The sequence below is a fragment of the Hordeum vulgare genome, chromosome 5H, assembly GCF_904849725.1.
Source record: "Hordeum vulgare subsp. vulgare chromosome 5H, MorexV3_pseudomolecules_assembly, whole genome shotgun sequence".
NCBI lineage: Eukaryota > Viridiplantae > Streptophyta > Magnoliopsida > Poales > Poaceae > Hordeum > Hordeum vulgare.
The window spans coordinates 500,172,650-500,244,738 of record NC_058522.1 but is presented as its reverse complement, the minus strand read 5'-3'; the positions used below and the strand labels follow the sequence as shown (position 1 = coordinate 500,244,738).

Sequence of the window (72,089 nt, the reverse complement as noted above, 5' to 3'; positions counted from 1 at the left end):
TCAGATCCGTGGAAGAGGTTTAGTCAGCGGGTCTGCTACATTCAGATCCGTGTGCACTTTGCATATATTTATGTCCTCTTCCTCGACGTAGTCGCGGATGAGGTTGAAGCGTCGTTTGATGTGTCTGGTCTTCTTGTGAAACCGTGGTTCCTTCGCTAAAGCAATGGCACCAGTGTTGTCACAGAACAAGGTTATTGGATTCAGTGCGCTTGGCACCACTCCAAGATCCGTCATGAACTGCTTCATCCAGACACCCTCCTTAGCCGCCTCCGAGGCAGCCATGTACTCTGCTTCACATGTAGAATCTGCTACGACGCTTTGCTTGGAACTGCACCAGCTTATTGCACCCCCATTAAGAATAAATACGTATCCGGTTTGCGACTTAGAGTCGTCCGGATCTGTGTCAAAGCTTGCATCGACGTAACCTTTTACGGCGAGCTCTTCGTCACCTCCATACACGAGAAACATCTCCTTAGTCCTTTTCAGGTACTTCAGGATATTCTTGACCGCTGTCCAGTGATCCACTCCTGGATTACTCTGGAACCTGCCTGCCATACTTATGGCGAGGCTAACATCTGGTCTAGTGCACAGCATCGCATACATGATAGAACCTATGGCTGAAGCATAGGGGACGGAGCGCATATGCTCTCTATCTTCATCAGTTGCTGGGCACTGAGTCTTACTCAATCTCGTACCTTGTAAAACTGGCAAGAACCCTTTCTTAAACTGTTCCATTTTGAACCTCTTCAAAACTTTATCAAGGTAAGTGCTTTGTGAAAGTCCTATCAGGCGTTTTGATCTATCCCTATAGATCTTAATGCCTAGAATGTAAGCAGCTTCTCCTAGGTCCTTCATAGAGAAACTTTTATTCAAGTAACCTTTTATGCTCTCCAAAAGCTCTACGTTGTTTCCAATCAGTAATATGTCATCCACATATAATATTAGAAACGCCACAGAGCTCCCACTCACTTTCTTGTAAATACAAGATTCTCCAACCACTTGTATAAACCCAAATGCTTTGATCACCTCATCAAAGCGTTTGTTCCAACTCCGAGATGCTTGCACCAGTCCATAAATGGATCGCTGGAGCTTGCACACCTTGTCAGCATTTTTAGGATCGACAAAACCTTCGGGTTGCATCATATACAACTCTTCCTTAAGGAAACCGTTAAGGAACGCCGTTTTGACATCCATCTGCCAGATTTCATAATCGAAAAATGCAGCTATTGCTAACATGATTCTGACGGACTTAAGCATCGCTACGGGTGAGAAAGTCTCATCGTAGTCAACTCCTGGAACTTGTGAAAAACCCTTTGCCACAAGTCGAGCTTTATAAACGGTCACATTACCGTTAGCGTCCGTCTTCTTCTTAAAGATCCATTTGTTCTGAATAGCCTTGCGGCCCTCAGGCAGTATCTCCAAAGTCCACACTTTGTTCTCATACATGGATCCTATCTCGGATTTCATGGCTTCTAGCCATTTGTTGGAATCTGGGCCCACCATTGCTTCTTCATAATTCGCAGGTTCATTGTTGTCTAACAACATGATTGATAAGACGGGATTACCGTACCACTCTGGAGCAGCGCGTGATCTCGTCGACCTGCGGGGTTCAACAGAAACCTGAACTGGAGTTTCATGATCATCATCATTAACTTCCTCCTCAACCGGCGTCGCAACGACAGAGGTTTCCCCTTGCCCTGCGCCACCATCCAGAGGGATGAGAGGTTCGACAACCTCGTCAAGTTCTATCTTCCTCCCACTCAATTCTCTCGAGAGAAACTCCTTCTCGAGAAAAGCTCCGTTTTTAGCAACAAACACTTTGCCCTCGGATTTGAGATAGAAGGTGTACCCAACTGTCTCTTTTGGGTAACCTATGAAGACGCATTTTTCCGCTTTGGGTTCCAGCTTTTCAGGCTGAAGCTTTTTGACATAAGAATCACATCCCCAAACTTTAAGAAACGACAACTTTAGCCTTTTGCCATACCACAGTTCGTATGGTGTCGTCTCAACGGATTTTGATGGTGCCCTATTTAAAGTGAATGCAGCTGTTTCTAATGCATAACCCCAAAATGATAACGGCAAATCAGTAAGAGACATCATAGATCGCACCATCTCTAACAAAGTACGATTACGACGTTCGGACACACCATTACGCTGTGGTGTTCCAGGCGGTGTTAACTGCTAAACAATTCCACATTGTCTTAAGTGAGCACCAAACTCGAAACTCAGATATTCACCCCCACGATCAGACCGTAGGAACTTGATCTTCTTGTTACGATGATTTTCCACTTCACTCTGAAATTTCTTGAACTTTTCAAATGTTTCAGACTTGTGCTTCATCAAGTAGACATAACCATATCTACTTAAATCGTCAGTGAAGGTGAGAAAATAACGATATCCGTCGCGTGCCTCTACGCTCATTGGACCACACACATCTGTATGTATGATTTCCAACAAGTCACTTGCACGCTCCATTGTTCCGGAGAACGGAGTTTTAGTCATCTTGCCCATGAGGCATGGTTCGCACGTGTCAAGTGAATCAAAGTCAAGTGACTCCAAAAGTCCATCAGCATGGAGTTTCTTCATGCGCTTTACACCAATATGACCCAAACGGCAGTGCCACAAAAATATGGTGCTATCGTTGTTTACTCTAACTCTTTTGGTCTCGATGTTATGTATATGCGTATCGTTATCAAGATTCAATATGAACAATCCTCTCACATTCGGTGCATGACCATAAAAGATGTTACTCATAGAAATTGAACAACCATTATTCTCAGACTTAAAAGAGTAACCGTCTCGCAATAAACAAGATCCAGATATAATGTTCATGCTCAACGCAGGCACTAAATAACAATGATTTAAGTTCATCACTAATCCCGATGGTAGCTGAAGTGACACTGTGCCAATGGCGATTGCATCAACCTTGGAACCGTTTCCTACGCGCATCGTCACTTCGTCTTTCGCCAGCCTTCGTCTATTCCGCAGTTCATGCTTCGAGTTGCAAATGTGAGCAACAGAACCGGTATCAAATACCCAGGCACTACTACGAGAGCCGGTTAAGTACACATCAATAACATGTATATCAAATATACCTGATTTTTCTTTGCCCGCCTTCTTATCTGCCAGATACTTGGGGCAATTGCGCTTCCAGTGACCCATACCCTTGCAATAGAAGCACTCTGTTTCAAGCTTAGGTCCAGCCTTGGGTTTCTTCGGCGGATTGGCAACAGGCTTGCCGCTCTTCTTCGAATTTCCCTTCTTGCCTTTGCCGTTTCTCTTGAAACTAGTGGTCTTGCTCACCATCAACACTTGATGCTCTTTACGGAGTTCAGACTCTGCGACTTTCAGCATCGCAAACAACTCGCCGGGAGACTTGTTCATCCCTTGCATGTTGTAGTTCAACACAAAGCCTTTATAGCTTGGCGGCAGTGATTGAAGGATTCTGTCAGTGATAGCTTCTTGCGGGAGTTCAATCCCCAGTTCAGCTAGACGGTTTGAGTACCCAGACATTTTGAGCACATGTTCACTGACAGACGAGTTTTCCTCCATCTTGCAAGCATAGAATTTATCGGAGGTCTCATACCTCTCGATCCGGGCGTTCTTCTGAAAGATAAACTCCAACTCCTGGAACATCTCAAATGCTCCATGACGCTCAAAGCGGCGTTGAAGTCCCGGTTCTAAACCATACAAGACTGCACATTGAACTATTGAGTAGTCCTCCTTACGTGCTAACCAGGCGTTCTTAACATCCTGATCAGCCGTAGCGGGTGGTTCATCTCCTAGCGCAGCATTAAGGACATAATCCTTCTTCCCAGCTTGTAATATTAGCTTAAGATTACGAGCCCAGTCTACAAAGTTGCTTCCATCATCTTTCAAATTATCTTTCTCTAGGAACGTATTAAAATTCAGGATGACTGTCGCTTGAGCCATGATCTACAACACAAATATATTCAAAGTGGACTTAGACTATGTTCAAGATAATTAGAGTTCAACGTAATCAAATTATATGCTAAACTCCCACTCAAAAAGTACATCTCTCTAGTCATTTGAGTGGTTCATGATCCACTTACACTATCCCAAGTCCGATCATCACGTGAGTTGAGTATAGTTTCAGTGGTAAGCATCCCTATGCTAATCATATCAACTATATGATTCACGATCGACCTTTCGGTCTCATGTGTTCCGAGGCCATGTCTGCACATGCTAGGCTCGTCAAGCTTAACCCGAGTGTTCCGCGTGCGCAACTGTTTTGCACCCGTTGTATGTGAACATTGAGTCTATCACACCCGATCATCACGTGGTGTCTCGAAACGACGAACTGTAGCAACGGTGCACAGTCGGGGAGAACACAATTTCGTCTTGAAATTTTAGTGAGAGATCACCTCATAATGCTACCGTCGTTCTAAGCAAAATAAGGTGCATAAAAGGATTAACATCACATGCAATTCATAAGTGACATGATATGGCCATCATCACGTGCTTCTTGATCTCCATCACCAAAGCACCGGCATGATCTTCTTGTCACCGGCGCCACACCATGATCATCCATCAACGTGTTGCCATCGGGGTTGTCGTGCTACTTATGAAATTACTACTAAAGCTACATCCTAGCAAAATAGTAAACGCATCTGCAAGCACAAACGTTAGTATAAAGACAACCCTATGGCTCCTGCCGGTTGCCGTACCATCGACATGCAAGTCGATATTTCTATTACAACATGATCATCTCATACATCCAATATATCACATCACATCGTTGGCCATATCACATCACAATCATACCCTGCAAAAACAAGTTAGACGTCCTCTAATTTTGTTGTTGCATGTTTTACGTGGTGACCAAGGGTATCTAGTAGGATCGCATCTTACTTACGCAAACACCACAACGGAGATATATGAGTTGCTATTTAACCTCATACAAGGACCTCCTCGGTCAAATCCGATTCAACTAAAGTTGGAGAAACCGTCACTTGCCAGTCATCTTTGAGCAAAGGGGGTTACTCGTAACGATGAAACCAGTCTCTCGTAAGCGTACGAGTAATGTCGGTCCAAGCCGCTTCAATCCAACAATACCGCGGAATCAAGAAAAGACTAAGGAGGGCAGCAAAGCGCACATCACCGCCCACAAAACCTTTTGTGTTCTACTCGAGAAGACATCTACGCATGAACCTAGCTCTGATTCCACTGTTGGGGAACGTCGCATGGGAAACAAAAATTTTCCTACGCGCACGAAGACCTATCATGGTGATGTCCATCTACGAGAGGGGATGAGTGATCTACGTACCCTTGTAGATCGTACAGCAGAAGCGTTAGAGAACGCGGTTGATGTAGTGGAACGTCCTCACGTCCCTCGATCCGCCCCGCGAACAATCCCATGATCAGTCCCACGATCTAGTACCGAATGGACGGCACCTCCGCGTTCAGCACACGTACAGCTCGACGATGATCTCGGCCTTCTTGATCCAGCAAGAGAGACGGAGAGGTAGAAGAGTTCTCCGGCAGCGTGACGGCGCTCCGGAGGTTGGTGATGACCTTGTCTCAGCAGGGCTCCGCCCGAGCTCCGCAGAAACGCGATCTAGAGGAAAAACCGTGGAGGTATGTGGTCGGGCAGCCGTGAGAAAGTCGTCTCAAATCAGCCCTAATTGCTCCATATATATAGGAGGAGGGAGGGGGGACCTTGCCTTGGGGTCCAAGGACCCCCCAAGGAGTCGGCCGAGCCAAGGGGGGGAGGACTCCCCCCCAAACCGAGTTGGACTTAGTTTGGTGGGAGGAGTCCCCCTCCTTCCCACCTCCTTCCTTTTTTTTCCTTTCCTCTTGATTTTTCTTCTCTTGGCGCATTGGGCACTTGTGGGCTATCCCACCAGCCCACTAAGGGCTGGTGTGGCTCCCCCAATGCCTATGGGCTTCCCCGGGGTGGGTTGCCCCCCCGGTGAACTCCCGGAACCCATTCGTCATTCCCGGTACATTCCCGGTAACTCCGAAAACCTTCCAGTAATCAAATTAGGTCATCCTATATATCAATCTTCGTTTCCGAACCATTCCGGAAACCCTCGTGACGTCCATGATCTCATCCGGGACTCCGAACAACATTCGGTAACCAACCATATAACTCAAATACGCATAAAACAACGTCGAACCTTAAGTGTGCAGACCCTGCGGGTTCGAGAACTATGTAGACATGACCCGAGAGACTCCTCGGTCAATATCCAATAGCGGGACCTGGATGCCCATATTGGATCCTACATATCCTACGAAGATCTTATCGTTTGAACCTCAGTGCCAAGGATTCGTATAATCCCGTATGTCATTCCCTTTGTCCTTCGGTATGTTACTTGCCCGAGATTCGATCGTCAGTATCCGCATACCTATTTCAATCTCGTTTACCGGCAAGTCTCTTTACTCGTTCCGCAATACAAGATCCCGCAACTTACACTAAGTTACATTGCTTGCAAGGCTTGTGTGTGATGTTGTATTACCGAGTGGGCCCCGAGATACCTCTCCGTCACACGGAGTGACAAATCCCAGTCTTGATCCATACTAACTCAACTAACACCTTCGGAGATACCTGTAGAGCATCTTTATAGTCACCCAGTTACGTTGCGACGTTTGATACACACAAAGCATTCCTCCGGTGTCAGTGAGTTATATGATCTCATGGTCATAGGAATAAATACTTGACACGTAGAAAACAGTAGCAACAAAATGACACGATCAACATGCTACGTCTATTAGTTTGGGTCTAGTCCATCACGTGATTCTCCCAATGACGTGATCCAGTTATCAAGCAACAACACCTTGTTCATAATCAGAAGACACTGACTATCATTGATCAACTGGCTAGCCAACTAGAGGCATGCTAGGCACGGTGTTTTGTCTATGTATCCACACATGTAAATGAGTCTTCATTTAATACAATTATAGCATGGATAATAAACTATTATCTTGATACAGGAATTATAATAATAACTATATCTTATTATTGCCTCTAGGGCATAATTCCAACATACCTGAGCATGCGTCGAAGGTATACCGTGAGAACGTGTCGTGTAACGAATGCTTGTGTTGTATGAGTTGAATGTATGTTGCACCGTATGTATTGCCGTTGCACGTGTTCCTCTCGTTGAGCCCCGACACATGGGAACCCAGTAACCGAGATCACCCCATGTTTATTTACCGTTCCTGCACACGCTCCCTATTCGTTGGCACGTTATCTCGATGAGTTATCGCGATAGGAACGTTGCCGTGGCATCGTTTCCGTTTTGCCGCCATGGTTCCCCTTTCGCTCGCCGTGGCGACACCTGCTTTTTCCCTCCTTGTCGTGATGTGTTGAACTTGCACGCATGAGGCATTCATGGCATATATATATCTGTGCTGCATGTTCTTGTGCCGTAGCTCCGTTCTATGTTCCGCGAGTTAAACCGTCTAGGATGTCATGTAGGATCATCGCTACACCCTTGCCATGTTAACAACAATTAAATATTGCGGTGTAAATAAACTAGAGTGAATTAAATAATTAATCGTGGAGTTTCGTCGATATGTAACCCGTTGCATATCGAGCTTCATTTAATGTGTAGTGTTTGTGTGAGGTGAATTGCCATGTCATCCCTTGCATTTTGATCTAATCATACATCATGGTAGGTTTTGCATCATGTTGTGCATCGTGTGGTGAATATTGTGTTGATGTTTGTTTCCGGTTTGTTCTGTCTCGATAGAGTTCCGCAAGCGTGTCGGAATGTGAGGACCCGTTCGGCTACGTTGGTTTGCCGACTCCACCGAGTTATTCTTCTTCCAAGCGGGATCTCATGCAAGATGATCATTTCCCCAGATACCATTACTATCATTGACATGCTAGTTTTATCGCTTCTATCGATTATGTCTCGTTGCCTACCACCTGTTAAATATCAGCCTCTCAACAATGCCATGATTACCTTCAACCTGTTCGACCTAGCAAACCACTGATTGGCTATGTTACTGCTTGCTTAACCCTGTCGATAGCGTTGCTAGTTGCAGGTGCAGATGCTTCCATGCGAAAGCATGGGTTCCTTGTTATATCACCATATTAATGCTATTTAACTTAATGGACCTATATATTTGGTAAAAGGTGGAAGGCTCGGCCTTTTCTAGCCTGGTGTTTTGTTCCACCTTTGCCCCCTTAGTTTCGGCTACCGGTGTTATGTTCCATAAATGAGCGCTCCTAACACGATCGGGGTTGTTATGGGGACCCCTTTGATAATTCGTTTTAGATTAAAGCTGGTTTGGCAAGGCTCAACTTTGGTACTACATTTGCCTAATAACTAATGAACTGCATAGGGAGTAATTAAAACGAGGATAATTTAATCAACCCCCGGGCCAGTGCTCCTCATGAGTGTTGGCCCCACTTGAGCGATGTCCGGCGCCCATCTGGTCACCCGGAGGTTTAGCGATCCTGACGTCTAGCTCATCCGTCGTGTCCTGAGAACGAGGTACGCGACGCCTATCGGGATCGTCGACACGTCGGGCGGCCTTGCTGGATTAGTTTTACCTTTGACGAGATATCTTTTGCATCGGGATTCCGGTGATGCTTTGGGTAATCTCAGAGTTGAGGTTTTCCACTAGGGAATCCGACGAGATCGCGAGCTTCGTGATTGAGGATTTCTATGCGGCTTGTGGTAATTTGTGATGGACTAGTTGGAGCACCCCTGCAGGGTTAAATCTTTCAGAAAGCCGTGCCCGCGGTTATGTGGCAACGTGGAAACTTTGTTTAACACTGGTTCTAGATAACTTGAAGTTAACTTAATTAAAATGTGCCAACTGTGTGCGTAACCGTGACTGACTCTTTCGTGAGCTCCTTCTTCGATCGAGGACACGGTGGGGTTATGTCTGACGTAGGTAGGTGTTCAAGATCATTCATTTGATCATCAGTAGCTCACGTCCGTTATGCGTAGATCTTCCCCCCTTTTTATTTCTTATACTCGTAAGTTAGCCACCAAATATATGCTTAGCCGCTGCTGCAACCTCACCACTTAACCTTACCTCACCCATTAATTTTGCTAGTCTTGATACCTTTGGAAATGAGATTGCTGAGTCCCCTGTGGCTCACAGATTACTACAACACTAGTTGCAGGTACATGTAAAGGTTACTTGACGCGAGCGCGTTGATTGTGCATTTGGAGTTGCTTCTTCTTCTTCTTCATCGATCTAGGATGGGTTCCAGGCCGGCAGCCTGGGATAGCAAGGATGGACGTCATTCTTCTTTTGTCATTTGTTTTTGTCCGTTGTCGGACCCTGCTCTTACTCTTGATGAATATGTAATGTACTGATGTGACTCTGATGTAGCTTGTGGCGAGTGTAAGCCAACTCTTTATATATCTCTTCCTTTTAGTACATGTACTTGTAACGATATCCATTCTTGCAACACGACGAGATGCGCTTCTATCCCTGACGAGGCCCTCGTTCCAAATTGAGGATAGGGTCGCATCTTGGGCGTGACAAGTTGGTATCAGAGCAGTACCGACCTAGGAGCCCCCTTGATTGATCGAACTTGGCCGAGTCGAGTCTAGTGAAAAACTACTTTGGGTCTAGTTATATATCGGAGAGTAGGATTCTTTTTTCTCCTCTTCTATGCTCCAGTGAGGAATCTTGACGTAATAATTTAATTCTACTCCTCTTCTCACTCAAATTTTTTTAGGATCACGCGGATATTTTTGGAATCTATATGATGCCGATGTGACGGAGTTCTGTCTTGGTGCCTCCTATCTGCTCTAAGTCTCAGGGGAGTTGAGCTCCAGGGGATTCTTGAGCACATCGTTATCATTCAGATTTCTTAGTATCTCAGAACGAAGGATGTTCGTAATTGCTTCAATACTAGTAGTGGCGAGATAACCCCGATGTCCCGAGTACTGGTGCAGATTGTTCGGGAGTACTGCCATACTTTGTATCATTGTGATCACGAGGGTCTGTTGTAGATGAAGGTCCAAGATTCTGGTTGTGTGTTGACGGATGTGATACAGGTGACGGGTTAGTATAGGAGTTGTGTGAATATTACTCCTTCTATCCGTGTACCAGATTGCATGACCAGATATGTGGGGAATTCATAGGTGGGAATTCAAGTAGTTGCTTATAGGACAATCTTCCAACAAATGCATGATGTTAGGTTGGGGTTCGACATCTAGTGGATTCGTTTGTTCACGGTCGACTTACAGCGGTACACGTTGTGTCTTAAAGAGTCCTTGTTGCTTTCTACGACTCGGGGACACTTCGTATGTCGGGTGCACTGCCTTGCACTTGATGGCTACTGTAAAATCGAGCCCGTGCGATCCTGTCCACGAAAATATCGGACAAAATCTTTCTCATGTGTTTGTTCTGGCTTGTTTCATAAGCCTCACCCCTTTGTTTTGTTTTAATATGGTAATTCAAGTTGCTTCGATGTCAAGTGCTGATTTCAGATCTTTCCTAAGAGGTGTTCTCATATTTTTTTATGTGAGAATGCAAATTCTTTTGTTCGTTCAATTGTATTATCAATTCCTGTTAACCAGAGTCATCATATCAATTCCATTTAACCGGTGTGCTTCTCTTCAAGTGTAGTCTATCCTCTCTAATTTCGCAAGATCGTTCTCTCATTTCATCCGGAGTTCATCTCATCTGTCCCAAGTTGTCTTTGTTTTTCCCCACCCTCCCGCCCTTTTTCTTAGTGATTCAATTTTCATCCAAGAGTTTTCTTTTCATTGTGCTTCCACTATGTGTTCTTTTTTCTCTTACCCGGTGATTCGTTGTGAAGAGTCTCAGGAGCTTCGTGTTCATCTTGATTCAATCTTGTCATCTTTCCCGGTGAATTCGATTTAATTATCCGTGTTCATTCTATCCTATTCATCCTTGTAATTTTTTACCCATGTTGGAAATTCTCATGAGTCTTCTTATTGTCATTTCTCTCTATTCCATCCGGAGTGCTGAAGTTATCTCAGAGGTTCTTGTTTCCAATCCTTTTAATTATTTTGAGGTGCTCAACCTCACCTAGTTTTCATTTGTACCGGTGCAATATCCCTCTTCTAAGCAGTCTTTTCAACGGTGGTTTCTTTGAGTGGGCCCATAACCCACAGGGTTTTCCCAGGATCTTTTAGCTCTTGTAATCTTTCGGAGATCTCTAATTCTTTTCAACTATGACGTAAGTATGATTTTCATGACTCATATTCCTTCTTCAAGATCGCTTCAAACTTATTTGTCGTCATTGGCTAAATTTTTCCTTGTTCTTATTCCGGAGTGTCTCAGTATTCTTGGTGTTGTTTCTCGTCATCATTCTCAGCTTGCAAATTCGAAGGAGTGTTTCTCTCAAATCTTGCTCCATTCTTCTGAAGATTGTCATCTCAGCTTCGTGTTATCCTCTCAACTGTTTCTATCGTGAGTAATCCCTTTCTTGCTATCCGGTGCAGTTCTGAGTTGTTTTTATTTCTCGTTCCTCTGAAGGCCATCATTTTAGAAGATTCTTCGTTCTCAGCTTTCAACTTTCATCCTCAATTCTTCTCCTTTGTTGTCTCTTCGTTCGTCTCTCGATTATCCGGTGCCTTGTTCAAGTTTTCTCTCAGGTGGCTCATGAGCTCTTCATTCTCATGTTTCTCCATTAATTCGTGGTGTTCCCATTAAATTGTGAATTCTTACCGGTGCTCCCTTCAATTGTTGCCTCAAATGGTGCTCTTCTCTCTGTCTCTTCAAGATTCTTTCAAGAGTAATAAGTTGTATGCTAGATCCGTTGCTTGTCATCAATTTAGTTTGATGAAGGATAAGCATGACATAATTCTTACTCCTGTTTCATAATGATTTCAATTCTTCTTCCGGAGTGGCTCATGATATCAATTCCTTTTTCTCAACTGTTATTATCTTTTCTTTTCCGGAGTTCCAAGTTTTCACAAGAATCTCTTTGTGAGGCTTCATCTAAATCTTGGCAAGGTCATAATCTTATTCTTTCCTACCTTCATATCGTTGCATCATTCATTTGTATACGGAGGTCCTTCTTGGGGGTTCTTCAAGTATGTGATTTTTCTCAAGTGTTCTTCAAGATTATTATTGGAGAACCTCAAATTTTCTACTCTTGCATTTCCAAGTGCATTTGTTATTCCTTTATCCTTTGAGGTGGTATTATATCATTCTTGTTAGTGTAGGAGTTTTGAAAATATTTCCTTTCAAGAATAAGATAATTAAATCCACCAATTCTATGATCATGAGATATTTTTCAACCCATGATTTCTTCATTGAGCTATCTTGGTTTGGATTCACCTAAAGCTTTTCCTATGGTTTGTGCTATCATGGTGCTTGTCATTAATCCCAGTTCTCAATGCACCCTCTTGGTGTAAGAAGTGTCCATTTCTTGTTGCTCCCAAGCTATCCTTGTTTCTTTTAGTGGTTGGTTGTCACCTCATATTTGTTGAGATGATTTTCATAAGCCCACTACTATCTTGTTCTTTTCATTGTTGGTTTTCCAACTACTATGTCAATTCTCTGTCCGGAGGCTCTTCAATTCTATTATTCTTTTCTTCATTCTCTTCTTCCGTATGAGCTAGTTCCTATTCTATTGTTCCGGAGGCATCGTGATGTTGCTCTTTTGGGTCTATTATGTTGTTCTATCAAGATCATGTTGTTCCCTTGTTCTATTTAGTTGTTTGTTATGTATATTGTCTATTTCTCTCTTGTTATCGAATTTTTTGTCCCATTTTCCTACCGAAGTGCTGCCGAAATTTTCCGTGAATTCTTGCTTCTTTCCCGTATCATTCCTCATCTCTTTGCAACCTTCAAGGATCGTTGGTTTCACTCGTTTGTCAAAGAAGCGACTAAGTTTTTACCTCTTGTTCTTTCTCATCCCCTCCCCCTTTCATTCTTGGATCTCGGGGCGAGATCCTCTTGTAGTGTAGGAGAGTTGTGACAGCCCGATGCCGACGCTCTAGAAGATCCACCCTTTTTTATTCGTTGTCACATTGTGTTTTATTTTTGTTTGTTGCATTCATCACGCATCATGCATCATCTCCTTCATCTTGTTGGAATTATGCCCTAGAGGCAATAATAAATATAGTTATTATTATAATTCCTGTATCAAGATAATCATTTATTATCCATGCTATAATTGTATTGAATGAAGACTCATTTACATGTGTGGATACATAGACAAAACACTGTCCCTAGCAAGCCTCTAGTTGGCTAGCCAGTTGATCAAAGATAGTCAGTGTCTTCTGATTATGAACAAGGTGTTGTTGCTTGATAACTGGATCACGTCATTAGGAGAATCACGTGATGGACTAGACCCAAACTAATAGACGTAGCATGTTGACCGTGTCATTTTGTTGCTACTGTTTTCTGCGTCTCAAGTATTTGTTCCTATGACCATGAGATCATATAACTCACTAACACCGGAGGAATACTTTGTGTGTATCAAACGTCGCAACGTAACTGGATGACTATAAAGATGCTCTACAGGTATCTCCGAAGGTGTTCGTTGAGTTAGTATGGATCAAGACTGGGATTTGTCACTCCGTGTGACGGAGAGGTATCTCGGGGCCCACTCGGTAATACAACATCACACACAAGCCTTGCAAGCAATGTAACTTAGTGTAAGTTGCGGGATCTTGTATTACGGAACGAGTAAAGAGACTTGCCAGTAAACGAGATTGAAATAGGTATGCGGATACTGACGATCGAATCTCGGGCAAGTAACATACCGAAGGACAAAGGGAATGACATACTGGATTATATGAATCCTTGGCACTGAGGTTCAGACGATAAGATCTTCGTAGAATATGTAGGATCCAATATGGGCATCCAGGTCCCGCTATTGGATATTGACCGAGGAGTCTCTCGGGTCATGTCTACATAGTTCTCGTACCCGCAGGGTCTGGACACTTAAGGTTCGACGTTGTTTTATGCATATTTGAGTTATATGGTTGGTTACCGAATGTTGTTCGGAGTCCCGGATGAGATCATGGACGTCACGAGGGTTTCCGGAATGGTCCGGAAACGAAGATTGATATATAGGATGACCTCATTTGATTACCGAAAGGTTTTCGGAGTTACCGGGAATGTACCGGGAATGACGAATGGGTTCCGGGAGTTCACCGGGGGGGACCCACCCCGGGGAAGCCCATAGGCCTTGAGGGTGGCGCACCAGCCCTTAGTGGGCTGGTGGGACAGCCCAAAACGGTCCTATGCGCATTGGAATAAAAATCAAAGAGAAAAGAAAAAAAAGGAGGAGGTGGGAAAGGAAAGAAGGACTCCACCCACCAAACCAAGTAGGACTCGTTTTGGGGGGGGGGGGGGAGTCCTTCCCCCCTTTGGCTCGGCCGACCCCCTTGGGGCTCCTTGAGCCCCAAGGCAAGGTCCCCCCCTCCCACCTATATATACGGAGGTTTTAGGGTTGATTTGAGACGACTTTTCCACGGCAGCCCGACCACATACCTCCACGGTTTTTCATCTAGATCGCGTTTCTGCGGAGCTCGGGCGGAGCCCTGCTGAGACGAGATCATCACCAACCTCCGGAGCGCCGTCACGCTGCCGGAGAACTCTTCTACCTCTCCGTCTCTCTTGCTGGATCAAGAAGGTCGAGATCATCGTCGAGCTGTACGTGTGCTGAACGCGGAGGTGCCGTCCGTTCGGCACTAGATCGTGGGATTGATCGCGGGATAGTTCGCGGGGCGGATCGAAGGACGTGAGGACGTTCCACTACATCAACCGCGTTCACTAACGCTTCTGCTGTACGGTATACAAGGGTACGTAGATCACTCATCCCCTCTCATAGATGGACATCACCATGATAGGTCTTTGTGCGCGTAGGAAATTTTTTGTTTCCCATGCGACGTTCCCCAACACATCTCTGGTGTGATTTTTCCCGTGTTCTGTTCATTTGTTTTTCCCTCTTCTCCTAGCCACTCCTTGATCCTCTTTGATTTCCCTTTGCCTTCATTCATTTGAGCTGTAGATGTAGTGCTCAAATAAATGATTCGGTTGAGCCCATAAATAATATCTATTGTATAGGGTCACCATCTAAAATCTCAGTCCTTTTGGGGTTGGTTTAGTTATGGTTTATAATTTAGGCAAGCTTGATATATATTCAAACTCGTCCGAATTTATATTCTGTAAAAATCCCCAAACCTATTTTATTAAATCCTCCCTATTTTTCTGGCTTCGGGAAAATATATCTCTTGTTGGAATTCCAACTGCAACCATTGTTTTATTTCTCTGCAAGTTGTTGTAACAGAAATAAAATTAAAAGGTTAAGAAAGAGAGAGAGAGAGAGAAGCCCAGCCTGTAACCCAGCGGCCCAAGGCCCAATCGGGCTCCCTCCAACCCTAGCGCAGGGAGAGCGTTGCTCGTCTCCCTTCCTCCCTTCTAGCGCCGTCACACGGAGAGCAGCGCTAGCCCGACCCCACCTCAGTCTTCTCCTCGATCCCTCCTCCCTTCCTCCTGACAACGCCGCTTCCTCCCCCCGTTCATTCTCCTTCCTCCCGATCCCCTCCTCGGGAACCCCCCAGTCCCGATTCCCGTCTCCCATCTCCCTCCCCACCTCGCTCGCGGCCAGGGAGGAGCTCCCTTGCCCGAGCCGTCCGTCGTTCCGCCAGCGACCTCGACTCGGTCGCCGCCCCGCCCCAAGCGTGTCCTCCTGTCATCCCCGAGGACTCCTCCTCCCCCTTCGCGTCGTGGCGCCGCAGCCACTAGCTCCAGCCACCGCGGCCCCACGCCGGAGCTCGCCCCGCCGCCTGCTGCAGAGAGTCGTCGCCCGCAGCTCTGAGCCGAGCTTGCTGCTGCACCATGCCCGCCGCCATGTCCCGCCAGTAGGAGCTCGCGCGCCTTCGTGCCTCCTCCGTGCATGCGCCTCCTTGCCCTGCTCTCTGGCAACCGCTCTCTCTGCTCACCTCGGGCACCCCTGCCCAAGTGCCACCGCGGCTCCCGTGAGCACTATATGCGCAGTTCTCTGTCAAGCTTTACAACCAGTTCATTTTGCCCTTTGGAAGTTGTTTGCCTGAAGCCTCGTGGGGAGTTTTGTTGTGGAGAACGTCAAGTTCTCTGCGTGAGACCAGTACCCCTCGGTTACGACAAGATCGAATGCATGGACGGAAGCCTTGCTAGACCCGAACCTCTACGACCGTCTTCAAGTTAGCTGGAACCACAACTTCCACCACGACTGAATGGACATCAGACTCATCAAGTTCTTCGCCAAGACCCGAGTTCGACTACCGTCACCGAAGACCGAGAACCACGACGCCGAGCGAACGACTACCGTCGACGAGACCGGAGTACCCCGACTTCCACTACTTCCACGATGACCACGACGACAACTACTTCCACGACGTCCACGACGAGCGTTGTTCCCCTAAACCGAATCGCTCCGATATGCATGCGTCGAAGGTATACCGTGAGAACGTGTCGTGTAACGAATGCTTGTGTTGTATGAGTTGAATGTATGTTGCACCGTATGTATTGCCGTTGCACGTGTTCCTCTCGTTGAGCCCCGACACATGGGAACCCGGTAACCGGGATCACCCCATGTTTATCTACCGTTCCCGCACACGCTCCCTATTTGTTGGCACGTTATCTCGATGAGTTATCAGGATAGGAACGTTGCCCTGGCATCGTTTCCGTTTTGCCGCCATGGTGCCCCTTTCGCTCGCCGTGGCGACACCTGCTTTTTCCCTCCTTGTCATGATGTGTTGAACTTGCACGCATGAGGCATTCATGGCATATATATATCTGTGTTGCATGTTCTTGTGCCGTAGCTCCGTTCTATGTTCCGCGAGATAAACCGTCTAGGATGCCATGTAGGATCATCGCTACACCCTTGCCATGTTAACAACAATTAAATATTGTGGTGTAAATAAACTGGAGTGAATTAAATAATTAATCATGGAGTTTCGTCGATATGCAACCCGTTGCATATCGAGCTTCATTTAATGTGTCGTGTTTGCGTGAGGTGAATTGCATGCCATCCCTTGCATTTTGATCTGATCATACATCATGGTAGGTTTTGCATCATGTTGTGCATCGTGTGGTGAATATTGTGTTGATGTTTGTTTCCGGTTTGTTCCGTCTCGATAGAGTTCCGCAAGCGTGTCGGAATGTGAGGACCCGTTCGACTACGTTGGTTTGCCGACTCCACCGAGTTATTCTTCTTCCAAGCGGGATCTCAGGCAAGATGATCATTTCCCCAGATACCATTACTATCATTGACATGCTAGTTTTATCGCTTCTATCGATTATATCTCGTTGCCTACCACCTGGTAAATATCAGCCTCTCAACAATGCCATGATTACCTTCAACCTGTTCGACCTAGCAAACTGCTTGCTTAACCCTGTCGATAGCGTTGCTAGTTGCAGATGCAGATGCTTCCATGCGAAAGCATGGGTTCCTTGTTATATCACCATATTAATGCTATTTAACTTAATGGACCTATATATTTGGTAAAAGGTGGAAGGCTCGGCCTTTTCTAGCCTGGTGTTTTGTTCCACCTTTGCCCCCTTAGTTTCGGCTAGCAGTGTTATGTTCCATAAATGAGCGCTCCTAACACGATCGGGGTTGTTATGGGGACCCCCTTGATAATTCGTTTTAGATTAAAGCTGGTCTGGCAAGGCCCAACTTTGGTTCTACATTTGCCTAATAACAAATGAACTGCATAGGGAGTAATTAACCCGAGGATAATTTAATCAATCCCCGGGCCAGTGCTCCTCATGAGTGTTGGCCCCACTTGAGCGATGTCCGGTGCCCCTCTGGTCACCCGGAGGTTTAGCGATCCCGACGTCTAGCTCATCCGTCGTGTCGTGAGAACGAGGTACGCGACTCCTATCGGGTCGTCGACACGTTGGGCAGCCTTGCTGGATAAGTTTTACCTTTGACGAGATATCTTGTGCATCGGGATTCCGGTGATGCTTTGGGTAATCTCAGAGTTGAGGTTTTCCACTAGGGAATCCGACGAGATCGCAAGCTTCGTGATTGAGGATTTTTATGCGGCTTGTTGTAATTTGTGATGGACTAGTTGGAGCACCCCTGCAGGGTTAAATCTTTCGGAAAGCCGTGCCCACGGTTATGTGGCAACGTGGAAACTTTGTTTAACACTGGTTCTAGATAACTTGAAGTTAACTTAATTAAAATGTGCCAACTGTGTGCGTAACCGTGACTGTCTCTTTCGTGAGCTCCTTCTCCGATCGAGGACACGGTGGGGTTATGTCTGACGTAGGTAGGTGTTGAGGATCATTCATTTGATCATCTGTAGTTCACGTCCGTTATGCGTAGATCTTCCCCCCTTTTTATTTCTTATACTCGTAAGTTAGCCACCAAATATATGCTTAGCCGCTGCTGCAACCTCACCACTTAACCTTACCTCACCCATTAAGCTTTGCTAGTCTTGATACCTTTGGAAATGAGATTACTGAGTCCCCTGTGGCTCACAGATTACTACAACACCAGTTGCAGGTACATGTAAAGGTTACTTGACGCGAGCGCGTTGATTGTGCATTTGGAGTTGCTTCTTCTTCTTCTTCTTCTTCATCGATCTAGGATGGGTTCCAGGCCGGCGGCCTGGGATAGCAAGGATGGACGTCGTTCTTCTTTTGTCGTTTGTTTTCGTCCGTAGTCGGACCCTGCTCTTACTCCTGATGAATATGTAATGTACTGATGTGACTCTGATTTAGCTTGTGGCGAGTGTAAGCCAACTCTTTATATATCTCTTCTTTTCAGTACATGTACTTGTAACGATATCCATTCTTGCCACACGACGAGATGCGCTTCTATCCCTGACGAGGCCCTCGTGCCAAATTGAGGATAGGGTCGATTGCATGACCATATATTTTGGGAATTCATAGGTGGGAATTCAAGTAGTTACTTATAGGACATTCTTCCAACAAATGCATGATGTTAGGCTGGGGTTCGACATCTAGTGGATTCCTGTCCACGAAAATATCGGACGAAATCTTTCTCATGAGTTTGTTCTGGCTTGTTTCATAAGCCTCACCCTTTGTTTTGTTGATTATGGTAATTCAAGTTGCTTCGATGTCAAGTGGTGATTTCAGATCTTTCCAAGAGGTGTTCTCATATTTTTATGCGAGTCCTAATCCTTTGGCGTAATCAATTGTCGTATCATTCTTGTCAACCGGACTCGTCGTATCAATTCCATTCAACCGGTGTGCTTCTGTGCAACTGAATTCAATCTTCTCCAGTTGTTCAGATCATTCTCTCATTTTATTCTGGAGTTCATCTCATCTGTCCCAAGTTGTCTTTGTTTTTCCCCACCCTCCCGCCCTTTTTTCTCAGTGATTCAATTTTCATCCAAGAGTTTTTCTTTTCATTGTGCTTCCACTGTCTGTTCTTTTCTCTCTTACCAGGTGATTCATTGTGAAGATTCTCACGAGCTTCGTGTTCATATTTATTCATTCTTGTCATCTTTAACGGTGAATTCAATTGAGTTATCTGTATCATCGTATCCTTTTTCATCCTTGTAAATTCTTTCCTATGTTGGAGATTGTTATCAACCTATCTTGTTATTCTTTCATCTATGTTCCATTCGGAGTGTTGAAGATATCTCAGAAGTTTCGTGTTTTCAATTCGTGAATTATTTCGGGGTGCTAACCTCATCTAATTTTCTTATTCCGGTGCAATATCTCTCGTTCTAGCAATTGTTTCAACGGTGGTTTCTTTGAGTGGGCCCATAACCCACAGGTTTTTCCCAGGATCTTATATGTCTCTTCTAATCTTTTCGGAGATATCTAAATCTTTTCAACTATGACGTAAGTATGATTTCCATCAGTCATATTACTTCTTCAAGTTCTATTTGAATTAATTCTCATATTGGCTCAACATTTCATTATTCTTTATTCCGGAGTGTCTCATTAATTCTTGGTGGTGTTCTTCTCATCATTCTCTTCTTTCAAGACCGAAGGAGTGTTTCTCTCGAATCTTGGTCCATTCTCTTGGAGATTCATCATTTCAGCTTGGTGTCGTCATCTTATTTGTTCCAATCATGAGTAATCCCTTTCTGGCTATCCGGTGCTTCTCTGAGTTGTTTTTATTTCTCGTCCTCCCAAGGCCATCATTTTAGAAGATTCTTCGTTCTCAACTTTCATCTTTCATTCTCAATTCTTCTCAATTGTTGTCTCTTCGTTCGTCTCTCGTTTATCCGGTGCCTTGTTCAAGTTTTCTCTCAGGTGGCTCATGAGCTCTTCATTCTCATGTTTCTCCATTAATTCTTAGTATTTCCATTAATTGGAATTCTTACCGGTGCTTTCTTCAATTATGCTTCAAGTGGTGCTTATCTCTCTGTCTCTTCAAGATTCTTTCAAGAGGAATAAGTTGTATGCTAAATTCGTTGCTTGTCATCAATTTAATTTGATGAAGGATAAGCATAACTTAATTCTTATTCTTGTTCATAGTAATCTGAATTCTTCTCCCGGAGTGGCTCATGAAATCAATTCTTTTTCTCAAGTGCTTATCTTTCTTTGCCGGAGTTCCAAGTTTTGTCAAGTATCTCTTTGTGAGGCTTCATCTAAATCTTGGCAGGTCATAATCATATTCTTTTCTACCTTCATATCATTGCTTCATTCATTTGTATACGGAGGTCCTTCATGGTGATTCTTCAAGGTTTAAATCCATTCTCAAGTGTTCTTCAAGAATCTTATTGGAGAACCTCAAGTTTTTCTTCTCTTGCATTTCCAAGTGCATTTGTTCTTCATTTTCCTTTGAGATGGTATTATAGCATTCTTGTTAGTGTAGGAGCCTCGAAGAGTTTTCCTTTCAACAATGAGATAATTAAATCCACCAATCCTTTGATCATGAGATTATTCTTAACTCATGATTTCTTCATTGAGCTATCTTGGTTTGGATTTCACCTAAAGCTTTTCCTATGGATTGTGCTATCATGGTGCTTGTCATTAATCCAAGTTCTCAATGTATCCTCTTGGTGTAAGAAATTGTTCATATCTTGCTTCTCCCAATCAATCCTTGTTTCTGTTAGTGGCTGGTTGTCACTTCATTAGTTTGAAAAGGTTTCCATAAGCCCACTTCTATCTTGTTCTTTTCGTTGTTGTTTTCCCACAACTTTGTTCAATTCTCCTTGCAAGGATGCTTGCCAAGTTCATTTGAGTTAGTAGTTGTCATTCTCTCTTCATTCTCTTCTTCCGTATGAGCTAGTTCATATTCTCTTGTTCCGGAGGCATTGTGATGTTGCTCTTTTGGGTCTATCATGTTGTTCTATCAAGATCTTGGTGTTCCCTTGCTCTATTTAGTTGTTTGTTATGAATATTGGGTAATTCTCTCTCCTTTTCGAATTTTTTGTCCCATTTTCCTACCGAAGTGCTGTCGAATTTTTTCCGTGAATTCTTGCTTCTTTCTCATATCATTCCTCATCTCTTTGCAACCTTCAAGGATCGTTGGTTTCACTCGTTTGTCAAAGAAGCGACTAAGTTTTTATCTCTTGTTCTTTCTCATCCTCTCCCCCTTTCATTCTTGGATCTCGGGGCGAGATCCTCTTGTAGTGTAGGAGAGTTGTGACAGCCCGATGCTGACGTTCCAGAAGATTCCCTTTCCTTTCCATTTTCGTCGTGTGTCTGTTTTATTTTGTCGCATCATCATCGCATCATTCGCATCATCTGCATTGCATCAGCATCTCCGTTGCCGCCAGTTTTCAAACGTTGCATCCGTTGTTAGTTGCCGGTTAATGTCATTGTTCGTTCCGAGCCTGACCGCACACGCACGCGCCCGTGGCACCGTCGTAACCTTGTTTTTAAAGCGTGTATAAAACTTTCTCCGATTGAGCTGGAATTTGTCGTGCGGTATTATTTTTATATAGGTAGGCCGCCTGTCGAATTTCGTCGCGATCGGAGACTGTCTGGTACCCGAACGGTCGACCGTAGCGGCACCGTATTCGGGCTACCGTCGGACGTTTGTCGGTGTTTTAAAATTTGTTGCCGCGCCGCCCGTTTTCCCTCTCGTCTCCGGATACCCCCTCTACACGGCCGCGTACCCGTACCCGCGTTCGGAATCGTCTGAATCCGACCGCACGGTTGGATCCGGAACGAAATTCCGGCTAACCTAGCCCTCCATTTGTCTATATATAGCCCCTCCTATTATTTTTAGACAGCCCCCTCTCTCTCCTCCTCGATTTCCGTGCCAACCCCCGAAACCCTAATCCTCCAGCAGCCTCCTCCCACCTCCTCGCGCCGCCGGGCCCGCGAGCCCGCGGCTGGCCCGCCGGGTCCGAACCGCCGCCGCCGCCGCCTCGCCCGTTCCTCCCGCAGCTTTCGAGCAGCTTGTGCTCCCGTGCCCCTATGCTCGCCGCCCATGGCCGTCTCGGCTTCGCCGGAGCCCCTCGCCGTTCGCCGCCCCGGCTGGAGTGGCTCGCCGGAGCCGGCCAGGACAGCCCACCGGACCGCCTCCTCTCCTCCCTTTCTTTGCTGGTCTCCCTCTCTCACCTCCCGCTCTCTCTCCCCGCAGGAACCAGGACGCCGGCGATCTCCTCGCCCGGCCACCGCCTCGCGCCGCCGCCGGCGGGAATGGAAAGGGCTCCCTCGGATCCACCCGGATCTACAAGCTCCGGTTCCCTCCACGCCTCGGCCGGAGGCGCCCGCCGCCAGGATCCGCCGCTGTCAACCGCGAGGACCTCGGTCCCGTGCGGGAGGACGACGGTCGACCTGCGGCCGAGCGCAACGCTCGCCTGGCCCCCCTCGCCCGCCTGGGCCATCCCCCGCTGCGGCCCAGCAACCGGCCTAGGCCAGCTCCTTCGGCCTCCCTTCCTCGGCCCAGCGCGTCACCTCCCCTCGGCCCATCTCACCAACAGCAGCAGCCAGCCACGCCGGCCCAGAGTGAGGTGAGCCCCTCTATTCCTCGCCCGTGGCGTGTGACTGCCATGTATGCCATGCGTAGTTTAGGCCCATTAGGTAATTAGGTTTTTTTTTATGAATTAGGAATATTCCAGAAATATGACGATATTAAAACGTCCGTAGTTTCCAACTCGTGTGCCGGATCGCGACGTGTAGCATATGTATCTCGTGTAACTTTTTGAGTAGAACACGATTTTACAACTTGCATAATTATTTGACGTAGTTTTACGTGCCAAACGCCTAGTTTAGCGTGCTGTCCCAATAGGGGAACGTCCCGTATTTATTTTCCTTGCGGTCCGGATTGCTCGAGTGCCTTAGATAAAATGTCCATGTTTTAGGAATCATTTTACATGTATTTTAGAGCGGTCATTGCTATATTTGCGTGTAGGGTTTGCCGGTAGTTTATTTTCCCGTGTATAGGTTATTTTTTTCTCGCATTTATGTGTGGCTTTATTTTTGTGTTGCAACCCACATATTTTATATGTTTTCCGGGTAGAAAAATCCATTGGATTTTTCTGTGCAATTAGTTTTAGTTTTTGAGAAAGTTAGTTCGTGAGATATTTTGCTATGTTGCCCTTTTGTTTAATTCGTAGGATTTATTCCGGGCGTCGATTGACGGAGTTGTCAACTAGAGAGTTGATCTCGGATGTTTTGTTTAGCCCTTGGTATTTTTAGTTGCAATAGAAATGCATGTTTAGGTGTGTTTTGATTGCCCTCAAGTTGCTAGAAATAGTGCTGTTTTGGACGTGCTGAAATATTTCTAAGTCTGAGATCTGTTATTATTTTGTTGCAGTCTTGTCTTGCTTGCATCTTGTGATCTATAGCTCTTTTGAGGTTGGTCCAATGGAGTTAGTTGTACCCCTTGTGTTTCTCTAGCATGCTGTAAATTTTCATGTCATTTTTAGTCCTGTAGTTATAGGTTTTGCTGCTGTCAATATAGCTTCAGATCGAAAACTGCACTTTCATGAGGTGTAATTTCCACTAAGTCTGAAATAGTGTGTGAGATGTCATTTTGTGTCTTCTTTCCCTAGTGATACATGATGCCATGCTAGTTGTTGTTGGTTGTCTGTAGTAGTGCATCTTGCCCTCTTTCGTGTCATGCCTTGCTTGGGCACATCGGAGTTGTGTAGCCATAGTTGTGGGGCGTAGAAAATGCTATGTGGCTGATTTTGGCAGATTGTAGTGTTTTCTTGTTTTGCTTGTAGATGTTGAACCGTAGCTCCGATTTGATCGTGTCCTACATGAAACTTGCTTAGAATCTCGTGTAGTTTCATTTTCTCTTGCTGTTTGTATGTTTTGAAGTGCTCGTGACCGTCGTTGCACACATATTGCATTCATGCCATCATATCTTGCGATGCTTGTAACTTTTGAGCCGTAGCTCCGTTGGAGATGATCTCTATGTGTAAATTGCTTGAAATGACACGTAGAATCACGTGAAACTATTTGTTTTGCTGTTTAACAACTAATTAAATGTGTTAATTCAGATCTGGACAGAATTGTAAATTAACATGTGAGGTCGTCTCGGAGGTGCTATATGTCATTTCCGACCTCATTTAAAATGCCTAGATAGGTAGATTAATTACGCTTCACCTCTTGACATGTTTAACCGCATTTAATATTGCCGAGTACCTAATCGGGATACAACTAAATAATTAAAACTGGAGTTTCATCAATATGCAACTCGTTGCATATTGAGCTTCACTTAATATGTAGTGTTTGATTGTTGTGATTGTCATGCCTTGCATTAGACCGTTCATGCATCATGCGTGTCTTGCATCGTGTGGTGTATATCGTGTGTTGATGCTTGTTTCCGGTTTCCTCCGTCTCGATAGAGTTCCGCACGCGTGTCGGATGTGAGGACTGTTCGACTACAAAGGTTCGTCTGCTTCACGGAGGCATTCTTCTTCCAAGCGGGATCTCAGGCAAGATGACCATTTCCCTAGATACCATTACTATCATTGCCATGCTAGTTTTACCGTTGCTACCGTTTACGTCTCGTTGCCTACCACATGTTAAATATCAGCCTCTCAACAATGTCATGATTACCTTCAACCTATTCAACCTAGCAAACCACTGATTGGCTATGTTACTGCTTGCTTAACCCTGTGTTAGCGTTGCTAGTTGCAGGTGCAGATGATTCCTTGTGAAAGCATGGGTTCCTTGTTTTATCACCATATTAAATGCTATTTAATTTAATGCACCTATATACTTGGTAAAAGGTGGAAGGCTCGGCCTTTCTAGCCTCGTATTTTGTTCCACCTTTGCCCCCTTAGTTTTTGGCTACCGGTGTTATGTTCCATAAATGAGCGCTCCTAACACGATCGGGGTTGTTATGGGGACCCCTTGATAATTCGTTTTAGAATAAAGCTGGTCTGGCAAGGCCCGACTTTGGTACTACATTTTCCTAATCACCTAATAAAATTGCATAGGGACTTCCCGGGCCCCGAGGATAATTTAATCAACCCCCGGGCCAGTGCTCCTCATGAGTGTTGGCCCCACCTGAGCGATGTCCGGTGCCCCTCTGGTCACCCGGAGGTTTAGCGATCCCGACGTCTAGCTCATCCGCCGTGTCCTGAGAACGAGGTACGCGACTCCTATCGGGATCGTCGACACGTCGGGCGGCCTTGCTGGATTAGTTTTTACCTTTGATGAGATATCTTGTGCATCGGGATTCCGGTGATGCTTTGGGTAATCTCAGAGTTGACATTTTCCACTAGGGAATCCGACGAGATCGCGAGCTTCGTGATTGAGGATTTCTATGCGGCTTGTGGTAATTTGTGATGGAATAGTTGGAGTACCCCTGCAGGGTTAAATCTTTTCGGAAAGCCGTGCCCGCGGTTATGTGGCAATGTGGAAGCTTTGTTTAACACTGGTTCTAGATAACTTGAAGTTAACTTAATTAAAATATGCCAACTGTGTGCGTAACCGTGACTGTCTCTTTCGTGAGTTCCTTCTCCGATCGAGGACACGGTGGGGTTATGTCTGACGTAGGTAGGTGTTGAGGATCATTCATTTGGTCATCAGTAGTCACGTCTGTTATGCGTAGATCTTCCCCCTCTCATTTCTGGTACTCGTAAGTTAGCCACCAAATATATGCTTAGCCGCTGTTGCAACCTCACCACTTGACCATATCTCACCCATTAAGCTCTGCTAGTCTTGATACCTTTGGAAATGAGATTGCTGAGTCCCCTGTGGCTCACAGATTACTACAACACCAGTTGCAGGTACAGGTAAAGGTTACTTGACGCGAGCGCGTTGATTTTTCATTTGGAGTGGCTTCTTCTTCTTCATCATCGATCTAGGATGGGTTCCAGGCCGGCAGCCTGGGATAGCAAGGATGGACGTCGTTCTTATTTTTCTCGTCTGTTTTCGTCCGTAGTTGGACCCTGCTCTTGCTCTTGATGATAATGTAATGTACTGAAGTGACTCAGATGTAGCTTGTGGCGAGTGTAAGCCAATTCTATTATATACCTCTTCTTTTCAGTACATGTACTTGTAACGATATCCATTCTTGCGACACGACGAGATGCGCTTCTATCCCTGACGAGGCCTTCGTGCCAAAATGAGGATAGGGTCGCATCTTGGGCGTGACAAGTTGGTATCAGAGCCTCAAATGAATGAAGGCAAAGGGAAATCAAAGAGGATCAAGGAGTGGCTAGGAGAAGAGGGAAAAACAAATGAACACAACACGGGAACAATCACACCAGAGATGAAGGAGATGATGCATGATGCGTGATGAATGCAACAAACAAAAATAAAACACAATGCGGCAACGAATAAAAAGGGTGGATCTTCTAGAGCGTCGGCATCGGGCTATCACATATACCTTCTATCTTAGATCCGAACGTAAAACCTTTGTAGCCAAGAACGGATCCTTTCTAGAGAAAGATTTTCTCTCGAAAGAAGTGAGTGGGAGGAAGGTAGAACTTGATGAGGTAATTACACCCCCTCTCGAACAGGATAGTAGCGCAACACGGGAAGTTGTTCCTGTGGCGCCTACACCAACTGAAGAGGAAGTTAATGATGATGATCATGAAGCTTCGGATCAAGTTACTACTGAACCGCGAAGGTCCACGAGGGCACGCTCCGCACCAGAGTGGTACGGCAACCCTGTGATGGAAATCATGTTGTTAGACAACGGTGAACCTTCGAACTATGAAGAAGCGATGGCGGGCCCGGATTCCAACAAATGGCTTGAGGCTATGAAATCCGAGATAGGATCCATGTATGAGAACAAAGTATGGACTTTGGTGGACTTGCCCGATGACCGGCGAGCCATAGAAAATAAATGGATCTTCAAGAAGAAGACTGATGCAAACGGTAATGTAACCGTTTACAAAGCTCGACTTGTCGCAAAGGGTTTTCGACAAATTCAAGGAGTTGACTATGAAGAGACTTTCTCTCCCGTAGCGAAGCTGAAATCAGTCCGAATCATGTTAGCAATTGCCGCCTTTTATGTTTATGAAATTTGGCAAATGGACGTCAAAACAGCGTTCCTTAACGGGAAACTTAAGGAAGAGTTGTATATGATACAACCAGAAGGTTTGGTCGACCCACAAAGTGTGCAAGCTCCAGCGCTCCATCTATGGGCTGGTGCAAGCATCTCGAGTTGGAACATTCGCTTTAATGAGGTGATTAAAGCGTTTGGGTTCATACAGGTTTACGGAGAAGCCTGTCTATCCAAGAAAGTGAGTGGGAGCTCTGTAGCTTTCCTCATACTGTATGTGGATGACATATTATTGATGGGGAATAATATAGAGATGTTGGAGAGCATAAAGGCCTATTTGAACAAGAGTTTTTCAATGAAGGACCTTGGAGAAGCTGCATTCATATTAGGCATCAAGATCTATAGCGATAGATCAAGACGCCTCATAGGTCTTTCGCAAAGTACATACCTTGACAAGATATTGAAGAAGTTCAGTATGGAAAACTCAAAGAAAGGGTTCTTGCCAGTTTTGCAAGGTATGAGATGGAGTAAGACTCAGTCGCCGACCACGGCAGCAAATAGAGAGAAGATGAGTTCTGTCCCCTACACTTCAGCCGTGGGCTCTCTAATGTATGCCATGCTGTGTACCAGACCTGATATAAACCTTGCCATAAGTTTGGTAGGGAGGTACCAAAGTGATCCAGGTATGGAACACTGGACAGCGGTCAAGAATATCCTTAAGTACCTGAAAAGGACTAAGGAAATATTTCTCGTTTATGGAGGTGACGAAGTGCTTGTCGTAAAGGATTACGTCGACGCTAGCTTCGACACAGATCCGGATGACTCTAAGTCACAAACCGGATACGTATATGTGTTGAATGGTGGGGCAGTGAGCTGGTGCAGCAGCAAGCAAGAAGTCGTGGCAGCATCTACATGTGAAGCGGAGTACATAGCTGCTTCAGAAGCAACTCATGAAGGAATTTGGATGAAGGAGCTCATCACCGACCTTGGAGTGGTTCCAAGCGCGTCGGGTCCAATGACACTCTTCTGTGATAACACTGGAGCCATTACCATAGCCAAGGAGCCCAGGTTTCACCGGAAGACGAAGCACATCAAACGCCGCTACAACTCCATCCAAGACCATGTCCAGAGTGGAGTGATAGATATTTGTAAAGTACACACGGATCTGAATATTGCAGACCCGTTGACTAAACCTCTTCCACGAGCGAAACATAATCAACACCATAACGCTATGGGTGTTCGATACATCACAATGTAACTAGATTATTGACTCTAGTGCAAGTGGGAGACTGTTGGAAATATGCCCTAGAGGCAATAATAAAATGGTTATTATCATATTTCCTTGTTCATGATAATCGTCTATTGTTCATGCTATAATTGTATTAACAGGAAACAGTAATACATGTGTGAATAAATAGATCACAATGTGTCCCTAGCAAGCTTCTAGTGGGCTAGCTCGTTAGTCAATAGATGATCATGGTTTCCTGATCATGGGCATTAGATGTCATTGATAACGGGATCACATCATTTGGAGAATGATGTGATGGACAAGACCCAATCCTAAGCATAGCACTAGATCGTATTGTTCGTATGCTAAAGCTTTTATAATGTCAAGTGTGTTTTCCTTTGACCGTGAGATTGTGCAACTCCCGGATGCCGTAGGAGTGCTTTGGGTGTATCAAACGTCACAACGTAACTGGGTGACTCTAAAGGTGCACTACGGGTATCTCTGAAAGTGTCTATTGGGTTGGTACGAATCAAGATCGGGATTTGTCACTCCGTGTGACGGAGAGGTATCTGTGGGCCCACACGGTAGAACATCATCATGATCTCAATGTGACTAAGGAGTTAGTCACACGATGACGTGCTACGGAACGAGCAAAGAGACTTACCGGTAACGAGATTGAACAAGGTATAGGCATACCGACGATCGAATCTCGGGCAAGTTCTATAGCGACAGACAAAGGGAATCATATACGGGATTGATTGAATCCTTGACATCGTGGTTCATCCGATGAGATCATGATGGAGCAAGTGGGAGCCACCATGGGTATCCAGACCCCACTGATGGTTATTGGTCAGAGAGGTGTCTCGGTCATGTCTACCTATCTCCCGAACCCGTAGGGTCTACACACTTAAGGTTCGATGACGCTAGGGTTATATGGAATTGTTATACGAGGTTACCGAAAGTTGTTCGGACTCCCGGATGAGATCCCGGACGTCACGAGGAGCTCTGGAATGGTCCGGAGGTAAAGATTGATATATAGGACGGATGGTTTCGGATACCGAAAGTGTTTCGGGCATCACCGGTAACGTACCGGGACCACCGGAGGTGGCCCCGGGGGTCCACCGAAGGGGGGCAACGACCCCGGGAGGTAAGGTGGGCCAAGTGGGGAAGGGAACCAGCCCCTAGGTGGGCTGGTGCGCCTCCCCACTCAGCCCAATGCGTGGGGGAGAGAAAAGGGGGGGCAAACCCTAAGCCAGGTGGGCCTAAGGCCCACCAGGGTTACGCCACACCCCTCCTCCCCCCTTGGCCGCCACACCAGCCCCCATCTAGGGCTGCCCCCCCCAGGAGAGGGAAACCCTCAAGGGGGCGCAAACCCTCCCTTCCCCTATATATAGTGGGCACTTTTGGCCATTAGAGATCAGATTTTGCCTCTCTCTCGGCGTAGCCCTGCCCTTCTTCCTCCTCCTCTCTGCCGGTGCTTGGCGAAGCCCTGCCGGGAGACCTCGTCTCTCCATCGACACCACGCCGTCGTGCTGCTGGAGTTCTTCCCCAACCTCTCCCTCCTCCTTGCTGGATCAAGGTGCGGGAGACGTCACCGGGCTGCACGTGTGTTGAACACGGAGGTGCCGTGGTTCGGCACTAGATCGGAATCGCTGCGAGTACGACTCCATCACCTGCGTTCTAGCAACGCTTCCGCTTAGCGATCTTCAAAGGTATGAAGATGCTCTTACCCCTCTCTCGTTGCTGGTTTCTCCACAGGAAGATCTGAATATGCGTAGGAAAATTTTGAATTTATGCTACGTTACCCAACAGTGGTATCAGAGCCAGGTTTTCTATGCGTAGATTCTATGCACGAGTAGAACACAAAAGTTGTGGGCGATGATTTGTCAATTTTCTTGCCGCTACTAGTCTTATTCTTTTCCGGCGGTATTGTGGGATGAAGCGGCCCGGACCGACTTTACACATACGCTTACGTTAGACTGGTTCCACCGACAGACATGCACACCGTGCATAAAGGTGGCTAGCGGGTGTCTGTCTCTCCTACTCTAGTCGGATTGGATTTGATGAAAAGGGTCCTTATGAAGGGTAAATAGCTTTGGCATACCATCGTTGTGGCTGTCACGTAGGTAAGAAGGCGTCCTTGCTAGAAAACCAAATCAGCCACGTAAAACTTGCAACAACAATTAGAGGACGTCTAACTTGTTTTTGCAGGGTTTGACATGTGATGTGATATGGCCAAAGTTGTGATGTCGCATGTATGATGTATGAGATGATCATGTTATTGTAATAGGTTTCACGACTTGCATGTCGATGAGTATGACAACCGCCAGGAGCCATAGGAGTTGTCTTAAATTATTGTATGAGATGCAACGCCATGTGCTTACTACTTTTACTTCATTGCTAACAGTTAGCTATAGTAGTAGTGATAGTAGTAGTTGGCGTGACGACTTCACGGAGACATGATGAAGGAGATCATGGTGTCACGCCGGTGACGATGATGATCATGCGATGCCTGAAGTTGGAGATTGAAAGGGCAAAGATGATAATGGCCATATCATGTCACTATATGATTGCATTGTGATGTTTATCATGTTTTTCATCTTATTGCTTAGAACGACGGTAGCATAATAAGATGATCCCTCTTAAAATTTCGAGAACGTATTCCCCTAAGTGTGGACCGTTGCGAAGGTTCGTTGTCTCGAAGCACCACGTGATGATCGGGTGTGATAGATTCTAACGTTCGCATACAACGGGTGTAAGCCAGATTTACACACGCAAAACACCTAGGTTGACTCGAGGAGCTTAGCATGTACAGACATGACCTCGAATACAAGAGACCGAAAGGTCGAACATGAGTCGTATGGTTGAATACGATCAGCATGAAGTTGCTCACCATGGTGACTAGTCCGTCTCACGTGATGATCGGACACGGGTTAGTCAACATGGATCATGTATCACTTAGATGAGTAGAGGGATGTCGATTTAAGTGGGAGTTCATACTTAATTTGATTAAATGAACTTAATTGTCATGAACTTATTCTAAAAGGTTTGTCTTTATAAATATTGTAGATGGCCAACGTCAACCTCAATTTCAACGCATTCCTAGAAAAACAAGCTGAAAGATGGTGGTAGCAACTATGCGGACTGGGTTCGCAACTTGAAGCTCATCCTTGAAGCAGCTAAAAAGGTTTATGTCCTTGATGCGCCGCTAGGTGACCCTCCCGCTCCCGCAGCAGCCCAGGACATTCTGAACGTCTGGCAAACGCGGAGTGATGACTACTCTCTGGTTAGGTGTGGCATGTTATACAGTTTAGAAACGGGGCTCCAAAGGCGTTTTGAGCAACAAGGGGCATATGAGATGTTCCAGGAGCTGAAGCTAGTTTTTCAAGCTCATGCATGTGTAGAGATATATGAAGTCTCCGACAAGTTCTTTAGCTATAAGATGGAGGAGAACAGTTCTGTCAGTGAGCACATACTCAAAATGTCTGGGTTACACGGTCGTCTGACTTCACTTGGAGTCGAACTTCCGGATGATGCTATAATTGACAGAATCCTCCAGTCTCTCCCACCAAGCTACAAAGGCTTTGTGCTTAACTACAACATGCAAGGGATGGAGAAGACCATTCCCGAGTTGTACTTGATGCTCAAGTCTGCAGAAGTAGAAATCAAGAAAGAGCATCAAGTATTGATGGTCAACAAGACCACTAGTTTCAAGAAAGGCAAGGGTAAGAAGAACTTCAAGAAAGACGGCAAAGCTGTTGCCGCGCCCGGTAAGCCAAATGCCGGGAAGAAGAAAAAGAATGGACCCAAGTCTGAGACTGAGTGCTTCTATTGCAAAGGAAAAGGTCACTGGAAGCGGAACTGCCCCAAATACTTAGCGGACAAGAAGGCCGACAACGTTAAAGGTATGTGTGATATACATGTTATTGATGTGTACCTTACCAGCGCTCGTAGTAGCTCATGGGTATTTAATACCGGTGTTGTTGCCCACATTTGCAACTCAAAGCAGGAACTGCGGAATAAGCGGAGACTGGCCAAGAACGAGGTGACGATGCGCGTCGGGAATGGTTCAAAGGTCGATGTGATCGCCGTTGGCACGCTACCTCTACATCTACCATCGAGATTAGTTTTAAACCTTAATAATTGTTATTTAGTACCAGCTTTAAGCATGAACATTGTATCAGGGTCTTGCTTAATGCGAGACGGCTACTCATTTAAGTCAGAGAATAATGGTTGTTCTATTTATATGAGTGATATGTTTTATGGTCATGCTCCGCTGGTGAATGGTTTATTCTTGATGAATCTCGATCGTGATGTTACACATATTCATAGTGTGAGTACCAAAAGATGTAAAGTTGATAATGATAGTCCCACATACTTGTGGCACTGCCGCCTTGGTCATATCGGTGTTAAGCGCATGAAGAAGCTCCATACTGATGGACTATTAGAGTCTCTTGACTTTGAATCATTTGACACATTCGAACCGTGCCTCATGGGCAAGATGACTAAGACTCCATTCTCAGGAATAATGGAGAGAGCAACCGACTTATTGGAAATAATACATACTGATGTGTGTGGTCCAATGAACGTTGAAGCTCGCGGTGGTTATCGTTATGTTCTCACTCTCACCGATGATTTGAGTAGGTATGGGTATATCTACTTGATGAAGCACAAATCTGAGACGTTTGAAAAGTTCAAGGAATTTCAGAGTGAGGTTGAGAATCAACGTGACAGAAAAATTAAATGTCTACGATCTGATCGTGGAGGAGAATATTTGAGTCACGAGTTTGGCACACACCTAAGGAAGTGTGGAATCGTTTCACAACTGACGCCGCCTGGCACACCGCAACGCAACGGAGTGTTTGAACGTCGTAACCGCACTTTATTAGATATGGTATGATCTATGATGTCTCTTACCGACTTACCGCTATCATTTTGGGGATACGCATTAGAAACTACAGCATTCACTTTAAATAGGGCACCGTCTAAATACGTTGAGACGACACCGTATGAACTATGGTTTGGCAAGAAACCTAAGTTGTCGTTTCTTAAAGTTTGGGGCTGCGATGCTTATGTGAAGAAACTTCAACCAGAAAAGCTCGAACCCAAAGCGGAGAAATGCGTATTCATAGGATACCCTAAGGAAACTATTGGGTATACCTTCTATCTTAGATCTGAAGGTAAAACCTTTGTTGCCAAGAACGGATCCTTTCTAGAGAAAGAGTTTCTCTCGAAAGAAGTGAGTGGGAGGAAGGTAGAACTTGATGAGGTAATTACACCCCCTCTCGAACAAGATAGTAGCGCAGCACGGGAAGTTGTTCGTGTGGCGCCTACACCAACTGAAGAGGAAGTTAATGATGATGATCATGAAGCTTCGGATCAAGTTACTACTGAACCGCGAAGGTCCACAAGGGCACGCTCTCCACCAGAGTGGTACGGCAACCCTGTGATGGAAATCATGTTGTTAGACAACGGTGAACCTTCGAACTATGAAGAAGCGATGGCGGGCCCGGATTCCAACAAATGGCTTGAGGCTATGAAATCTGAGATAGGATCCATGTATGAGAACAAAGTATGGACTTTGGTGGACTTGCCCGATGACCGGCGAGCCATAGAAAATAAATGGATCTTCAAGAAGAAGACTGATGCAAACGGTAATGTAACCGTTTACAAAGCTCGACTTGTCGCAAAGGGTTTTCGACAAATTCAAGGAGTTGACTACGAAGAGACTTTCTCTCCCGTAGCGAAGCTGAAATCAATCCGAATCATGTTAGCAATTTCCGCCTTTTATGATTATGAAATTTGGCAAATGGTTGTCAAAACAACGTTCCTTAGCGGGAACCTTAAGGAAGAGTTGTATATGATGCAACCAGAAGGTTTTGTCGACCCTAAGGGTGCTAACAAAGTGTGCAAGCTGCAGCGCTCCATCTATGGGCTGGTGCAAGCATCTCGGAGTTGGAACATTCGCTTTAATGAGGTGATTAAAGCGTTTGGGTTCATACAGGTTTACGGAGAAGCCTGTCTGTACAAGAAAGTGAGTGGGAGCTCTGTAGCTTTCCTCATACTGTATGTGGATGACATATTATTGATGGGGAATAATATAGAGATGTTGGAGAGCATAAAGGTCTATTTGAACAAGAGTTTTTCAATGAAGGACCTTGGAGAAGCTGCATACATGTTAGGCATCAAGATCTATAGAGATAGATCAAGACGCCTCATAGGTCTTTCGCAAAGTACATACCTTGACAAGATATTGAAGAAGTTCAATATGGAAAACTCAAAGAAAGGGTTCTTGCCAGTTTTGCAAGGTATGAGATTGAGTAAGACTCAGTCGCCGACCACGGCAGCAGATAGAGAGAAGACGAGTTATGTCCCCTACGCTTCAGCCATGGGCTCTCTAATGTATGCCATGCTGTGTACCAGACCTGATATAAACCTTGCCATAAGTTTGGTAGGGAGGTACCAAAGTGATCCAGGTATGGAACACTGGACAACGGTCAAGAATATCCTTAAGTACCTGAAAAGGACTAAGGAAATGTTTCTCGTTTATGGAGGTGACGAAGAGCTCGTCGTAAAGGGTTACGTTGACGCTAGCTTCGACACAGATCCGGATGACTCTAAGTCACAGACCGGATACGTATATGTGTTGAATGGTGGGGCAGTGAGCTGGTGCAGCAGCAAGCAGGAAGTCGTGGCAGCATCTACATGTGAAGCGGAGTACATAGCTGCTTCAGAAGCAGCTCATGAAGGAATTTGGATGAAGGAGCTCATCACCGACCTTGGAGTGGTTCCAAGCGCGTCGGGTCCAATGACACTCTTCTGTGATAACACTGGAGCCATTGCAATAGCCAAGGAGCCCAGGTTTCACCGGAAGACGAAGCACATCAAACTCCGCTACAACTCCATCCAGGACCATGTCCAGAGTGGAGTGATAGATATTTGTAAAGTACACACGGATCTGAATATTGCAGACCCGTTGACTAAACCACTTCCACGAGCAAAACATGATCAACACCATAACGCTATGGGTGTTCGATACGTCACAATGTAACTAGATTATTGACTCTAGTGCAAGTGGGAGACTGTTGGAAATATGCCCTAGAGGCAATAATAAAATGGTTATTATCATATTTCCTTGTTCATGATAATCGTCTATTGTTCATGCTATAATTGTATTAACAGGAAACAGTAATACATGTGTGAATAAATAGATCACAATGTGTCCCTAGCAAGCCTCTAGTGGGCTAGCTGGTTAGTCAATAGATGATCATGGTTTCCTGATCATGGGCATTAGATGTCATTGATAACGGGATCACATCATTGGGAGAATGATGTGATGGACAAGACCCAATCCTAAGCATAGCACTAGATCGTATTGTTCGTATGCTAAAGCTTTTCTAATGTCAAGTGTCTTTTCCTTCGACCGTGAGATTGTGCAACTCCCGGATGCCGTAGGAGAGCTTTGGGTGTATCAAACATCACAACGTAACTGGGTGACTATAAAGGTGCACTACGGGTATCTCTGAACGTGTCTATTGGGTTGGTACGAATCAAGATCGGGATTTGTCACTCCGTGTGACGGAGAGGTATCTCTGGGCCCACTCGGTAGAACATCATCATGAGCTCAATGTGACTAAGGAGTTAGTCACACGATGACGTGCTACGGAACGAGTAAAGAGACTTACCGGGGCAAGTTCTATACCGACAAACAAAGGGAATCGTATACGGGATTGATTGAATCCTTGACATCGTGGTTCATCCGATGAGATCATCGTGGAGCAAGTGGGAGCCACCATGGTATCCAGACCCCGCTGATGGTTATTGGCCAGAGAGGTGTCTCGGTCATGTCTGCCTATCTCCCGAACCCGTAGGGTCTACACACTTAAGGTTCGATGACGCTAGGGTTATAGGGAATTGTTATACGAGGTTACCGAAAGTTGTTCAGAGCCCCGGATGAGATCCCGGATGTCACGAGGAGCTCTGGAATGGTCCGGAGGTAAAGATTAGTATATAGGACGGATGGTTTCGGATACCGGAAGTGTTTCGGGCATCACCGGAACCACCGGAGGTGGCCCCGGGGGTCCACCGAAGGGGGACAACGACCCCGGGAGGTAAGGTGGGCCAAGTGGGGAAGGGAACCAGCCCCTAGGTGGGCTGGTGCGCCTCCCCACTCAGCCCAATGCGTGGGGGAGAGAAAAGGGGGGGGGAGCAAACCCTAAGCCAGGTGGGCCTAAGGCCCACCAGGGGTGCGCCACACCCCTCCTCCCCCCCCTTGGCCGCCGCACCAGCCCCCATCTAGGGCTGCCGCCCCCCCAGGAGAGGGAAACCCTCAAGGGGGCGCAGCCCCTCCCTTCCCCTATATATAGTGGGCACTTTTGGCCATTGGAGATCAGACTTTTGCCTCTCTCTCGGCGCAGCCCTGCCCTTCTTCCTCCTCCTCTCTGCCGGTGCTTGGCGAAGCCCTGCCGGGAGACCTCGTCTCTCCATCGACACCACGCCGTCGTGCTGCTGGAGTTCTTCACCAACCTCTCCCTCCTCCTTGCTGGATCAAGGTGCGGGAGACGTCACCGGGCTGCACGTGTGTTGAACGCGGAGGTGCCGTGGTTCGGCACTAGATCGGAATCGCTACGAGTACGACTCCGTCAACCGCGTTCTAGCAACGCTTCCGCTTAGCGATCTTCAAAGGTATGAAGATGCTCTTACCCCTCTCTCGTTGCTGGTCTCTCCATAGGAAGATCTGAATATGCGTAAGAATTTTTTTAATTTATGCTACGTTACCCAACAGTGGTATCAGAGCCATGTTTTCTATGCGTAGATTCTATGCACGAGTAGAACACAAAAGTTGTGGGCGATGATTTGTCAATTTGCTTGCCGCTACTAGTCTTATTCTTTTCCGGCGGTATTGTGGGATGAAGCGGCCCGGACCGACTTTACACGTACGCTTACGTGAGACTGGTTCCACCGACAAACATGCACACCGTGCATAAAGGTGGCTAGCGGGTGTCTGTCTCTCCTACTCTAGTCGGATTGGATTTGATGAAAAGGGTACTTATGAAGGGTTAATAGCTTTGGCATATCATCGTTGTGGCTATCACGTAGGTAAGAAGGCGTTCTTGCTAGAAACCCAAATCAGCCACGTAAAACTTGCAACAACAATTAGAGGACGTCTAACTTGTTTTTGCAGGGTTTGACATGTGATGTGATATGGCCAAAGTTGTGATGTTGCATGTATGATGTATGAGATGATCATGTTATTGTAATAGGTTTCACGACTTGCATGTAGATGAGTATGACAACCGACAGGAGCCATAGGAGTTGTCTTAATTTATTGTATGAGATGCAACGCCATGTGCTTACTACTTTTACTTCATTGCTAACGGTTAGCTATAGTAGTAGTGATAGTAGTAGTTGGCGTGACGACTTCACGGAGATACGATGATGGAGATCATGATGATGGAGATCATGGTGTCACGCCGGTGACGATGATGATCATGCGATGCCTGAAGTTGGAGATCGAAAGGGCAAAGATGATAATGGCCATATCATGTCACTATATGATTGCATTGTGATGTTTATCATGTTTTTCATCTTATTGCTTAGAACGACGGTAGCATAATAAGATGACCCCTCTTAAAATTTCGAGAACGTATTCCCCTAAGTGTGCACCGTTGTGAAGGTTCGTTGTCTCGAAGCACCATGTGATGATCGGGTGTGATAGATTCTAACGTTCGCATACAACGGGTGTAAGCCAGATTTACACACCGAAACACCTAGGTTGACTCGAGGAGCTTAGCATGTACAGACATGACCTCAAATACAAGAGACCGAAAGGTCGAACATGAGTTGTATGGTTGAATACGATCAGCATGAAGTTGCTCACCATGGTGACTAGTCCGTCTCACGTGATGATCGGACACGGGTTAGTCAACATGGATCATGTATCACTTAGATGACTAAAGGGATGTCGATTTAAGTGGGAGTTCATACTTAATTTGATTAAATGAACTTAATTGTCATGAACTTAGTCTAAAAGGTTTGTCTTTATAAATATTGTAGATGACCAACGTCAACCTCAATTTCAACGCATTCCTAGAGAAAAACAAGCTGAAAGATGATGGTAGCAACTATGCGGACTGGATTCGCAACTTGAAGCTCATCCTTGAAGCGGCTAAAAAGGCTCATATTGGTTCGATAAACTTGGTTCTCAATTAAGGGAATATTTTTTGCTACTCTATTACCCCATCACTTCCTCTTTGAGAAAAAACCCAACACATCTACAAAGTAGCACTTAGACATAGATGTAATTTGTAATGAACAAAGGAAAACATGCTATGATGTTTGGGATGGCTCTTAGCTGAAGGGTATCTTCAGGAGGAATTTTACACAATGTCTTATCAATAGATGGAGGCATTGGCGGCTTTCACCAATTGTGTTAGATGATTCTTTGACTTTTAAACTGAATTCATATGGAGTTTATGATGTGCAATCTTTATATGCCATGATATATTTCAGAGGTGTGCACTAGGTTTTTGTGCTTGTTCTAGTTCCCCTAAGGTTCATTTGTTCCTTTGAAGTCAAGCCTTTACAAACTTCTTACCAGAGACAATCTAAGTTAGAGACAACAGGTAGATGACACTTCATGTATTATATGTGGTGGAATCAGAAACTATCATGCACTTGTTTTTCGACTACCCTATTGCCAAATAGTCATGGTTGCAACTTTTGCTGTAAAAATTATGCTAATTAATAGTGCGACTTCCATTCGGCTGCTTGACTTAAGACTTCATGGAAGTTTCGTAGTGATATTCACTTTGCAAGATGCACTTGTCTAGATTTGCAGGTGCACGGCATGAACTCTTGTATGATCAGGAGATGGAGACCACTGTGACCAACAATTATTTTTGAAACTTTGGATATTCTGTTTCCCATGATTGGATGATGAGGAAGAAACATATGTTATTGATGGATTTAACAAATTAACCTTCAATAGTTCTAAGAAACTAACCTACTAGTTGATATATATATATTAGATCTCTTCTTCCTAACATATCAGTCTTTTGGGATAGTTGATTGATATGTATACCTTAAGATGGTACTAGAGCTGAGGTCTTGGGTTCAAGTCTGAGTCCTCACATTTCCACTAATCATTTATCCACACCCATGTCGGGCGTGGGGGAGGTGTTGATCATTCCATGTCCAGATCGGATGTGGAGTATTAGACATATTCTATCTCCTCCTATCAGATCGGTCATTTGGGATAGTTGGTTGCTAGGTATATCTTAACACTATTATGTACCCTTTAATTGTCTTGTTAAATGTAACATGCATGTAAAGCCTAGATAGAAAGAGGAGTAATATCTTGTGTATGTGTACATCTAACATGCTAGCAACATCTGTAACATGTCACAAATAATATGTGGATTATCTTGCTTCTACTCAACATTTCAAACACCTTGGAAGTGATAAACTTATGAGAAAAAAATAAAGGCTGCATTGCCATTGGTATTCTCATTTCCATTTGACATCTGAACTCAATTGCAAAGAGTGCCATCTATACTGAATTACATTAAATACATTCATGGTTCACTTTTTTCTTGATATGAAAAATAATAACAATGAAAACTTGCATATACATGTGGTGTGCTATATGTGTTCATTTATGTAGTTACGAACTCTTTGAGATAAGCTGAGCATCAACAACAGACATGGTGTGTAGAGGTTGATTCCCCTCCTAAACTCAGCTTCCATCATTGTCCTTCTTGTGCCTCCCCGTCAACCGGCAAGCCTTTGATATATGTCTGTTATACAAGCTAAAAATAGAAGCGTCGTGCTCATGCATAGTTGAGTACCTCCACAATTAATTATAGCTTCTGTTCCATAGGACCTCGGAGTCAATTCTGGTGAGATGTTGATCATCAAGCCTCTTCCATGTGTTAATAGACTTCACTCCTTGCCACTCGCCGCTCACTGCCTTCTCAAGTTGCATAGACACCACCCTTGCTCTTCTCGACCACCCTGCCTTCCCATACGCATGGTAACCGAACCCACCGGCGTAGCAAAGCTGAATACCAGTGAGCTTCCCACAGAAGTCATTTAAGTGATCATGTCCTACAAAGGCAGCCTTCACATCTCCAGCTTCCACCATGGTGTTAAAGAAGCCGGAGTTGATTGATGGTGAGCTGATACCCTTCTCCTGCTTTACTCCTGTGAAATTGGATGCTGTAAAGTTGTTGAATTCCGGCAAGGGAATGTGAAAGTAAGCAAGACCAGGTGCTGGCTCCTTCTGTCTGGGTTGTTCACTTGTATAGTGTTTCTGCATTACATATGAACTTTTGTTATTATAATTTGTAACATAAAAAATGTACATAGCACCAATAAAATTGGCTCGCCGGACTTGAACTACTATCATCACTTTCTTTTATTTCTTTATATTTTACTTAACCCGCAAAACATTTTGAAACCAATTGTATTTGGAACAACATACAGTGCCAATGAACAAATCTATCATCCATTTTGAAATAGCATAAATTTCTTGCCAACAATAATTATTGACAACATTTTGCAGAGTCACGATGGTCCAACCAGGCTTATTCACCAATAGAAAATAAGTGCAAGGAGTATAACACCAAGATGGTAATAAATCACAAACTTATTCACCTGGAGACTTGAAGATATTTGCTTGAACCAAGCTTCCTGTGAAGCCTTGATCCAACCATAGCCATGGATCGATGGCACAGTAGAATAGTCACCACTGTCAAGAAAATACAGGTTGAGCACTGATTTGTTAGCCAACAGTGTTCCTTCAACCCCAGCAACCTCCAGATTATAGTTTCCGAAGCCATCTATTTCTACTCCTTGTGGATTGAAGCGTGCAAGGGTGCCCTTCATGCCTACAAGGTGGCGCATCACACCCTCTCGCGACAGTGTACCCTCTTGGTCATGGTTACCGAGTACAGCTGCCCATGGAAGTTTCATGGCAATGGCCGGAGCAATTGCTGCATCCATCGACTTGGCCGAATCAGATGAATCATTGCCAAAAATGTTATCACCTGCCAAAGAAACATTGTGGATAATGTAAAGTTATTTGCTTTTGGTTGCGCAACCCACTCTTTTTAGTTTTTTTAGTTTTTTGTAACACTGGATCCTTCAGATGGTTGCGGGCATCAACCCACGTCAAGGACGGGGTCTCCCCTTTTTCGTAGAAAAATAAACTTTGTGGTGATGAAATTCTCTATATCAATCATAGTTACACCAAATGCATTGTCTTTTTTGAAGTGCATCCCTTAGGGCCCGATTCATTAAGAAAGGTCGAAGTTAATTAACGGAAAACCGAACGTAAAACCGTCAAATGCTCGCAAAAAACATGGCACACAGGGAGACTTGGCAACCCAAGCAAGAACACACACACGCCGTTGAAGAGAAAAGCGTCGTCGCTGTAGCCCGACATCATCGTCATCACATCTCCGCGAGGACGACTCTGACTCCACCATCGACGAGCACCGAAGAAGCCCTCACCGCAAACAAACGCTGAAGCCTGCGCTGGCCGATGCCAAACAGTCAGCCACACGCGCCGGTGACCAGATAGCTTCGATTCTGTCGACGAGCATTGCAGGAGAAAAGCTTTGGGCTTGAGCCGAGCCTGCACCAGAATTGTCCACCCGTATTGTGTCATCGTCACCGCAAGGGACCCTCCTCAGCAGCTCCGACTCCAGGAAGACAAAGCGAAGCACAACGACCACTCGAACACGCCGAAAGAGACCGACTACCAAGACCCATCACTAAGCCAGCTCCGCCCAAAGCCGTCATCGTTGGCACACAAGAAGCCGCACAATATCCACATCACCATACAAACACCAACCGACTACAATGTTGTGAGTGCCAGCCCATGGAACATGCACAATCAATGCTCTTCAAGGTGACGCACCCAAGGGGGAAGAGACGATGTCGACGCCGTCCGACCTGATCGGGTCTTAGGTTTTCACCCGAAGAGCAAGAACCGAGGATAGCAGTCACGACGTTCCACGACGATGCCTCCAAGGAGGTGAAACAGTGCCCACGGATGCCGCCGCCGCTGGGCGGCCAGATCCCGAGAAGCTTTCTCCAGGAGCATTCGACACGCTCGCAACCTCACGCACAACACCTCTACGAGGACACCGTTCCATCACCTTCGAAGAGCCACCACGAACCATTGCACTCATTGCCCCTGCTGAGCCGCAATTTGAGCAGCACCATCGCAACATGCCAGCCTTGGCGAGACATAACAGAGCACCGAAACCTCATCGCCGACGAAGTCGAGCAACACCACTGCATCATAGCTCGTGGCTCACCGAGGCAGGCCAGAAGAAGCCAACGAGCAGAGGACGGGGGTATGCTACCCAACGACACCGAGGCTGGGAAGAACTGAGAACCAAGGCAGGGAGCCCCACACGCCACCACACGTGCGGGTCCCAGGACACCGAATCCACTCATCGCGCCTAGAGCCACCATCCATCGGATTTGAGCCCCTAGCCATCGGATCCGTGCCACATCACTCCTGGAGACGTCGTCGGAGGAGCCACCCACCGGATTCGCGCCCCTAGCCACCGGATTGCCGCTGCCTGCCGCCGAACATGAAATAGAAGTGCCCTCCCTTCACCACGCGCTCCAAAGCTGCCCCGTCAGTGCTGCCTCGCTGCGCCGCCTCAAGAACGAGCACCCGCGCGAGCGCGCGCACCCGGCCGAGCACCTATTGGAGTGAAGCAGCCCGCGCCGCGCAGTCTAAGGGATGGAGGGAGCGGCGGGGGGTGTTGCTGGCGGCGGCTAGGGTTCCTCCGAGGCCTCCCGCATGAGCAACGCCGGCTAGGGTTTGCTCCGAGACCGCCCGCAGGAGCGACACGGGAACGAGGTCCGCCAAATGCATTGTGGGTGACAACAATTGTTATCGTTGCAAATGCACTTTCACCCAAACTTTTCTAACACTACTACAATCAATGCATTTTGCACCAAGCTTCTTTCACTATTTCTATGGACCAATCTGTCTAGCATTAGTAGTAGCTCTGTGCATTCAGTTTATATGGCCGGGTTTATACGCCTTTTTGGTCTGTACATTATTGATATCTCGATAAATATTGTATGAAATTAAATACATTTCAGTTTTGTATATCCCAAATTATTTTTATATGGTTTCAGTATATACCGTAATAATCAAAGTAGATATGAATTTGAAAATGACATAACAGTATTTTACAGATTTATAACTGAAAACACATACTTTTTTATACAAACAATCTTTACCTAATAATAAAGTAACAACTCATTCTGGTCCTCTGCCGCTTCTTTTTTATAGAAAACCCCTTGTCTTTTCTGATAATTAACCGCCATCCATAGTTAAGTCAGAAGAAACCATTTTTTTGAGACTACACAAAACCCCGTGGATTTTATGCTAATTAACCAGCGGTATAGGTGTAAGTCATAGCGAATCCTTTTTTGCAGTTTTATATAAACACCCATGATATTTACGGTAATCACCCTGCTGGCTATTAAAAATAAATATATTTCTTTCAAATAACCATATATTTTAAACCATAACTCTGATTTTAACATGTTATATATGGAATTTGATTAAAAAGATATGTAGAATTTGATTATAATGTTATCTTACATGTTAAATATTTAAAAACACTGTTTAGGATGCAATGTTAATCAATGACGCATGATCCATCTTTATTTCATACCGATGCAGGTCCATATTGAAAATGTAAATTAAACGTTAATAATTAGGAAAGTTATAATCCTTGGGCATGTTGTAATTACACTAGATTCTTCCTTCGTACATGTTTCATGAGATAAGACTTTATGTACGTACCTTTTCTTTACAAAATGCACGCACATACTTACCATCGAACTACACTCTTTTTTATAATGGATACAAAAAAAATTATAGGATGTATGTACACTTATCAAATTCATGAACATCAGAAGTACATGAACGTTCATAGTGGAACTAATAAGTATAATCTTAATTTGAGTTCCATCCGTTGCATGTTATGGTGATACATGTGGGCTTTCTTGAACATACTTAATTTATAGACGCAACCTCCTTAGTGTCAAACGGCGCCATAAAGGTGTTGCCTCAGTGTGATCGTAGGTGCTTGCCATTAATATGACGAGTCAAAATTAAAATTAAACCAAAACGATAGCGGCTTAGATAAAACTTTATACTTCCTGTTGCAACGTACGGACACGTTTGCTAGTGTGTGTGTGTGTCTATATATATATATATATATATATATATATATATATATATATATATATATATATATATATATATATATATATATATATATATATGGAAAATACGTTCTACCACTAGGTGGTAGTTACCTTCACCTCTTTTGCCGTTAGATTCTTTTAGATTCGTGCATTCTTAAACGGATGGAACTAATTAATTTTGAACCCGATTAGGTGTTGGCTGGACCTCCCGATTATGGTGTTGGCTCCGCACCTGTAGCACAACACGCCGCATCAACTCTTTGCTGAGGAACCAACCTGCGAAATCCGCCGCTGCGGTCGAGTGTGCAAGAAAAGATCACGCCGCCCTAATCAACACCATATACATACATCTTCTACCCCATAATCCTGGCAGCAATTGCTACAAGACATTCATTGATGCATACTTTTCACGAGTATGAAGCTAGATATCCATGGCTTTTCCTTAGTAAAACTAGTTCATTTTTGATATGTGTATATCAACAGGCCGGCGGCCAGGACTGTATATATAGATACAACGTGGCTCAAAAAAATAATTATTGGACTCCGTTATCATTCATTGTTGCCTGCTTGGTCACTAGCGTGGTGCTCGGAGTATTTTTTTAGGACGGTTTACATACAACATACTTCAAGGTGACTCCGAAAAAAAAATACTTCAAGTGAGGTATATGCATATACATGATGTGTATACATGAATGATAAAATACTATGTTAATTCTGTAATTTTATATTTTTGCAACCAGAAAAAAACTCTATTTTTTTGTCCACATACTCCATACCACTCTTGTTTGTATACTGCATACTACCTTTCTAGAAATATACTTCGTACTATTAAAAAAGATACTTCATACTCCATTTCAGTTATATGCTACCTTTCTACAAAAAATTGTTCTCTGATGTACTACATACTAGATGAAGTCCATACTACCTTAGTTCATATATACTCCATACTACCTTTCTAGAAACATTGTTCAGTGATATACTACATATTCTTTTTTGCGTGAAGTGATATACTACACATACTGTATGAACTAGGGGGGATTTGTATTGCTTTTCCTATACTCCAAAGTCCTTCAACTTCCTTTTTTGTGATATACTCCTTTTTAGATTAATATATACTCCTGAGATTAGATGAATATACTCATCTCTTCATGAATCCCTTTAACTAATAACTTGACAATTCTTTGTAAAACATGCGTATTTCGTTTCCATGGTCGGCCAACAAAATAGTTGTTGAAGGACTTTGGAGTATGATATAAGGAGTATGGTGTATGTTGTATTTTTACATTGATTATAATCAATGTAAAAATATTTTATATAAACAAAATAGTTGTTGACAATTCTTTGAAGAAAATAGTATGATATAAGGAGTATGGTGTATGTTGTATTTCAGAAAAAGTATGTAGTATATATGGAGTAAGGAGTATATTGTATTTGAGAAAAGGTATGTAGTATGGAGTAAGGAGTATATTGTATTTGTGAAAGATTATGTAGTATGGAGTAAGGAGTATATGATATAAGAGTGTTGTGTGCAGCTTGATAGGATAAAATGCAGAAAATATGAAGTATATAGAAACTATAGTGTGTAGTGTGTACTTGTACAGCTATTATGGAGTATATACCATTTATGTAAGCAAATATGTAGTATGTCATTATGGTGTATACAGAAACGAGTGTACGTATACGCGGCGCCCGGCCGGCAAACCTAATTCATTGGAGGTATTTAAAAAATCGGAATATATGGAACAATAAATATTTACATACTACTTAAATTCAAACAGTTTACTGCGAATATACACAAGAGTATATTTACTTTTAGATGGTGCTTGTATGAAGTACGAGATGGCAAAATCTTTTACGTATACATGAACGTGTTGCATCCATACATCATGCAGTTTGCCATCCATGCATGTGACAGTGTTCTCATGAGATTCCCGTTTACTATGAGAAATTCAATTGTAGCTATACCTCGCGGCCGTCGCCGTTGCCTTCACTGATCTACGTGCATGGTCATTCTGTAACGTCGAACGATGTCATAAGCGTTGCGCTATTCATATACAATGTGGTTCAACCGTTATTTTGCTATCTCACCGACGGCAGAAAATTACTAGGCACGACGCCGGCCGCCATCAACCGGTGACGAAAGAAACTCCGAAGAGATTAAACAATTCGATAGAGAAAAGAGAGATCAGCTTGTTTGTTATTGGTAACTAAAAGATACAGATAAAAGCTATTTTCACGTAGAGAGACCGGCTATGTTCGTTAGTAGCCGGATAAGGATGAGGTAGCATGGATTCAGAAAAAGGGATAAGCTCATGACGAGACAATCAATTCTAATTGGATCGGGTGGAACCTCATTTAGCCCGTTAAGTTCTCGAGACGATCTAGTATAAAGGTTACGCTCCATCCGTGCACGACAGATCAACGGTGGATTCTTAGGTGGTAACCAGTGGCGGAGCCAGGAATGAAATGGAGGGTGTGCACACCTAAATTTATTTTCCTACCTAATCCAAGTGTCACACAAAAGTTGGCAACAATATAATACATATAGCTCAAAAGTCAGACAACACTATAGTTCCCACATGTAGCAAATTTGCAACGTTGCAAATACAAAGTCTTACATGGATACAAATATGTAGCAAACTACTACACTAAGTAACTCTACGACGTTCCTTTGCCATGAAAGCTTCAACAATGTCATCCTCGCTTACTTTCAAGAACACATCTCGTTCAATGAATGTCACTAAGCAATCATTCAGGAGATCATCACTCATACTATTTCTCAACTTATTTTTCACTAGATTCATTGCCGAGAATACTCTTTCAACACTCGTTGTGGCGACCGGTAAGATCAATACCAATTTGATAAGCATGTAGACCAAATCATAGAGAACATGTTTGTTTGTACAAACAAGCATAACAGACAGTTCACCAATAGTATGCATAGATCTGAACCTAGCATCTTGTCTCATATCATCAATAAAAGTAGCAAGTTGGAATTCTAGCCTTACCAAATCCATGCTTGATATGTCCTGAGGGTAGAATTCAGCAAGTTTCATTACCTTGAGTGCATCATAAGAAGCAAATGAATTGACGGGGTTCAAAGCAGACATGCAAATCAACAACTCCATATTAACCTCGTCAAACCTATTGTCAAGCTCTAGAATGATTTGATCAAGGATACCAAGATATACTTCTCTTCTATAACGATCATCATTTGTTTGCACTTCATAATACCGAGGTGATCTTCCATGAGGCACATAACTATCCTCCGGTGTAGGAACTTGAATGCCATGTTTGTTGCAAAACAATGTTACCTTTGCAAGAAATTCTTCCCAACCATGAGACCTCATATGCCGCATTTTATTCTTTGCCAAACTAACAAGTGCCATTGCATTGACAATATCTTGATCCCTCTTTTGCAATGACTGAGATAACTCATTAGTGTGGCCAAGAATAACAAGCATCACATGAAGATTGAAAACAAAGTCATATGATTCCAAGGCAAAAGTCACTGCACGTATTCTTGTCCACTCACCCCTTTGTGAAGGATCTTTTCCAATAGCATCAAGTACTTCTAGTATTGTGGGATACATGGTAACAATGTGCAAAATGGTTCGAAAATGAGAACCCCATCGAGTATCACCGGGTCTAGGTAATCCCATCTCTTGATTTAAACCACTTTCACTTTCAATTTCACCCATTTCAAGTGCTTCCAAAACCTTTTGAGCTCTAACATCTCGAAGCATGTCATGGCGCTTGCAAGAAACTCCAACAATATTGAGCAAGTAAGAAACATGATCAAAAAACCATTTACATGGTTCATTTCCCTTTGCCACAGCAATAAGAACCAATTGAAGTTGATGTGCAAAGCAATGAATGTAATAAGCAGAGGGTGACTCATTCATGATCAAAGTTTTCAACCCTTTTATCTCCCCTTTCATATTGCTAGCCCCATCATATCCTTGCCCACGGATTTGAGTAAGAGACAAATGATGATTAATAAGCAAAGATTCAATTGCAGCTTTAAGTGACAAGGAAGTTGTGTTGGCAACATGAACAACACCAAGAAATCTCTCACACCCCTTTCCAACTTTATCAACATAACGTATGCAAATAGCAAATTTCTCTTTGTGAGATGCATCACTAGACTCATCAGCTAGGATTGCATAGTGCTCATCACCAAGATCTTCAATAATTTGTTTTGTAGTTAGTACAACACAACATTGAATAATCTGTTTTTGTATCGTTGGACTAGTCAATATGCAGTTTCCAGATTCTTCACTCTCATCATGTCCACGAAATGCCAATCCTTGGTTCAAAAGAAACCTCAAGCATCTAAGTGAATAGGTTAGCCTAGCCTTGTAAAGACGCATATCCTCTTTAGACATCCTCACAATGATATTATCAATTGCCGTTTGAGGTGTCACAAATGAATTATACTTCTCTTGAGCTTGGTTGTGAATGCTACCAATACCACCTACATGCTTGTCCAATGCATCAGGTTTGTTCCAATTTCTCCAACCATTTTTAACAAAGGCATCACACCTAGGCCCCCATTAGTTTTCTCTTTGAACAAATAACACACAAAGCAATACGCCGCTTCCTTTGAGACACTATATTCTAGCCAACTATACTTTTCAAACCAAACAAAACTAAAGTGTCGGTTTTTACCATAGATTTTCCTGACTTCAAAAGCATGTCCATATGGACGACATGCTGTTTTTGCAATATATCTTCTCCGAACACTATCTTGATCATTAAAATCATACTCTGAAATAGGAGTTCTTTTCGCTGGATCACCTGAAAAGACATGTGCACTTGGTTGTTGAGGTGATGGAAGACTTGGCGTTGCCTCTTCGATTTCAGTATCCGAATGGATAGGATATGGGGAATTAGGACACCCTGCATTTTCAATATCTTCAGTGTGATGTTCAGTAGCAATCTTCCTCACTTTGTCTTCATGTTTTTTAAAAAGATCCAGAATGGCACTTTTCCTTTTCATGTTCTGCTTTGCAAGTTGCAACTGCAAGTCTGCAATTATATCCAATCCAATGTGAATGTGTGATTATATCTTCACAGACACTGGCTGCAATGAGAAATCCTACATGCTACAGCCAGAGAAAAAAATCTGTTCCCAGTGTGCTTACCACTTTACCAGACAGAGGAGGGGATCTGACGATCTGTGTCGACCGACTGAGGCCTGAGACTGAGAGGAAGGGAGGGGTGACCGCGGCGACCGGCGGGAGGAGGGGAGCTGCGGGCGCGGCGACCGGCGGGAGGAGGGGAGCTGCGGGCGCGGCGACCGGCGGGAGGAGGGGAGCTGCGGGCGCGGCGACCGGCGGGACCGCGGGAGGAGGGGAGCTGCGGGCGCGGCGACCGGCGGGAGGAGGGGAGCTGCGGGCGCGACGACCGGCGGGAGGAGGGGAGCTGCGGGCGCGACGACCGGCGGGAGGAGGGGAGCTGCGGCCTGCGGGCGCGGCGGCCACGGGATGACGGGAGCTGCGGGCGCGGCGACCGGCGGGAGGAGGGGAGCTGCGGCCTGCGGGCGCGGCGGCCACGGGATGACGGGAGCTGCGGGCGCGGCGACCGGCGGGAGGAGGGGAGCTGCGGCCTGCGGGCGCGGCGGCCACGGGATGACGGGAGCTGCGGGCGCGACGATCGGCGGGAGGAGGGGAGCTGCGGCCTGCGGGCGCGGCGGCCACGGGATGACGGGAGCTGCGGGCGCGGCGACCGGCGGGAGGAGGGGAGCTGCGGCCTGCGGGCGCGGCGGCCACGGGATGACGGGAGCTGCGGGCGAGCAGGCGGCCGACGGGAGGGGAGCTGGCCAGCTGGGGAGGGCGAGCGACGGCTTGGTCAACTTTAATTTTTAATAGATAATGATAAAATATTCCAGATTCTGGGTGGGCCACGGCCCACCTTACCTATACGCTGGATCCGTTAGTGGTGGTAACTACCACTAGGTGGTAGAATTTATTTTTCCTATATATATATACACACACATCCTTCACGATTTTCCGTGCATTCTTTGCTTTGTTTACGGAGGTGCTTAGCATTTGTTTGATAGAAAATGACTACATTAAGAGAAAAATGGACGTGCTTAACTTGGATGTTTGCTAAAGAAATATAAATATGTTTTTTTACTTTGGTTTACGATTCCGTTAGTTTTTTGGTATATACCAATAAAACCAAAATTCAAAACGCTAAGAAAACTTCATACCATATCAAATACTCCCTTTGTTTATAAATATAAGTTTTTTTAAAGATTTTCCTAAAAAAATACATACGGATGTATATGGACATACTTTAAAATATAGATTTATTCATTTTGCTTCGTATGTAGTTTCCTAGTGAAATCTTAAAAAAAATATATTTAGGAACAAAGGGAGTACAAGAGGCCATAAAAACCATAAATATTTTTTTGGTTTGGTTTATTTCAATATGATTTTTTGGTTTGGTTTTAAAATGCACAAATATAATTAGTAGTACAATCGTCTGTCTAAAACTGCACCGATGTCATGCGTAGTGTTAACATTTCTAAAATTGCTGAATGGGAAACTGGGAGGACGCTAGCAGTGGCATCGAGTCGATTACTGGAGTAATAAATTAAGGAGGAGGGGTGGGTGGACTAGCGTGGCTTGGTGTACCGGTGAAGACGACGAGGTCGGGCTCCTCGGCGCGGAGGAGGCGGTAGAGGAAGGCGGTGGTGTTGAGGTCGGAGCAGCCGGGGACCTGCTCGGGCAGCACGTCCTCGCAGGGTGTGCTCAGCCCGTCTGCGTAGTGCATGTCCGCCACCTGCAGCACCTTGAACGTGCCGTCCTCCCGCCGGAACCGCAGCCCGCCGTCGCCCTTCCCGGCGGCGTCCGCCGCGACGAAGAGGACGAGGAGGAGCATCGGCTGCGACGGAAGAAAGCGCAGGACGCCGAGGCGAGCCATGCTGGCTGGAGTGGAGTTGAAAGTTGAAACCCGGGGGTGACTTCTCCTCCGGTCCGCTCTTTCTGTATTTATAGGATGGTCCGTGCTTGGTCGCCGGTCTAGCCAGGCGCGGGGGACGTGGTTTTGCTCACTCTTTTCTTCGTGCTACTCAAAGAGAATGGAACAATTTTGTTTTTATCACTCTATTTTTTGATCATTTTGTTTATTCTACTCTAGAATTTAATATTTTACTTTCGTCAATCTTAATTTTTAACAATACATCATAATTGATATTTCATGGCAAAGACAGTAATTTTAGAGTGACAATTATGATATGTTATCAAAATCTAAAAACAATAAATAAAGTGACATAAACAAAGTCGGCAAAAACTAGAAAGACAAAAAAGAAAAAAGAAAAATCAAAGAGAACCGCGTGGGGTGCGGGGACGGCGAGCCCGCGGTGACGAGAGGAAGGTCGACGGAGGGAAGCTTCCTCATTGGATGGCGCTAGGTAGTAGGTCGGTCAACATAATTTAGCGTGTGTGCACTGCACATTGAGTAATTGCCGTCTTGCCGGTGCAGTGCAGACGCGACATGCGAATGCCCAGCAATGGAGAGCAGGTGGGGGTAGAGATGTCTCCAGCAAGACTTGGACGAATTCGCAATGGAAGAGAAGTCTCGATCAATAAGAGCAACTCCAGTCCGTCGACCCAAACGGACGGCATTTTTATTCATTTTTTATTTATTTCAATTGGTTTGATGAACATCAACGTCCGCTTTTGCGTTTGGGTCAGCGCACGCGCTTAACGCTGGCCCGGCCGATTTTGACGACGCGTTATTTTTTTATTTTTTTACAAAAATTTCTGAAAAAAGACAAACATAAATTAAACATTAAAGCCGGTCACGAAGGCCGGCAAGAGTCCACTTTCACCATTGCATTAATTGAACATTACAAAAACTAAACTACGCGTTATCCTAGGCGTCCTCGTCGTCGATGTTGGGGCCGGTGAGGTCGATCAGCGTCGGCGCAGGACCGGCCTAGGGGAAAGCCGTGTTCCAGACGACGTTGATGTCGGGGGCGGGCTGTGCCGGCGCGGGCAGTGCTGGTGGCGGCGGTGGTGGCAGTAGCACAACATGGGCGCGCTCCTACTCCTCCCTGTCCAACCGTTCCTCCTCCGCTTCGCACTCCAGCTCCATCTGTCGCGCGCCATCGGCACGCTCCTCTGCGAAGCGTCGCGCCCTCCAATGCTGGAGGTAGGCAGCCTCCTACAGCAGTTTCGCGCCCAACCGGATGGGCGGGGCGCTGACCCAGTCGCGGAGGCAGCTGGCCACTGGTAGACCTCCGGCTGCGGCTTCGTGGGCTCGGTGTTCGGCGCAGGGGGCACGCCGTAGTCGCCGGCGACGGACAACGTGATGGCCTCAGCGAGCTGCGCCTCGTACGCCTCCTCCTCCTCCTCGTTCTTGCACCGCTCTTCCTCCTCGTTCTCGCGGAGTGCGTCTGCCAGCGCCGCCTGGTAGGCGGCCTCCGCCTCCTGGTCCTCGTCGCAAACGACGGGCGGGGGCGGCGGAGGGCCTGGCTGCATGTCGCGCAGGCGCTGCTCATCATGCTCGAGTACGAACCAAACCTCCCAGTCGGGAGAGTTGACCGCGTTGATAGGGTTCTGCCGCTGCTCCGGCGTCAGCTTCTTCCGTCGGCGACTCACCTCCTCCACGTGAGCCCGCGTCGACCGCGACACGGCCGGCACCGGGATCCTGTCCAGATCCAGATGCTAGTGGTGCGGGAGGGTCATGTCCGGGTACGACAACGGGATGCGGTGCTCCCAGTTTCACTGTGCTTGGTGCACCGGGACGCTGACCCGTTGGCGAGGCCGACGGGAAGACGCCGACGGGGGAAGCGCGCGGGGGTAGACGACGGGGGACTTGCCCTTGTTTTGGACGGAGCCGGCCATGGCTGCTGGCTAGGGTTTGGTCGCCGACGAGGGAGCAGAGAGGTGGCGATATGAGGACGGGGTCTGGAAGTAGATGAGGCTGAATCCCACTGCAACCTCGAATTAAAAAAAGGCTGACCACAATCGCTGATGCGTGGGACCATGAAGGGTGGTCATCATTAATTAAGTTGACCGCAGGTAGTTGGACGACCGACGGGTGTGGATGGGGAGGACACCGAGAGATTTGGGACGGAAATGGGTCGGCGGGGATGCGAAGCAGACACGTTTTGGCAATGGGTCAACGCGTTGGTCCATCACATTTGTCCGCGCGGATCCAAACGGACGGCAGCAGACGAAATAGGTCGTCCCGTTGGAGTTGCTCTAAGGAATACAAAAATAATAAACACAGTACGCATACACTTAAACTTTGCACAATTATGATATACATAACATGGGCGATATAGAGGGCCTGATGGATAGGTCTACGACATACACTCAAACTTTGGATGAGCGTTATGGCATCCCGTCAGATATCTGATCTGGCGGGTGCAGCCTGCACGTTTCGCGACAACAGAGATCGGTGGCGGTCCATGCACACGTTGCTATATGGAGGTTCTTCAAGCAGATCCGGACGAAAACTTTCTTCTCGACTAGTTGTCAAGGTCGGCGATAGCAACACTCTTCTATGCCGTCCCCTTTCTGAAGGCATCACTGTGGAGAAGATTCACTCTTCTATTTGCTATCTCTCGGAGACACTCTAGATAAGTCGACCGGATGATGATGGCGTCATGTCTACTACGTAATTTATTTTTGTAGACGTCGTTGGGCCTTCATGTGTGGAGTTTTGAAGAAACTTTTTGTGAATTATTTCTGGAATATATAATGAATTTTGGAGCAAAGATCCACCGGAAGGGGGCTACTTGTGGGCCACAAGCTAATAGGGCTCGCCCACCCCCCTTGAGCACGCCCTCATGGCTTGTGGGCCCCACGTGGCTCCTCCGACCCTAATTTCAGCCCTATAAATTCACACTTTTGGAGAAAAAGCAGAGAGAAGATTTCATCGTGTTTTACAAGACAGAGCCGCTGCTACCTCCCGTTCTTCCTCGGGAGGGCTCATCTCATGTCTATTTTGGGCTCTGAAGAGGGGGATTCGTCTCCGTCGTCATCATCAACCCTTCTCCATCAACAATTTCATGATGCTCACCATCGGGTGTGATTAATTCCTTAGTAGGCTCGCTGGATGGTGATGAGGTTTGGATGAGATTGATCATGTAATCGAGTTAAGTTTGATAGGGCTTGATCCCTAGTGACCACTATGTTCTGAGATTGATGTTGCTATGACTTTGCTATGCTTAATGCTTGTCACTAGGGCCCGAGTGCTATGATTTCAGACCTAAGCTTACTATGTTCTCTTAGAATATGAAAAGTATTTTGATCCTATGTTGCAAGTTGTATGTACATATTACGTGTCTTGGTCCGCATACGCCAAGGTGACAATAATTGGGATTCTTTCCGATGATTGCCGTAATTTGAGGAGTTCATGTATTCACTATGTGTTAATGATTTATTCTAGTTCTCTATTAAAAGGAGGCCTTAATATCTCTAAGATATCAATAGGACCCCGCTGCTACGGGAGGGTAGGACAAAAGATGTCATGCAAGTTCTTATCTCAAGCACGTATGAATATATACGGAATACATGCCTACATTATATTGATGAATTAGAGGTAGTTCTGTGTCACTCTAGTGTGTAACTGTTACATGATTGATGTCATCCATATCTTTTCATCGCTGATCCATGTGCCTATGCTTCATAAATACTGAATCTTGCTAAGTTACTACTTTTGATGTTACTATCACACTCGCTACTCAGTTGCTACTGTTACCAAAATTGCTGCTATCAATGTTATTGCTACTACTATCATTTGTCGTGCTACTAAACCTTTATTGAAGAGAGCTATCCCAGGTGCGATTGAATTGACAACTCAACTATCAAGGCCTACGAATATTCTTTGGCTTCCCTTGTGTCGAATCAATAAATTAGGGTGAAATACTACCGTGAAGACTCTCACGATCCCCTATACTTGTGGGTTATAAAGACCTTTTTCTGGTGCTGTTGTTGGGGACCATAGTTATATTTATTCTGTTAACTTGAGGATATCCAACTGGTACTATGAAGAATCTGAAAGATACTTGAACTAAGATCATCCCCTCTCGCACGAGAGGCGGTAAGGAACTGCCATCTAACTCTGCTTTTGATTCACCTACTATTTTGAATCAGCTTGTTACACCAGTACGTGTTGCTCGTCCTGATATGCCACATGAACTTGATGATCCTACCTCTGAAATTCATCCAGAGAATACCTTGATGAAAACTTCTTATCCCTTCCTTCTGCTCCTCGTTGGGTTGACACTCTTACTTATCGAAAGGACCACGATTGATCCCCTATACTTGTCGGTCGTCACTAGTGTCCTACAGACCTCTGTGCTTGGAGGCCCAACAGAGTCTACAACAATAAAATTGTGTAGTAGACATCAATACTATGAAAGGATCGAAGAGATATGGGAACTTGAGTATGCCGAAGATCACATGGTGCTACTATTCCGGGTCATATGGGCGAAAAAGTTCAAGAAGGAAGGACATGGTGTCGTTACCATGTATCCGCCCGAAGCACAACCAACTAGTGCAGAGGGTGTGAAAGTAATTACCGTCAAATATGTGCCTTGGGTATTCGCTGAGGACGTGTCACAATGCTTCTACATAACTGACCAAACAAATCTGAGTCATGTTGTCGTCAGGAGATCCAAGAGGAGCATTGTCGGGATGGACAGAGTGGCCAACGAGGATGACTATGATCAGTTTGGCATAGACCCAAAAGAAGAGGAGAACTATGATAACGATGAAAATTACACCACCAAAAGGATCAGAACTACGTTGCCTAATACAGGTTGTCCCTTCTTACGAAAGAGTCATAGCAAGGGCCAGAAGTATTCAAGCAAGATTAAAAATACCTAAACCATAGTTGAGAGGATTGTCAAACGACATCGTACTTGATTCGTGTACTTTTGTGTACTTTTCATTGTGTAATACTTCACACATTAGTGTACTTCATTTGTGTGTACCTCCTAAATCATAATGTTATATACTTTGATCCACACATTTTATGCAATATGCATTTTCACATGCCATTTGTTAATTAGAGCATCCCTAAAATAACACCAAACATTGGTGGCGTTGGCCACATCATTGGCGCGAGGACTAATAACCTACTGACACTTTAGCTTACTTTTGCAAGAATGACTCATTTTCAGCCTCCTGCTCTGGCCCATTTCTTCCCCCGCCCTCGTACACCATTATCCCGCGAGCCATGTCGTTCCTCTCTGTTCCCCGTCCACCTGTGCCCCCACCCTGCACCAGTGGTGCCCCTACGCTGCCTAGCCGGCCCCCACCTACTCAACGAAAATACTCTCCGACAGGCGAGCTCGTTGCTGACGGACAACTATTCCTGACTTGATGCCTCCTCGGCAACGGAGCCAGAAAATTGTCTTGATAACCCTCAGGTATAAGGGATCGCAATAGTTTTCGAGAGTAGAGTATTCAACCCAAATTTATTGATTCGACTCAAGGGGAAGCGAAAGAATATTCTCAAGTATTAGCAGTTGAGTTGTCCATTTAACCACACCTGAAAGATTTAGTGTCTGCAGCAAAGTATCAGTAGCAAAGTAGGGTGATAGCAGCAGTAGCAAACAGTAACCAGTAGCAGCAAAGTAACAACAGTAGCAGCAGAGTAACAACAGCAGGAGTGACAACAGTAGCAACAAAGTAACGTAGCAAGGACCAGTAGTAAAAGACTCGTAGGCATTGGATCGGTGATGGATGATTATGCCGGATGTGATTCATCATGTAACATCTATAACACGGAGAGATAAGTATTTAGCTCCCATTCGTCAATCTAATGTAGAAATGTATTTCGTATGTAGTCATACGTGCTTAGGGAAAAGAACTTGCATGACATCTATTGTCCATCCCTCCCGTGGCAGCGGGGTCCTCATGGAAACTACGGGGTATTAAGGTTCTCCTTTTAATAAAGAACCGGACCAACGCATTAATCCCTAGTATGAAGAACATGGTGCTATTTTGAAGCACAAGTGTGGAAAAATATAGTAGCATTGTCCCTTCTCTCTTTTTCTCTCATTTTTTTGTTTGGGATCTTTGGCCTCTCTTTTTTTCATTTTTTTGGGTGGGCATCTTTGGCCTCTTTTTTTTCCTCACATGGGACAATGCTCTAATAATGATGATTATCACACTTTTATTTACTTACAACTCAATACTTAGAACAATGATGACTCTGGACGAAATGCCTCCGACAGTGTACCGGGATGTGCAACGATCTAGCTTAGCGTATGACATTGAAACATCTCGCTAGCTATCTTACAATCATGCAATGGCAATATGAAAGTGACGACACATGTCATGAGACGGAACGGTGGGAGTTGCATGGCAATATATCTCGGAATGGCTATGAAAATGCCATAATAGGTAGGTATGGTGGCTGTTTTGAGGAAGGTATATGGTGGGTTTGTGCACCGACGAAAGTTGCGCGGTACTAGGGAGGCTAGCAATGGTGGAAGGTAAAAGTGCATCTATACGATGGACTGACATTAGTTATGAAGAACTCATATACTTATTGCGAAAGTTTTTATTAGTAATCGAAACAAAGTGCTAAACAAATACTCCTAGGGGAAGGGTTAGTAGGTGTTAACCATCGCGCGATCCCGACCGCCACACAAAGGATGACAATCAATAAATCAATTATGCTCTGACTTCCTAACATAGCGGTTCACCATACGTGCATGCTACGGGAATAACTAACCTCAACACAAATATTTCTAGATTCACAACACCCTACTAACATGACTCTAATATTACCATATCCATATCTCAAAACTAATTGTGAGGAATCAAACTTCTCTTACTAATCGATGCACTTGAATATGGAAGTTTTTATTCTATCCTCTTTGGATGCCTATCATATTTAGGACTAATTTCATAGCACACGCCAATTACCAAGTTACTTAGAGAGAGCACTCTTAAAAAGATATAAGTGAAGATCGAGAGTTTTTATTTCTACAAAATATGATGCCGCCGTTCTCTAAAAAGATTTAAGTGAAGCACTAGAGCAAAATTATCAAGCTCAAAAGATATAAGTGAAACACATGCAAGCTAAATTGCCTAACTCAAAAGATATAAGTGAAGCTCATTGAGTATTCTAGAAAACTCACGATGAGTGCATGTCCGTCTCAAAAAGGTGTACAGCAAGGATGATGGTGACAAAACAAAAAGCAAAGACTCCTATAATACACGACGCTCCAAGCAAAACACATATCATGTGGTGAGTAAAAATATAGCCCCAAGTAAAGCTACCAATGGATTGAAGACGAAAGAGGGGATGCCTTCCCGGGGCATCCCCAAGCTTAGGCTCTTTGGTGTCCTTTAATATGGCTTTGGGGTGCCTTGGGCATCCCCAAGCTTAGGCTCTTTCCACTCCTTGTTCCATAGTCCATCGAAACTCTACCCAAAACTTGAAAACTTCACAACACAAAACTTAACGGAACTTCGTGAGATGGGTTAGTATGATAACGAGAAAATCAATCACTTGGGTACTGTAAAAACAAGACTCATAATTATTTTCACACAATGCCTACTGTATCTTACTATTTCCACAAGATATATTACTCAATATAATCTATGGAAACACCAAAACAAGCAAACTATGCATTGAAAACAGAATCTGTCAAAAACAGAACAGTCTGTAATGATCTGAATGCTAACCATACTTATGCACCTGCAAAAATTCTGAAACAATTATGACAATTAAGGAAATTTGTATATAAATCAGAACCAAAAAGAATCAGCTCAATATCTCTCTCTTGATAGTAATGAAAAATAATTTCGTGAGCGCAAAGTTTCTGTCTTTTTCAGCATGATCAAACAACTATCACCCAAAATAGTCATACAGGCTTTACTTGGCACTTTACTGAAACTAAGGCAATAAAACATGATTAATACAGTAGCTTAATCATGTTAACACACAAAAACAGTAAGGATACATATTGGTTTGTATCCCAGCAAGCACTTTTCTTTAATGCCTTCCAAGCTAGGCATGATGATTTCAATGATGCTCACATAAAAGATAAGGATTGAAAAATAATGGAAGCATCATGGAGCATATGACTAGCACATTTAAGCCTAACCCTCTTCCTATGCATAGGGATTTTGTGATCAAACAACTTATTGGAGCAAGAATTATCTAGCATAGGAAGGCAAAACAAGCATGACTTCAAAAGTTTCAACACATGGAGAGGAAACTTGATATTATTGCAATATGTAGAAGCTTATGATCCTCTCTCATAATAATTTTCAGTAGCATCATGAATGAATTCAACAATATAACCAGCACCTAAAGCATTCTTTTCATGATCTACAAGCATAGAAATTTTACTACTCTCCGCATAAGCAAATTTATTCTCATGATTAATAGTGGGAGTATCGTAAAAGACTTGAACACTACGAATTGTTTCCACATTAAAAGAGTAATGTTCAGTGAAAGGATACTCAAGAGTATGATAAGTTTTATCATCCCTCTTCGTTATAGCATAAGTATCATCACAATAATCATCATAAATAGGGGGCATGCTTTCATCATAATAAATTTGATCATTCAAAGTAGGGGACCTAAAAAGATCATCTTCATCAAACATATCATCCCCAAGCTTTTGGCTTTGCATATCATTAGCATCATGGGTATTCAAAGAATTCATACCAACAACATTACAATCATGCTCATCATTCACATATTTTATGCCAAGCATTCTATGTAATTCTTCTTATAGCACTTGAGCACAATTTTCATTTTCATCATTTTCATGAAAGACATTAAAAAGATGAAGCATATGAGGCACCCTTAATTACATTTTTTTGTAGTTTTCTTTTATAAACTAAACTAGTGATAAAACAAGAAACTAAAATATTCGATTGAAAGATCTAAAGATAAACCTTCAAGCGCTAACATCCCCGGCAACGGCGCCAGAAAAGAGCTTGATGTCTACTACGCAACCTTCTCCTTGTAGACGTTGTTGGGCCTCCAAGTGCAGAGGTTTGTAGGACAATAGCAATTTTCCTACAAGTGGGTGACCTAAGATTTATCAATCCGCGGGAGGCGTAGGATGAAGATGGTCTCTCTCAAGCAACCCTGCAACCAAATAACAAAGAGTCTATTGTGTCCCCAACACACCCAATACAATGGTAAATTGTATAGGTGCACTAGTTCGGCGAAGAGATACAAGTGCAAAATGGATGGTAGATATAGGTTTTTGTAATCTGAAACTACAAAAACAGCAAGGTAACTAAAAGTAAAAGTGAGCACGAACAGTATTGCAATGCTTGGAAACAAGGCCTAGGGTTCATGCTTTCACTAGTGAAGTTCTCTCAACAATGATAACATAATTGGATCACATAACTAGCCCTCAACATGCAACAAAGAGTCACTCCAAAGTCACTAATAGTGGAGAACAAACGAAGAGATTATTGTTGGGTACGAAACCACCACAAAGTTATTCTTTCTGATCGATCAATTCAAGAGTCTGTAGTAAAATAACACGAAGCTATTCTTTCCGTTCAATCTATCCTAGAGTTCGTACTAGAATAACACCTTAAGACACATATCAACCAAGACCCTAATGTCACCTAGATACTCCATTGTCACCTCAAGTATCCGTGGGCATGATTATACGATATGCATCACACAATCTCAGAATCATCTATTCAACCAACACATAGAACTTCAAAGAGTGCCCCAAAGTTTCTACCGGAGAGTCAAGACGTGTGCCAACCCATATGCATAGGTTCCCGATGTCACGAAACCCGCAAGTTGATCACCAAAACATAGATCAAGTACTCACATGAATATCCCATTGTCACCACAGATAGACACGTGCAAGACATACATCAAGTGTTCTTAAAGACTCAATCCGATAAGATAACTCCAAAGGGAAAACTCAATTCATTACAAGAAGGGAGAGGGAACATCATAAGATCCAACTATAGTAGCAAAGCCCACGGTACACCGAGATCATGACATCTCAAGAACACGAGAGAGAGAGAGAGAGAGAGATCAAACACCTAGCTACTGGTACATACCCTCAGCCCCGAGGGAGAACTACTCCCTCCTCGTCATGGAGATCGCCGGGATGATGAAGAAGGCCACCGGAGATGGATTCCCCCTCCGATAGGGTGCCGAAACGGGCTCCAGATTGGTTTTTGGTGGCTACAAAGGCTTGCGGTGGCGGAACTCCCGATCTAGGTTTCTTTTTGGGGGTTTATGTATTTATAGGAATTTATGGCGGTGGAATTACGTCGGTTGGGCCCACGAGGAGGTCACAAGCCTGCTAGGTCCGGCCTAGGGGGGTCGGGCCTCCTGGGCTTGTGACTCCCTCGTGGCTCTTCTAGCCTTCTTCCAAAGCTTCGGGGGTCTCTTTTGGTCCAAAAAAATCACCGCGGAAGTTTTATTCCATTTGGACTCCGTTTGATATTCTTTTTTGAAAAAGGTCAAAAACTCGAAAAAACAAAAACTGGCACTAGGAACTGAGTTAATAGGTTAGTCCCAAAAAGATATAAAATAGCATATTCATGCATATAAAACATCCAAAGTTGACAAGATAATAGCATGGAACCATCAAAAATTATAGATAAGTTGGTGACGTATCAATGATGTATATACTTCTCGCACCTCGTTGGTTACCCCAAGTGGAAGGTTGAGATGTAGTCAACATCAAGTTTTCCCTCACACAGAAACTGTCAGGTTTATCGAACCAGTAGGACTCCTAGGATCAACAAGTAGGTGTCTCCCACCCTGGTCCTAGCAGAAGACGTGGACCTGTACACACACAAATAACTTTGCTCTCGATGAGTACACAGAGGTTGTCAATTTCTCCGGCCTTGTAGTTTGCAAAGGATCAAAATACAAGCGGGAATAGTGATAGTGATTGCAGCGGAAAAGTAAATGAAAACGGTAAATGGTGGAGGTGTAAACGATGATGGTGATATGGACCGGAGTCACATGATGTTCACTAGTGATGTCTCTCTCCCAAAAGACGATAAAGACCTATGCTTGGGTAAACCAATTACAGGTGGGCAATTGACAGGGTTATGAACGCACCGCAATGCTAATTATGCTACTTGATAGTTAGATGTTCAATAGTAATGGGCAGTACACCAGGACAAGTAGACCGTTTATTCATCAACATCTACTTATTAATCATCCACCTTGAGATATCTATCGAGAACATCTCGTTGGTATTAAGTTGCGAGTCCCACCCAAAGCGTAAACTCAAAGCAACGGACAACTGCATTAACAAACTATGCGTAAGGTAAACAATCCTTGCAACCTGGTCACAAGCACCGTTGTTTTCTCCCTGGTGGCAACAGCACATCCCCTAGTCTCATGTTTCTGTCACTCAAGCTAGACATCGAGGGGCATGAACCCACAATCATGCATAACGCTCCCTCTTGGAGTTAAAATCTACTACTCGGCCAAAGCAATAAATAGCAACGGAAAACATGCATGAATCACTAAGGAACATAATATAAAAGGATAATCGAATATATAACTCATAACAATCTGAACATAATCTCATGTCATAATCCATCAGATCCCAACAAACCGAGCATAGCAATAGCAAGAGAATTACATAGATGCCTTGATCATGTAGGGCAACTCACAAGGGCTAATCATGGAAGCACAAGGTTGGAGAGAAGACATTACATAGCTACTGGTCATGGACTCATGGTCCAAGGAGGACTACTCACGACACGCCCGGGAAACGTCCATGGCGGTGGAGAAGCTCTCGGAGGTCAATTCTCCCTCCGGCAGGGTGCCGGGAAGAGGTCTCCTGACGCTCCCGATCTCGGAAGCGCTGCGGCGGTGGAACGATGGAGAAATTCGCGATTCTATATTTGATGGAAGGGTTTTCTCGGGAAGGAGTAAATATAGGCCAAAGGAGGGCACCAAAGGGCGTGGAACCCACCCAAGCGGCCTCCCGGCGCGGCCTAGGGGTGGTCCGCGCCCATAGATCGCCTGGGAGGCCCCTGGCCCCCCTCTGGCCCATCTTCGGTGGTCTGGAAGTTTCTGGTGCGCTGATTTTTATATATTTTCTCGAGATTTTTCGGGCTTTAGAAAATTGGGTAAAAGCCCATGCAAAAAAGACATCAGCAGACAGGAACTGGCACTGGGTGCACTGAGTTAGTAGGTTAGTCTAAATATGTGTAAAATGATATAAACGTGTAGCAAAACATATAACAATGTCACCCAAAAGATCATGGAACAAGCAAAAATTACATTTACGTTTTGGACGTATTAGTGACCGACTCCAATGGCACAACTGAAAGATTCTACGGAAGAGTCAAAGAGATCTGGGAGCTTAACTATACCGGAAGGCATGATGCGACGATGTTCCGTGTTAGGTGGGCTAAGGCCGTCTTAAGAGAAAACAAGTATTTCACTACCATGTCTATACCCGATGCAAAGAGCACTACCGTGAACATTAACGTCATCGCCAGAACTGAGCCATGGATACATGCTAAGCACGTGACACAATGCTTCTTCATAATCGACCCGACCAATCCCAGGTGTGTTGTCATGAGGAGAGTCAAAAGGAACATCATCGGAATAGATGGAGTCGCCAACGAGTAAGACTATGACCAATATGGCAACCCAATGAGGGAATATGACAATGACGATGAAGCATACGTGAAAAGAAGAATCGAGACTACATTAGCTAAGAAAGATCGTACTCCATGGTGCTAGAAAATAAGAATCAAGACAACGAACAATAAAGGAAAGAAGCTCAATGTGAAACGTCTTCGACGCAGTTGAGAAACAATTATTTATATATATGTATGAATTTTGTGTACGAAACAACACATGGTTTTGGTAATATTCGCGCAGTGTGGGAGGGAGACATTTTCATCATCGACTACATGCGTTCGAGGCCCTTGGGAGAAAAAAAACAAAAGGGAGAAAGCAATACAAAAGAAAAAAAGAAAAGTAAAGAGAAAATGAAAGGAAAATAATAAAAAGGAACGAAAAGTAATAAAAAGAAAATAATTAAGAAAATAATTAAAATAAATTAGTAAAGAAAATACAGAAAATAAAGTTACCAGTAGCGATGGATTGGTTCCAGCGCTACTGCTAACTTAGAAGTAGCGGGTTCTAATCAAGCGCTACTACTAAATGTCCTAGGTCATTTAGTAGTAGCGCTGGGTTAGAACCAGCACTATTGCTAACTTAGCAGTAGCGTTGGAACCAATCCAACGCTACTGCTACTTCTGGTTAACCCAGCTCCAAAATCCCCTAACTCCCCCTGTCCCTCCACTTCTTCCCTTCCCCCCCTCTCCCATGCGCGCTCCTATTGTGTCGCCGTCGCCGCCCGCCAGAGCCCTCCTCGCCCGTCGGAGCCCTCCCCGCCCGTCCCTGCGCTCGCCCTCGACCACCACCCTCATCGACCTCCAGGCGCTTCCGCCCCCTCCAAGCACCGCCGCCCCCTTCGATCCAGGCGTCGCCGCCCCCTCCAAGCCCTCCCCGCTCTAGTAAGACGTAGCTCTGGCCGTTGTTGAACATCACGACGCTAAGCGCCGCCGTGTTCATCCTGTACCCCGCGCTGAACATGTTGCCATACACCACACACAGGTCAAACTCACAAAGATTAGTTGGCATGCACCGGCGCTGAACACCTCAAATGGCTTGCCTAACTAGACCTCAGTTCTATGAGCTTACACATCGTTCCCGATGCGTCATTCCCACCATAGAACGTGGCACGACCATTGCGCTAGTCGACGTGATGACAACTCCAAGCACCCCGGTGATGGCAAGAGCTAGAAAGCCTAGCGACTCTATTTCTATATGGAATCCTTCTGAAAATCAACAACGAGAGGGCTAGTTAGTCAATACAGGCCAAAAATCGCACGAGAGAACAAGCACACAAGGCTTGATAGCTCTGGCTAGGGACTTGTCATTCATCTACTACTTACCGTGTTAAGGAATTAGGCTTTGCTAGCTCGACACTCTAATTTGCTAGTGCGGAGGTGTTGGGAGGAGTGCGAGGATCCTAACAGGAAGCTGCTGCCTATGTATAGGACTAGGTATGGATACTCTGCATCTGAAATTGTGACAAGTAAAGTCTATGTTTGCCACCGATCTTTAAAAAGGAATTCTTAGGGATTTCTAAGTTAATACGTAGTACTATAATGGTGCATGTTGGCTAGTGTAAATTCCAATCGTTAGTGCTAGATTATTAGGGTTAGTAATATTTAGAATTAGGTTAGGGTTAGAAGAGGAAGAAAGATGAACACAAATAAGAAAATAAAAATAGGAAAAAGGAAAAGAGGAAGAAGAAGGAGAATAAGAAGAGGAGGAGAAGAAAAGAAGAAGAAGAAGAAGAAGAAGAAGAAGAAGAGAAGAGGAGAAGAAGAGGAAAAATAGAAGAAGAGGAGAAGTAGAAGAAAAAGAGGAGAAGAAGAAGAGGAGAAGAAAAGAAGAAGAAGAAGAAGAAGACAAGAAAAGGAAGAAGAAGAGGAGGAGAAGAAGAAATAGAGAAGAAAAATAATAAATTAGAGGAGGAGAAGAAAAAATAGGTGAGCTAGTGTGCTAGGTTAAATCTTTTTTTTGCTTGCTAAGTTTGTGTTGATTCATCATATATTGTTTGTGTTAATCCAGTGTGCTCTATTTTTGCTTGCTAAGTTTGTGTTAATTCATCACATGTTGCTTTATGTTAATCGGAATGTCCGAGTGGCCTATGTTTTGCTGGAATGTTGATTCATTTCCGTTCCGACAAATTTCAGGTGCTCCATATGTCCACTTTTTAGCAAAGGTCATGTCGAAAATTTCCATTAATTTTGGCATGACTTGTTCTAGAAACTAGGACATATCGAGTGCCTGGGAATTGCGGGAAAGGGGAATGAGTCAATATTTCGACCAAATATAGTCCCCTTTTTATTATTCATGTTATTAGGCCTATAATTAAACTATTGTACTTAAATACTCATAGGAAATTAATATGTCTAGCCATGACGAAGCCGGGGGTTCTGGTCGCCACGAATAAGACCATTTTGAGGAAGCAAATCATTTTTTCGATTACCTCGACCAACGGGAGATGCGGATACACGGTGGCAATGAGAACAACCCCGACACCGGCACTACCATCGACAGAGATAGTAGCACCGGCACCAAGACCGGCTATGATGTTGACGTACCCGATGAAGGACCGAAGCCGAAGAGGACAAGAAAACCAAATGAGTTCGTCACCGGACAAATTGTGGCCACGGCGATGCACCCCACGAAATTAGAGCTAATGGCGCCAGAGTCAGCGTGCAAGTGCTATGGCAATCAACTAGGGTGCATCCTGAGGGAAACCGCCAACATCAATGTCGAAAAGTTAAAGAAGATACCACATATGGAGCACACGCTCCTAACGAAGTTGCACAATAGGTTCTTGTTCCCCGTCGGGCGGATAGAAAAAAACTTCCGTGGGATGACGAACCCATGACAAAGATAAACAACAAGGCAATGGTGACGTTCACCAACACCTTGTCTGCCTAGAAAGTAAGGGTGAAAAAATAGATTCTGAAGACTGAACCGTGGTCCAAGAATCATGCTGAGAATCCGTCACTAACGGAAGAGGACTTCGAAAAATTCAAGGAGACTTGCGCTACAGAAGAAGCGCAGAAAAAGTCGGAGAAAATGAAGGAGCTCCAGCCAGGAACACGCCTGCCCACTGCCTCGGAAGCCGCGGTTACGAGGGGAAGAGGCATGTATGGTCCAAGGAGGATGCCAAAGGTGAAAGTCACGGAATCCCAGACCCCTTGGCGGAGTTCACCGATCTGCATGAGCATGACTAGATCAGGGCCCAACACAAGTGGGACCCTGTCAATAAGGTCTTTTACACGGACCCGAACATGAGAGAGTTCATGAGACTACTGGTAATTGTTGTATTACCATCTTATATTAATTAGCTTCCAATGAATGTGACAACAAGTTTTGTCGCATTTATAAACCATCCACGTTCCTTTTGCAGAAAGGGAAGCACCAGAAGGCAGTCGAAAGCGACGAGTCGTCTCACTCATCGGCGAGGCCCAAGTGGGACAACCCGTTCAACCGGGTCCTGAACATACTAAAAAATGTTTCGATGGACAAACCTCCGTTGTATGGACATGTGCATGGCGTCAGAGATGACACCTCGTGGATGAAGTGCTACCACGAGAAGTCGGAGAAAAAAAAGCAAAGACAACAGGTTTCTCAACAGACCATCGACGAGAAGGTCGCCCAGGCGGTCGATAAGAGCAAAGGTGAGACCAAAGAAGAGATGGCCCAGGTAATCAACGATAAGGTCAATGCAGCTGTGGCACTTCCTTCGGCCAATTGGTTTTGCCAGTTTTTGAGTTTGTGAGGAGGAATCCAGAAAAAGGGCTAGAAGACTTTCCCCTTCTCAGCTTTGTCGGGAGCAATTCAGCAAAAATCGCACCACTAGCACCTACTCAAGCAACCGCACATGCTCACGTACCTGGTCTCGCTCCAGTTCATAGCAGCACATCCTCCGTCTCTGGCATGCTCGGCGGGGCTTCATCTTTGGCTGAGCTCGACGCCATCACGGTAATTATGCGTCATACACTCTTCACCAACATGTCTATACAGTCTTCTGTTTTAGTAGCCTTTCGGATGTTTGATGTCGTAGTCATCTCTTCGCAGGACGACGAAACTCCGTGCACCCTATTGTACGATGTCAAGGGCCAGAAGGTGGACGTGGGAAAGGCAACGATCATGAAGCCGAAGGACCGCATGCTCCACAACCGACAGATGCCTCATGGCATCTTCAAAGTTTGTGTGGCCAGTGTGAAAGCGGGCTTTGAGGATTTGCCTCTTCTGACACCAGTCGATGACGACGATACCCCTAAACAGATTGCCGCATGCAAGAGCTGGATCTTGCCTTGGCCGAAGACTCACCTTCATGTTGAGGCGCCCGGTAGAACACCAACGATAATTCCTCAGCAAGGTATGAACACCACCCCACGTACCCAATTACCTGCACCTGTCGTGGTGGTTGATAGCGATCGACGCAGTGAGGGAGAGCTGTTGGAAATATGCCCTAGAGGCAATAATAAAATGGTTATTATCATATTTCCTTGTTCATGATAATCGTCTATTGTCATGCTATAATTGTATTAACAGGAAACAGTAATACATGTGTGAATAAATAGATCACAATGTGTCCCTAGCAAGCCTCTAGTTGGCTAGCTCGTTAGTCAATAGATGATCATGGTTTCCTGATCATGGGCATTAGATGTCATTGATAACGGGATCACATCATTGGGAGAATGATGTGATGGACAAGACCCAATCCTAAGCATAGCACTAGATCGTATTGTTCGTATGCTAAAGCTTTTCTAATGTCAAGTATCTTTTCCTTCGACCGTGAGATTGTGCAACTCCCGGATACCGTAGGAGTGCTTTGGGTGTATCAAACGTCACAACGTAACTGGGTGACTATAAAGGTGCACTACGGGTACCTCCGAAAGTGTCTGTTGGGTTGGTACGAATCGAGATCGGGATTTGTCACTCCGTGTGACGGAGAGGTATCTCTGGGCCCACTCGGTAGAACATCATCATGAGCTCAATGTGACTAAGGAGTTAGTCACACGATGACATGCTACGGAACGAGTAAAGAGACTTACCGGTAACGAGATTGAACAAGGTATAGGTATACCGACGATCGAATCTCGGGCAAGTTCTATACCGACAGACAAAGGGAATCGTGTACGGGATTGATTGAATCCTTGACATCGTGGTTCATCCAATGAGATCATCGTGGAACAAGTGGGAGCCACCATGGGTATCCAGACCCCGCTGATGGTTATTGGCTAGAGAGGTGTCTCGGTCATGTCTGCCTGTCTCCCGAACCCGTAGGGTCTACACACTTAAGGTTCGATGACGCTAGGGTTATAGGGAATTGTTATACGAGGTTACCGAAAGTTGTTCGGAGTCCCGGATGAGATCCCGGACGTCACGAGAGCTCCGGAATGGTCCGGAGGTAAAGATTGATATATAGGACGGATGGTTTCGGATACCGGAAGTGTTTCAGGCATCACCGGTAACGTACCGGGACCACCGGGACCACCGGAGGTGGCCCCGGGGGACCACCGAAAGGGGGCAACGACCCCGGGAGATAAGGTGGGCCAAGTGGGGGCGGGAACCAGACCCTAGGTGGGCTGGTGTGCCTCCCCACTCAGCCCATAGCGCAAGGGAGAGAAAAGGGGGGGCAAACCCTAGGCCAGGTGGGCCAAAGGCCCACCAGATGGTGCGCCACCCCCTCCTCCCCTCTCTAGCCGCCGCACCTCCCATCTGGGGGGCTGCCGCACCCCCTAGGGTGGGAACCCTAGAGGTGGCACCCCCTCTCCCCTCCCCCTATATATATCGGGCACTTTTGGCCATTGAGACACACGGTTTTTCCCTCTCTCTCGGCGCAGCCCTGTTCTTCTTCCTCCTCCTCTCCGCCGGTGCTTGGCGAAGCCCTGCCGGGAGACCTCGTCTCTCCATCGACATCACGCTATCGTGTTGCTGGAGTTCTTCCCCAACCTCTCCCTCCTCCTTGCTGGATCAAGGTGCGGGAGACGTCACCGGGCTGCATGTGTGTTGAACGCGGAGGTGCCGTTGTTCGGAATCGCTGTGAGTACGACTCCATCAACCGCGTTCTAGCAGCGCTTCCGCTTAGCGATCTTCAAAGGTATGAAGATGCTCTTACCCCTCTCTCGTTGTTGGTCTCTCCATAGGAAGATCTGAATATGCATAGAAATTTTTTGAATTTATGCTACGTTACCCTACAAGAGCCTCCATTAGTGCGAGCTGACGTCGCCCACGTCGAAGTAGCAAATGCTGATGATGTCATGGTGGAGGATGCTGATGACCCTAACCAGTATTGATGCGTGAATTGACGGAGTCAGGACGTCCTACGGCTGATTGCAAAAAGGCTCTCTTCATGCGATCCTCATAGGAGACTGCTCCAGATGCTGCCTCTACCCAGCAAGAACAACACGGGGGCTGTCCGTTGGTAATTAACCCGACGACGCTGGGGTTGTGGTTAGGAAAGGTATGGTGGGCTCACTACTGCCACCCGCTAAGAAGCGAAGGAGGAGACCGGAGAAGAAAGGATCTCAAGGCGCGAGAGCTGCTTCAAGCATCCAGCCGCCTTTAAAGCCCTGGGAGGTAGACAGAATACCCGTCGTAGGTGCAGATCATTTCCATGTCGCCGGCAACACGATCCTACCTCCGAAAGCGCTAGAGAACATATTGAACACTAATCTAAGGAGACTTCATGATGATGTGCTGGCCATAGAGAGAAGACTTCTCAGCACGGAAAAACCAGGATACCCGCTTTACATGGCTTAGGTTCCGAGTGGGATGTCATACGTCGACAGATGGCATGTGGATAAGTTCATCCTATGATTTGACTACATGTACGACATGTTCCACATGACCAAGCTGGATTTTCAGTTCATTCACCTGTATGCGTTGTATCTCAACTACACCATCAGGCGCGAGAACATAGAAAATATCTGCGTCACGAACCCGTAATATATGCACGAGAGCTTCTTGGCAGTCTACAAAGAGCACCGTGACTATGCGAACAAGTACATGTGCGATTTCATAATCGCTAATAAGGACAAGGAAATGATTCTCCTGCCTTATCATCCCACGTAATTCATCAGCGGATATCCTTTCATAAGTTTTTATCATTCCTTTGCAAGCATTGAGGCTAATATGAGGTGTACCTATTTTGTGTAGGGGGGCGCCGTCCTCATATGTATGTACCCACAATACTCCCATGCTCTATACTTGGACACATCAAAGAACATCAAGAGAAAGGATTACACGCACATAAAGCGTGTTCTCGATAGTGCCATTTTAACCTTCAACCTTATTGGTGGATATATCCAGGTGAATAACTACAGGAATCAAGCGCTGGCTTTCGGCCATAAGACCGACTTTTGCGCATCCAGCAACTGAATGGTAGTAAGGCTGATGGATTCTACCTCATGCATCACATGATCGAGTATAGAAGGGATATATAACGCCTTCGCATGTCAACTTCTTCTGGGGATGCTGAGATTGTCAGCTGGGCCACAAGCATAGGAAGGACACCGGATCATCGAATTCAAGCTGAGTTGTATCACATACAGTGTGAACTTGCCCAAGTGATCATGAAGGAGATCCTCGAACAAACAGGGATGTTCTTCCATGGGCCAATGAGGCAAGAGAATGTCCGAGAACTGATACGCGCTCAGCGTCTAGACCTAAATCCTTTCAACAAGCTCGAGCCATTCATCCCTGACTATGAAGATTGGGGTGTCGACATGGAGGAGTGATTGACGATGACAATGTGTGTTTATAATTAGTACT

At 45.1% G+C, this 72,089-nt stretch overlaps 1 protein-coding gene across 1 annotated transcript; it reads right to left on the bottom strand.

Moving 5' to 3' along the window:
- Positions 1–40,024: 40,024 nt before the first annotated feature.
- Positions 40,025–51,699, bottom strand: LOC123400078 (probable inactive purple acid phosphatase 29). Its single transcript, XM_045094478.1, has 4 exons — positions 51,389–51,699; positions 41,151–41,542; positions 40,343–40,806; positions 40,025–40,278 (listed from the first exon to the last, which is right to left on the bottom strand). Exons 1-3 carry the CDS (start codon positions 51,675–51,677, stop codon positions 40,351–40,353), a joined length of 1,137 nt encoding a protein of 378 aa, XP_044950413.1. The 5' UTR covers positions 51,678–51,699; the 3' UTR covers positions 40,025–40,278; positions 40,343–40,350.
- Between the last annotated feature and the right edge of the window lie 20,390 nt (positions 51,700–72,089).

What these genes read in the sequence shown, in the direction of transcription:
- LOC123400078 (XM_045094478.1), bottom strand. Translation starts at nt 51,677, where the DNA reads ATGGCTCGCCTCGGCGTCCTGCGCTTTCTTCCGTCGCAGCCGATGCTC. An exon ending in CGACCTCGTCGTCTTCACCG is followed by an intron (nt 41,543 to 51,388) that starts GTACACCAAGCC and finishes TTTCTTTGGCAG; the next exon opens with GTGATAACATTTTTGGCAAT. An exon ending in AAATATCTTCAAGTCTCCAG is followed by an intron (nt 40,807 to 41,150) that starts GTGAATAAGTTT and finishes TATGTAATGCAG; the next exon opens with AAACACTATACAAGTGAACA.